We start from the raw sequence: 72,089 nt of genomic DNA on the forward strand, positions 1-72,089 counted from the left end.
GGTGGTGAATACATCTCGGACGAGTTCAAGGATTTCTGCAAGGCAGAAGGGATTCGTAGAGAGCTCATAGCTCCCCATAACCCACAGCAGAACGGGGTAGCTGAGCGGAAGAACAGAACGATTGTGGGTGTTGCACGGGCAATGTTGCATGATCAGGGCCTACCCCTTCACTTGTGAGCGGAAGCATGCAATACAGCAGTTTATGTGCAGAACCGTTGTCCTCATAGGATACTTGGCATGAGTACACCCGAGGAGGCTTATTCTGGTAAGAAGCTTGATCTTTCTCATTTGAGGATTTTTGGTGCTAACGTTTACATGCATGTGATGAAGGATGCCAGAAAGAAGTTGGAGCCGACTGCAGAGGTTGGGATATTTATGGGGTACACTGATACGCCCCACAACTATCGTGTGTATTTGCCAGACAGTGGTAAAACTGTTGTGCGACGGGATATAAAATTTTAGGAGGAGAAAGCCATGAAGTGTTCGCTTGAGAGGGAGCTACACTTGCATGCAGATGAGGAGCTATTAGTTCCTAAGGATGAGCTTCAGGACGTGGATCAGCCACAGGACGAGGTTCATGGAGTGGAAGAGACCACTCATGCAGCGCCAACCATCAGAGGGCGAAAGCGCTTGACAGAAGCTGAGCGACTGGCTCAAGATGCAGAGAAAGTTGTAGGACCACCTACAGCCCAACGCAGGCAGAGACAGTCACCTGATCGGTACACTGGATACATGGCTCTTATGAGCAAGTGTGTTGTGACTGAGCCATCCTCTTTCGAGGAAGCTGTGGAGGATCCCGCATGGGTAGACGCCATGGTGGAAGAGTATGATTCTATTGTCAGAAACAGTGCATGGGAGATTGTTCCTAGACCGGAAGGGAAATCAGTGGTGGGTTCGAGATGGATCTACAAAGTTAAGCAGGCAGCTGACGGGAGTGTGGAGAAGTACAAGGCAAGATTTGTTGCTCGAGGCTTTTCACAGATTGAGGGGATCGATTATGAGGAGACCTTTGCACCTGTCGCAAGGTATTCTTCCATACGGACGATTCTTGCTCTCTCAGCGCAGATGGGATGGCACATTCATCAGATGGATGTGAAGACTGCGTTCCTCAATGGAGTCATTGAGGAGGAGGTGTACATTGAGCAACCCGAAGGCTTTGAAGTCTTCAGCAGCGAGTCGCATGTGTGCAGGCTCAAGAGAGCGCTGTATGGGTTGAAGCAAGCACCACGTGCTTGGTACACACGGATAGACAGCTATTTCACAGGACTTGGATTCTCCAAGAGCGAGGCGGATCCGAACCTATACCAGATTGTGGTGGAGGGTAAGTTGCTTATCATTGTACTGTATGTTGATGATTTGATTCTAACGGGTGATGAGCTGTTGATATTGTCATGCAAGAAGGATCTTGCTACAGAGTTTGAGATGAAGGACTTGGGCCTCCTTCACTATTTCCTAGGATTGGAAATATGGCAGCGCAGTGGTGGACTGTTTGTTTCTCAGGGGAAGTATGCTCGGGAGATACTGGAGAAGTTCAACATGCATGGCTGCAAGCCTGTTGATACTCCTCTTCCTGGAGGTTGGAGGAAGGAGGATGCCACTTCGGGAGAAGAAGTGGATGCCACTGTTTATCGACAGTTGGTGGGGTCGCTGATGTATTTGGTCAATACACGACCTGATATATGCTATGCAGTTAACCAGCTTTCACAAGCTATGGTTAAGCCTACCAAGCTCTTCTGGAAGGCGGGCAAGCATGTATTGCGCTACTTGAGAGGCACATCGGGATATGGTTTGTGGTACAGATAGGAGGATGAGGTGAAGCTATGTGGCTTCACGGATGCAGATTGGGCAGGGAGCCCAACAGACAGAAAGAGCACATCAGGAGGGGTCTTCAGTATCGGATCGACAACAGTTTCTTGGTACAGCAGGAAGCAGAGATCCGTGGCACTCAGTTCAGCGGAGGCCGAGTATATGGCAGCAAGTTTGGCTGCATGCGAGGCTATATGGATGAGGAAGATCCTGGTTGGTTTGTTCGGTTCTCATTTGGATCCTACTGTGATTTACTGTGATAACCAGAGTTGCATTAAACTCTCGGCTAATCCTGTATTTCATGATAGATCTAAACATATTGACATCAGGTACCATCATATCAGAGATTGTGTGCAGCGGAGGATCATGTTACTTTCGTACATTCCAACGGAGGATCAGGATGCTGATATTCTGACGAAGGCTCTCACCAGGAGCAAATTCGAGTACCACCGAGGCAGGATAGGGGTTGCTGATAATCCATATCTTGTCGAGAGGGAGTGTTGAGATTGCAACAAGATGATGGAGCTTAGTGAAAAGAGTCGCCTTCACTAAGTGGGCCCGCAGGCTATTTTTGGCGCAAGTCTATTTTTAGACTATGTCTATTTTTAGACATATGGATCATGTCTATGTTTATGGATGATTGATCAAGTTGGGAAAATAGATGGACTTCTATTTTTGATGAAAGTGTGAGTGATCACAGTGTGAGTGATCAAGTCTATTTTTAGACTGGCTGTCAAAAATAGAAAAGTCAAATATTATTATCTCACAATAATATTTGGACTATAAACTTAATCTTATTCTCTTGGAGCACTTCAGTTTGAGCTACGAAAGTGGCACATGCAGCTGTCAGAAGGAAATTCGTTTTTCTTATGAGTCAGTTGAGTTGTTGCATGCATGACTTCAGTTAGAACTCAAGTGAGTTGAGTTTAGTGGACTGGAGGTACAGTTGATGGAGTTGTGTTCAGTTTAACTTAGTTAAACTGGTTGTAGTTAGTCTAACTGCAGATAGACTAATGATGAGTTGTTAAACTAATTATTAACTCATAATACAACTAAAGAATACATCAGTTAACTCAGTTGCATGTCAGTGCATGTTCAGTTCAACAGGGACAGGTGGTAGAGAATCAGATTGCTATCAGTTGTGACTATAGTTGTGCACCAGATCTTGCACAATCAAAGGATTGAGTATGCCAATGAGTTTGCTCACGTATTTGGCCCGCATTTTAGCCTTTTCTCACGTCCACAAAGAGTGAGTGACTATTTTGCAGGTGAAAATCGAGTTTGGGAAGCAATTCTCATCAGTTTTCAGAGCAGGTATTGAGCAGTGGAGGCAGGCAAGCAGTGGAAGAGATTTGGAGATCAGATCTGAGCTGTATTGTGTGTAACAGAGGTGGAGATACTTGTGTGAAGTATTATGCTGTGTAATGTTACATGACTCAATCATTAATATACAGATAGTTGGGGTTTTTAGCGAGATGCTTTCCCCGTGATACATATTGTGTTAATGTGTGAATGCTCTTGATGTTTTATTGTTATTGATGCTGCTATATTCTTGATCAACATAGAGGAGCTTATGTATTGTGTATGTTTTCCGCAATAGTACATGATCAGGATAATCTCCATTGAATATGTGTTAAATTATTCAAAATTTCTACAGCGCACACTGGATTTTAGGGCCGAGGTCGAGGACAAGGAGGAATGGGACCAAGAACGGGTTACGGACAGTTAATCTGTTACAATTGCGGAGGACCGGGGCACTACATTCGCGATTGTACCAACCCAACGAGAATATCTTGTTCGTATTGTGCTTAATTTGATCATGAAATGGTAGATTTTCCTACATTGATCGCACAGATGCACGAGAAAGGGGTACTACAGCCTACTCCGACTCAGAATATCCAAATGATGAGGTCTGAACCGCGCAAAGAAGACCCAAATGTGAATATGGTGCTCAGAAGCGGCGCGACCACAGGGGAGGATAAGGGGAAGCAGCCTGAGGAAGATACATGGGTTCACAAGGCCCCTACAAAGGAACCTGAGTTTGACTTAGAACGCGCAAAGGAGACATTCATGGAAGCTAAGAAGAGCTTCGTGGAGGCCTCCACTTCAGGTAGTAAGGATCAACCAGAGACAAGAATGGATCCTTCTATGCTTACTATCTTTTTGGAGACATGCATGAAGTTGTTGCGCGACAATAGGGTAGTTAAAGGACTATAAGAGCTTATCACTAGGTGCGCAGGGTCGGGTGAACCACGCGTAGTCCGGAAACTAGGAAATCATACATTGTGCACCGGGAGGGAAATGATATTGATGACGCAGATTGGCGAGTATGAAATGGATCAGGTAATCCTAGACTTGGGTTCGGACACTAATGTGTTACCAAAGTAGACATGGGAACACACGAGAAGGCCTGCGTTACAGTGGTCCCCTATTCAATTACGAATGGCGAACCAACAGAAGATTTTTCCCATGGGGAGATTGCAAGGGGCAACAGTTGATATCGAAGGTGCGAGCACACAGATGAACTTTGAAGTAATAGAGATTGTTGATGACAGCAATCCTTATCCCGCATTACTAGGAATAGACTGGGCCACTGATATGAATGGAGTCGTCAATCTGAAGAAGCGGAAGATGATATTTGAGAAAAAGTCCCTACGCGTAATAGTTTCGCTAAACCCAGCCGAAGGAGCACGCCACATCGAACCAGTGCGTGATGATGAAAGCGATGACGAGCTGGACTGTATTTACCAAATAATGACGCAAGACTAGGATCGGGTGAACCCGACTGTAGATGGGAGAATCTCATGGGAGCACGACAGTTCCTGTACTTCGGATTCAGGCGAGAAGTAGAACACTTGCAGAACCAGTTACACGAAGTGACAACGTTGAATTGCAACATGATGATTAGATCCTTACGTTGTGTGACAACAGAGGCAAGGGAACTGCCAACCTATGATGGAGTAACAGCGGTGGATGAATTCCTGAACAAATTTGAAAGCGCAGTATCGGAACAACAGTGGTATGATGCACTGGAATGGGCATTGCGCACAACACCTGCACGATGGTGGAGTACACATCAGAAGACTATTGGAAACTGGCGTGAATGTAGAAGATGGATGTGCTTACGATTTGGAAGTCCCCAACGTCGAACAAGAGTCGGGCAGCCAGGACGAAGCAGCTTGCGCACCCACCTATGTCGATGGGTGCAGACATGTGCTATGCAAGCACGTCCTAGACTAAGGATTGAAAATCAGAACCAGACGCGACAGCAGGAAAAACGACAACAATTCCATGTCAGAGCATTCAAAAAGCTATGCAGAATCATGAACGAAGTTCACCAGGTGAGACGAACTGACTAGGACCTATGCGTACCAGCAGTTCGATGGGCCTATAGGACCATGAGAAAAAACCGGAGCGTGGAAGCGATCCCAACACTGACGAGAGGAGATGAAACCATAAGAGCAGAGAAGAATCCCCATACCACAACTCCCGCAGTTAGGACAGTACGTGAGGACCCGGGTAAAGGAATTATGCAGTTATGGAAGTCATTCGGCGAGGGAACTTGAACCTTCGTGAACTCGAAGAAGCTCGGGTACGACTAAAGCAGAAAAGCATGGTAATAGATGCGGAAATTAGAAAACTGGAGACCAAAATCGCGCAAACATGTCACGTCGACGGAAGGGCAGGACAAGATACGGGCAGCCATACCACTGCATTAGAAGATTGTCGCCGAGAATTTCTAGCTCTGCTACCATGGCTGCAACCACACCTTATCAAACAAAGTAACCAGGGGAGCGCACTGTATAAGGAAGAACGCGAGGTGTTGACTGGTGCGAGGGTAACTAAGGGAGGCCCGCAGACTGGGTTGAAAGGTGACTTGAAGCCTCGCACCACGGGTGCGACCACCTAACTATTTGTAGGAAGCACAATCTCAGCACTACAAGCAGTTGAAAGAGAGCGCAGGACTATAAAAGAGTCTGTATGGGAGCTGCGCTGGAAGGAGGTTGTGGGCAGGATCGGTATGTCACAGGCGTCACGGACATAGGGAGCCACACTGCTGCGCAGATAGGCTGGGAGGTGACCGTTGGTGTCACTGTTCATGACAAGAGGTCCAATTTAAGGCAAAAAGGAGCGGGCGGCGGGCAATTAAGATACGAATTAAGAGTGAGATTTGGGACGATCTACCGCCAAAAAGGCATTAATGACTTAGAAGTGGAGGGGAGGGTCGAATTCAAATTCAACCAACACGTCAACACTTGGTTGTTTGAAAATCAAGCAAGTACAGAGCATTGAGCGTCGCGTACACTTACCACCCTCAACTACAGACACAATGACAGCTGCAAGAACAAGAGTGTGATTCGTGGAAGTTACCCTGGAGCCCCGTATGGTCCAGGAGGAGCCTGGAGAGGTGGCAACTGCACCGGAAGTTCCAAATTCACCATGCACATTGTGACCACAGAAAGACAAGCAAACAATGGGGCCAGTCTAGGTATCACCACGGAACCCCCGGTTTAGTAAATTATCAATGAAAAAGAAGGGCAAAGTCATCACCCTTGAAACTGAGGAGGAGGAGGAAGATTTGCAAGCTCTGATTGCCCAAATTGAAGCGCAGGACGATGAGGCGGAGACTATCTCCCAAGTACTTTCGACAATAAAGTTACCTCCCTACATCCCCCCGTGGAAGGGGAAAGCCAAGATACCAAAGGACCTGGAGGCCACGAAGAGTGCGCTCCAGACCTCGCTCCTTCCGGATGAAATAAGGTTTGAAGGTCTGCTGATGGGACAGGTACCTAATATGAAGTTCGAAGACTAGGACCTCGCGGACAGCGAGAAGTTCCCACAGTTGGCCGCGGAGAAATTACTGCAGCAGAAATGGTTACGCGGTGTGGAGAGGGTTGGGTTACTCCATCTGCGATGGATACCCCACTACCACCATGCGCCCATCACAATTTTTGTCATCCGGCAGCTGTTGTGCCTAGTACATGATGGGTATCTCTAGCTGGAGGAGCCAATTCCCATCACGACCGATTTAATTCACCGGATTTCTCGGCTGCCCATCAAAGGAAACGACCCTGTAGCCATAGCAATAAAGAGCAGCAACTTGGCCCTCGCAGAAGCTATGAAGGCAAAATATAAGTTGGAGAAGAGGAAGCAAGGGTACGTAATCGAAAGCATCAAGGACCAAGGGGTGTGCGTAGCCACCCAACTACTAGCTAGCAAGCTAATGAGGAAATGTTGGGCCGACGAAGTGCCAGCATCTGTAATTGCATTGGCAGAGTAGTGCGTAGAGGGGGTCTAGTTCAACTGGGTGCAGTTCCTCTGTGACGAGTTTTTGACAAATTGTAGAGAGGCCCAGGAGTAGGGTAAGACCTTCCACTATGCGTGGTTGCTCTTATCCATCCTGTTGGTTGCAGGAGAGCTGCCGAAAGATAGCCAGTTTCCCACGGTTGAGGGTGACCTACCTGAAGCTGTGAGGTACACCTCGCTCTGGGCAATGAAAGATGCGACAAGGATTCGCGAGATAAAGGTGTTTTGGGTGTTCGTAGAGGTGAGCATATGAACATGGATCAACCGTAGGCCGCGCTTGTCCCCTACAGTCCATAATAGCTTACAGAGCACGACAGAGTTCAAGGTGGATATGCATAACCTGTATATCCGGGCGCATAAAGATCCCACACGAACATGGGTGAAGCTCCCATTCATTGCAATGGATGATGCGATCTTTGCGGTAATGGAGTCCTGGCCTTCGGAGTGGCACACCTTGGACTTGGAAGAAATGGAAAATATTGTAGCACAGCAGCGAAAGAAGGAAACCAAGCTGCGCATCGCGTAGCTAATGGAGAGAGTGCCAGGAACAAGAAGCGGCCACATAGCAGAAGGCAACTTAGGCAGCAGCGACAGTGCAGACGGCGGAGACCACAACCATGCCCACCAAAGAGATCGAGGAAGGCCAAGAAATGTCCATAGAGCAGGACATACAAGGGGAGGCTGAGACAGAGGAACGCACAGACCCTGCACCAAAATCAACCCAACTCAAGAGGTTGTGCGTCCATGAGAAGCCAGCCTAGTAGAAAAAGAGGAAGGCAACAAAGACCTCCACCGACCCAATCCAACTCACTGAGGGAGACCTTCTTCACATTGTCAGAACAGTTCGCGATGTCATTAAGGATGCTTTTGAAGAATTACTGACGGAGAAGTCAATTGTGTTGGGGGTGCTCAAAGTGCAATTTCAGGCATTACAGGTGTGACCCCAAGGAATAATGGCACCACACGTTGCGGCAAGTACATCTAAAGCCAAGCCGATGTTGCACGCCCGCACCACGAACACTTTTGTATTACCAGAAGGCGCAGTCTTAGCAGCCGCCAAGGGTGACGGGGCCACAGCAAGTCAAATGAAGGGTTGGGGGTTGAATTTGGCCACCCTTCCTAGAGAAATCCTATACCAACTACAGGATGGGGTAACTGCTGAGCTTCGCGCCAGGGAGGGCCGCACCCTCCAAGTCTTGAGTGAGCAGAAGTTAAATTTAGAACAGCTCAGCCTGTAGCATGATAACCTGATCACACAAACCCAGGGATTGGAACAGGCCATGGAGGAGGCATATAGCAGCATACCGGAGTTGGTCGTGCCGGCGGTACTCCCAACAACAGAAAAGATTCACCAACTAGCGGCTGCAGTCTGCATGATCCATGTGGCTCTAAAGAAACACCTAGGACAAAGAAGGCTTATGAACGCTCAAAAAAATCAAAGTGCTCAGAATGATGTCGACCTAGAACCAGAGTGTAGATCTCGTCATCCTGATTCCAACGATGTGAACGACACTTCAATCTGAGTCCGGATGATGAAGTTATCGCGAAAAGAAGGTTTCTTTGTTCCTTAGAAAAGTGAGGCATTTTCCTTTAAAAATGGTTTTAAGCCTTTATAAGGCAAATCGCAATTGGAGGCTAGCGATGGCATATATCGGCGCTATTCAGGTATCATCGATATTGGTGCTTGCGAATCGGCGATGGAGTGTCGGATCGGCAGATTGGGTTGGCGAAACCCAAAGGTCGAGGACCAGGACCCTGGGCCGTAGAAAATGCGATTAGCAATTGCCGATATCGGCATATCGACATATCAACATATCGGCGATCGACATATCGGCAATTGGCGAATCGGCGATCAGCGATCCCCGATATGCAGGGCTATTGGCAGCAGCGATAGCGATAAGCAATTAGGCGTGGACCCAATGGGAATTATAAGCCCAATTTGATAAAATATGAGATCTACGAATTCAGATTTTTTAGTGTAATCCCGTGTATTTTTTGTTTTGGCCAAATCCGCTATGCGATGCGATAAGCGACTAAGGCGGACCCGAAAGGGTTTATAGGGCCGATTTACTATATTTTGAAGTCTGGTCTTTTATGATTTTGGTTGGAATTTCTAATGTTTTCAGTATTTTATGTGTATTTCTGTTTTAACAGAAAAAATGCCATTTTGGAGGATTTTGTTGCACCGTCGATGCTCCTATGCAAATGGCTTCTATTCTGAACAAAACAACTTTGATTTCTAAGTTGCCTTGTCCCCAAATGTGTTTTAAAACACGATGGGTTTAGAGAACTGAGCGGGGGGAGGCAAGAGGCTGCGTGATAGAGGGCTAGAGAGCCTGTGCTAAAGTGCCCGAGAGCCTGTGTTAGAGAGCCCAGAGAGCTTGAAGTTCTAGAGAGCCAATAAGGAGGATGCGCCCGATGAATAGTCGTAGAATGAGAGGGCCAGGCTATGCAGAGATAGCTAGACTGTGCTGTGAATTATGCAGAGAAGCCAGAGCAGCGTTTGAACTCCGCAGAGCCACAGAGCTATAGAGAAGCATGAAACCAGAGAGCGCTTGAAATTCAGGCAGCTCATAGAGCTGCAGCGACATAAGCCAGAGCACTATAGAGCCGGATAGCCAGCGAGCTACAGAACCGAGAGTCCAGAGCAGTTATTCTCTTTATGATCGATTCTTATTCTTGTGATCGATTCTTCTTGCAATCGATGTTCAGCAAGCTTCAGCAATTTGATAGCTTCTGTTTCATATTTCCACATTCTTGTGCGAGTAGCCATCTTCGTACGATCGTTGCCTTGAGATCGATGGTCTGAGCAGCTTCAGCAGTGAGACATCCACTTCTTTAGATAGCCTGTGGTGTGAGGTATATGGTTATTGTTCATGTACTTATTTTACATTATGCTACACGGATCCTTTATTGATATTGATGCAGGATTTTGTTTATTACATGTTGTCATGATTCCTTGCTTGTTTTGATGCAGAATATTCTATATGGTGAACTTGTTGTCGTAACTCATCATGTTATGCTTTGAGATCCCTTGTTGTATGTTGCTGGGATACTCTTGTTGTCTTCATGCATGTGTTTTGCATTGAGATCCCTTTTGTGCCATGTTGGTGGGATGCTCACCATGCATGTTTTTGTGTCATACTGATAGGAGTCTTTTGATTGAGAATTCTAGTTGTGAAATATCTCTTAGCGCCACTCCTACGTGAGGGCATTCTTCCTTGTATGATCGAGACATCATCTCTGTGTACATCACCATTATTGACAACACTTAATGCAGCAGCCTACACCATCTTGACACCGGGGTCCGGAGACGTAGTCCTCCTGGACGAACTCCGTTATCAACGGTTTATGTTTTCATGTGCTGATGATTGTTATGTTCTTCCTCCTTTCCGCATGCAGATGTATTCCTTAATGTCCTTTTAAATATGCAAATTAACACATCACGAAAGTAAAAGGTCTTGGAAGGGTCCTTCTTCACGCCCGCATCTGGATCAAGTGTTATCAGAGCGGTCTTTGCGTTGATGTGAATTGCAGTGTGAACAATGACAGAGGATGAAAGAGCGATGTACGAGACCATGCTCAACATTTCCAAGAGAGTGGAAATCATGTATGAAGCTCTACATAAAGAGACAGAGGAAAAGGAGCGATTGTAGCTTCAGTTGTAAGCCACAAAAGAGGCCATGGAAGAATTGAAGCGAAACAAACATAATCTTCAAACAGAGAACAATGAATTGAAGATGCGCCTACATGAAGAGAAAGAGGAAAAACAAAATTTGCTACGACAGCTACAAGCAAAGGACGAGGCCTTGGAAAAGCTGCAGCGTAACCCATGTGAGGTAAAAAGTAGTTCTCCATCTTCATGTATGTTTCCTGATGATGATTTCGTTGTGTTTGAAAATCACACCACAGGAATTGGCTCCAAACTATTAAAGAGAATGGGGTATGAAGGAAAAGGCTTGGGCATTAATGGCCAAGGCATTGTCAACCCCATCAAAGTAGAGGAATTACCCCATCAGGCAAGACTTGGGTATGTCAGGAAAGAAGTTGGGGAATGCGCTGAGACAGTTAGCGAACCACCAAAAACGGATGATGAGCAGCCCTCATCAATTCTTTCCAAATCGAAAGAGAAGGTAAAAGATGTTGATTTCCTTTCAATTTCATCTTCTCATAGTATGATTTCTGTTGGAGATTTGGAGATCCCAATTACAGGGACAAACATGAGGCTCCTTACAAGGATGAGGCACGAGGAGAAAGAAGAACTTGGTGTTAATAACCAAGGCATAACTCCACCTTTGGAGGTTGTGCATGAACATCGATTTGCAGGCTCGAGATACACTAAAGGAGAGTGCTCGAAGGTGTTAGATTCATCCGAGACATCATCAAGGAAAGAGAATGATGGGAAAACATCCCCATCATCCCATGGCAGTTTCCATTGCAGGGAGAGAGCTAAGGCAAGCTCTCATCGCCATACTAACATCAGAAACAGCAAAAGAAGGTATAACCATTTTCGATCTTCGAATGTTCATTTTGATTATGATCATGTTGTTAATAATGAACGAAGATCAAGGCATCGAAAAAACATGTTTTTTTTGTGGTTTACCTAACCATACCTTTTCTAAGTGTTGGAAAAGAATGGCAACACTCATGAGGTATGAAAAACCCTCTCAACAGCATGAAAAAAATAGGTTAAGCAGATATGGAGGAAGAAAGTCTACTGCAGTCATTGCAACAGAAATGGCCATCAAAGAGCCACTTGCTGGAAGCTCCATCAAGAGCAGCGCCTTAAAGACAAAGCGTCGGTACGTGAACCAGGAAGAGCGGTTGTTCGACAAGCAAAACCACGTCAAGGAGGTGACCCATTCACATTGATAAGTGAAAAATGGTTTTTTTGACATGTCGTCATTTCATGGTCATTCTTTTGTAAATCATTTGTTTCATTTTAAAATGTAAAAGTGATGATTTGTTTCAATCACCTAGTCAGCAACAATGATGTCTGGTCATATTTTGAGTCGTATTTGGAGTTGCATGTTAAAGCTCTGAAAGTGATGTTATGTTTCCATCACTTTTCAAAACAATAGTATTTGGCCTTATGTATGTAAATCATGTGTTGCAGTGATGATGTATTTTCCAGCACTTTTTGAAGCAACCATGATAGGTTGGCCTTGTTGTCATAGCTGGAGTATTACATCCATCTTGTTGTAAAATTGACCACCGAGTATGCGTTATATACTCGTGGCAAGTGTGGAACATTGGGTCATTAGTTGGTCATGTCATTCAAGCATGTAATTTGTGAAACAATGTACTACAGGTTGCAGAAGTAGTAGGGGTAGGCTCGTCGCTTAAGGCTCTTAAGAACAAAGGTGAAGGAGATGGAAGCGAGACCTTTTCAGGACGCTTGTGATGCAGACAAGGCACAGAGAGAATTTCAGATTATTTTTCATGCTTTTGGAGGACCAAAAGCTCCTCAGTAGGGAGGATTGATCCAGGTGGCTCCAGAGAGACACCCACGACAAAGAAGGCTTATGAACACTCAAAAAAATCGAAGTGCTTAGAATGATGTCAACCTAGCACCAGAGCATAGATCTCGTCTTCCTGATTCCAACGATGTGAACGACACTTCAATCCGAGTCTGGATGATGAAGTTATCGTGAAAAGAAGGTTGTTTTGTTCCTTAGAAAAATGAGGCATTTTCCTTTAAAAATGGGTTTTAATCCTTTATAAGGCAAATCGCAATCGGAGGCCAGCGATGGCTGATATCAGCGCTATTCAGGTAGCGATCAGCAATATCGGTGCTTGCGAATTGGCGATGGAGTGTCGGATCGACGGATTGGGTCGGCAAAACCCAAAGGCCAAGGACCAAGACCCCTGGGCCGTAGTGAATGTGATTAGAGATTGCTGATATCGGCATATCGGCGATCAGCATATCGACATATCGACGATCGGCATATCGGCATATCGACAATCAACATATCAACGATTGGCGAATCGGCGGTCAGCAATCCTCGATATGCAGGGGGCTATTGGCAGTAGCAATAGCACTAAGCGATTAGGCGCGGACCCGATGGGAATTATAAGCCCGATTTGATAAAATCTAAGATCTGGGAATTCAGATTTTTTAGTGTAATCCCATGTATTTTTGGTTTTGGCCAAACCCGCTATGCAATGTGATAAGCAACTAAGGCGAACCTGATAGGGTTTATAGGGCCGATTTACTATATTTTGAAGTCTAGTCTTTTATAATTTTGGTCGGAATTTCCAATGTTTTCAGTATTTCTGTGTATTTCTATTTTAACAGAAAAAAGGCCATTTTGGAGGATTTTGTTGCACCATCGATGCTTTTATGCAAACGACTTCTATTCTGAACAAAAAACTCCAATTTATAAGCGGCCTTGTCCCCAGACGTGTTATAAAACACGACGGGTACAGAGAACCGAGCGGGGGGGGGAGCGAGAGGTTGCGTGACAGAGGGATAGAGAGCCTGTGCTAAAGTGCCCGAGAGCCTGTGTTAGAGAGCCCTGAGAGCCTGAAGTGCTAGAGAGCCAATAAGGAGGCTGCGCCCAATGAATAGTCGTAGAATGAGAGGGCCAGGCTATGCAAAGATAGCTAGACTGTGCTATGAATTATGCAGAGAAGCCAGAGCAGCGCTTGAACTCCGCAGAGCCACAGAGCTACAGAGAAGCATGAAACCAGAGAGCGCTTGAAATTCAGGCAGATCGCAGAGCTGCAGTGACATAAGCCAGAGCACTATAGAGCCAGATAGCCAGCGAGCTACAGAGCCGAGAGTCCAGAGCAGTTATTCTCTTTATGATCGATTCTTCTTCTTGTGATCGATTCATCTTTTGATCGATTTTTCTTGCAATCGATGTTGTGAAATCTATGTTCAGCAAGCTTCAACATTTTGATACATTCTGTTTTAGACGTCCACATTCTTGTGCGAGCAGCCATCTTTGTTCGATCGTCGCCTTAAGATCGAAGGTCTGAGTAGCTTCAGCAGTGAGACATCCACTTCTTCAGATAGCCCGTGGTGTGAGGTATATGGTTATTGTTCATGTACTTCTTCTTTTACATTATGATGCACAGATCCTTGATAGATATTGATGCAGGATTTTGTTTATTACATGTTGTCATGATTCCTTACTTGTTTTGATGTGGAATCTTCTATATGGTGAACTTGTTGTCATAACTCATCATGTTATGCTTTGAGATCTCTTGTTGTATGTTGCTATGGTACTCTTTTTGTCATCATGCATGTGTTTTGCATTGAGATCCCTTTTGTGCCATGTTGGCGGGATGCTCACCACGCATGTTTTTGTGTCATACTAATAGGATTCTTTTGATTGAGAATTCCGGTTGTGAAATATCTCTTAGAGCCACTCCTGCGTGAGGGTGTTATTCCTTATATGATCGAGACATCATTTCTGTGTACATCGCCATTATTGACAGCACTTAATGCAGCGGCCTACACCATCTTGACATCAGGGCTCGGAGTCGTAGTCCCTCCTGGACGAACTCCGTTATCAACGGCTTATGTTTTCATGTGATGATGATTGTTATGTTCCTCTTATTTTCTGCATGCAGATGTATTCATTAATGTCCTTTTAAATATGCAATTTAACACATCACGAAAGTAAAAGGTCTTGGAAGGGTCCTTCTTCACACCCGGATTTGGATCACCGCAAGGCCCAGGAGGAGGCCACGAAGGTACAGTTGGAGCTGAACCTACAGATCATTGAGCTGTGGTTGAAGGCGCAACCCTCTACATCCCTGGAATTCAAAGAGCAGCGCAACCGCACCATTCAATCGAGGTTGGAAGCAATAGAGCACGCTGTACATGACTACACGAGATTGTTGGATCAGTCCCTCTTCATGCTCACCTCACTGCAGGAAGATCCAACCATACAGCATCTGGAGACAGAAGCATGGCAGTTACAACAGGCATATGACAATATCAGGGGGACCGCACAGACGGTCGCCCTTACTCAGCGACTTGCCAAGATGAAGGAGGCCCAGGCTCTAAAGGAATAGGTGGACGTCGTGCGCCAGAAAGAAGCAGTGCTTAAAGCATGCATCCAGCCTTGGCTCGAGGAAGCATTCATGGTCACCACCACGATCAAGGGAAAGCTAGCCCAGATGCAGGGTACATATGTGCTAAGGCAAGAAGGTGCCCTTGACAACGATGCATCAGAGATTCGCGCACAACTGATACAACGGACAGCGGAAGAATGTGTTGTAGACGTAAGCGAAGCGCAGAAGTTGTTGGATGGACTCCGTGCGAAGATCACCGCACCAGCCAAGTGACTCAGGATGAGTCACGATGATTGTGTTGGGGGCCTGTTGGGCAGCGGATCCCCCCATAGCATGCTTTTGGGGCTTGAAGCCCGAGATTTTGGTCAATGTAATGTAAAGACCCCGCAAAATGCGGGCACGAAGCGCGAGAGTCTAGGGTTGTCCACCCTAAAATAATGTAATTTAATATAGAATGTGTCGACCTACCCATGGTTCGCGAACCATGGGATTGTATAAATAGAGCGAGGCTCTAAGTGTAAAAGGTAGTCTTGGTCTTAAGTCATATATTCTTTTGGATGAGGAATTCGCTCTGAGTTTGTAAGTCCGAGTCTTGGGTTGTAGTAGTAGGGAGAGGCTCTGTAGCTATGTGCGCAGAGGCCTGGTAGAGACCAGTTGTGTGCGTAGACCCCTGCAGCTGAGTGCGCAAGGCGGAGTTGGGATTGTACTTGGACAGAGAATTAATAAAAGATAAGTTGATTCTGAAATACTGTGTGTTTATACTCCTATTATGTTTATGCATCTCTTTACGGTTTTATGATTGCGCGCACTTGCTATGAAAATTGAATGATTAATAAGAATATTGGGTATATGCAATTAAGTTAAGATCTATAATAATAACACAGTAAGGATAAAGGATCTAGACAGCACCTCTTCACGCTCTTTATAGAGCTGCGTGGAAGTAGTCGCACAAGCTGCAAAGGACAGACAGCTACGCAGAACAACACAAGCGCTCTGTGAACTTCCCAGACTTCATCAAGACATCCCTAGGGTGCGAAAACCTGGTTCCAGCACCCTCCCATACTACCTTGGGTGAGACCTCAGTCCGCGCACTGCAGACTATTGCCGAAAGGGCCAGTAGTACCAGGATTTTCTTAGCTGAACCTGGGTCAGGCCCCACGTAGCCAACAGGGGGGGCAAAGCCAAGAAGAAGGAACCTAAGGACAAGGCTCACCAAACACATTCAGATCCCAAAGCTCCAGAGCAGACACCTACATGCGTTGTGTGTAATGTTGTTGGTCATGCGACCAATAATTGTCTTGAACTTCCTTATGTCAAACCTTTAGTTCATGAAACGCTCCCTGAGTCTAATATCCCTGAGCTCCAAGTTACCTTACCAAGTTCAACCAAGAGACTTAAAATGTTGTGCACAAATCACCCTTGTGCCTTGTGCGATCATTATGGTCATTATTCTCGTTGTTGCCCTCGTCTCGATGAATTTCGCGACTGCCTTCAGGTGCTTCGTGACTTCGAGGCCACTCATAGTGGATCATCTACTCCTCTACCTATGGATTCTGGTACCACTAGTACACCAGAACAGGGGGAATCTAGTCCCACCATCGTGATCCCTCTCCCAATGTCAAGATGACAGACTCCACTATCCATATCCTTTACCTGTTGTCGTCCTTGATATCTTCACAAGAAAACCTATCTAAGGTTCCCACACGCACTTCTGTCGAACCTCCCTCGTCAAAAACCTGGGTCTCAACATAGGTATATATTCCATCTACTAGCTCATCGTCTACCATTTCAGATGACACATATGTGAACCTTATTTCTCAGGATGATGCAACAGGTATTTCCGCTGCATCATGTAGCCATGTCTACCCCTGATTACCCTTAGGATTGTTGGGTGTGGTGCCTGATTATCTTTTGTATTCAAAGGTATCACCGCATTGGACCCTAGTTCATAATGGAGTGGAAACACCGTCCGTAAAATATTCGCTGTAGGGGGGGTCCACGGGGGGGCGGCTGTGACCTTTGGGAGCCCCCCCTGGCAGGGGGATTAGGGGCAGTGCCCCCGAAGCTAACAAGAGATGTAAAATTGCCTTGTAAAATGTTGTAATTTCGTAGTCAATCTGAGCCATTCATTAGGCGGAGATATAACGGTAGAAGTTATGTTTAATTTAGGGTTTTTTGCCCTAGAAGGCAACCCCTCGCTATATATGAGGGAATTGTATTGCGTCTATGTAGATCTGTATTCTGAGTGAGGAAGAGAGAGGAGATTGAGAGCGAAGAGGGAATTACAGCGGATCTGTTGTAGGTTGTATCTCTTCAGTTGCTAGATAATATAAAAGGAAGGACTGGCTGTTTCTCCATGGATGTAGCCCAAATTGGGTGAACCACGTATATCCGTGTCTCTCTTGTTTTATGCGTTTTCTGTGTTTATATTTCTGCAATATTTTATGTGGTCCATTGCTCTATAATATATAATTTTCTAACAAGGATGATATGCACCATCGTGCATACTTCCTTCCATATTTGTGAACCCAGAAGTTTGCCCCCCATCTTACTCGTGATGATCAACGATGTATCTAATACCGAGCCCCTCGCTATCTTCTCATCGACGATGACCTTTATCATCAAGGTGTTGATTGTATCCTTCGTCGTTGTCTCACTCATCATTATGGCTAGGACCTTACATCATTCAGAAGGAATTAGGCAAGGGGGCATATCTCTTAAAGGATTTCTAAGGCCAACTTCTTCCTAATCCTCGCAATGCACTCTACCTCAAGAAATTTTACCCATAACATGTCCCATTGATTTCTGTGTACTTATTTATGTCATGCATTTAGGTAGGTTGGATCATCTCATTTGGTGTCTTTTGCACCTTTCATATGGATCCATGATCCACACTATATATCGATTATGCCAATGGTGTGAGTCTTCATGGTCCCCACGGGGCCTATATTATGTGGCAACGTCATTGAGTCACCCTTGTTTAGAGCATCCATGATGAGTCACCTTTGCATCCATGGAGTCTGTTTCGCATCCCATTGTATCATTTCACAGTATTCCATCCATCTTTGCATACAATTCATCATGCGTTGCCCATTTTGGCCTTCAGTCATACTATCCCCCATCCCCTCCGGAGTCGAGTCAGTCACTTCCAAGTCAACCATGCACTTTATGCTCTGACAAGGGAAGTCGTATGTTTGTCCCTCAATCCCATTTTCCCCATTTTACCCAGTGTCAGTGCATTAGTCACATTACTATTTCCCTCATGCCTTAGTTGAGGATCCTCCTTGCCTCACCTATGGCATGTCTTATTCTATCCACATCAGCACATTAGTTTCTTTTTCAGACCGATGATCTGATTTTGGGGCCAATAATTGATGGGTCTTGTGTTCCCATCCCTCCTCGATACTCATGTGGGTATCCTGCATGACTTCTATGCGCGATGCTGGTTCTAAGGCATCTTGGAGAGTTCCAATCTTTTGTTGTGTTAACGGTGTTCTTTTAAGGGGTAGGAGTGCTTTAATGGACCAATATTTTTTATGGTTGGGATATGTGGTATAGCTCAGCTTGCTAATAGCATATAGCTCAGCTTGCTAATAGCATATTTAAACCTCTACATCAATTCCCAAGCAGTATCTTCTTCTTTTTGCTTGATCTCCCATAGTTTAGACAGCCCCTGTTGATTTGTTTATGGCACCTTGAATTCCTGAACAAAGCCTCTCTTAATGCCATCCACTAAAGGATTCTAGTTTTGTTATGCCCATTTGATAAACCATCTTAGATACCTTTCTCTTAATGTGGTCTGGAACTCAATCAACTTTACATTATTTGGTGTTTAGCATGCTCTCCATATGGCTTCACACAGGTACCCATGTTGTTCTACATCTTCATTCCCTCTACTAGCAAACTCAGGATATCTGGTAAAGGACCCTGCCATGTTGATTTGAGTATGTGTTAAAAGCACAAATCCTCAATTTCTGGGTTGTTGAGATACTTGTAACCCCATATTACTAACACTGCTAATCCCACTACTACTAGATGTATTAAGACTCGCCTTATATTTTTCATGCACACTGTGTACTCGTATTACTTTAATCACCTTAGCAACAATTTTGTCAAGGTTTTTATAAAGCACCAAGGGCATGTCGGGGTGAACACTACCTGAAATTCGGGGATTCTATTGCTGAACTCTAGCTAACATATCATCCTTGACAAACAATCTTCTCATCACATCGCACATCTCACCTTCCATCTCCTCTTCGTAGTTGTCGTGAGTGCTTCCTTTTGACATCTTACCCGCAAGTTGTAAGGGAGAGTCCCTGTCATTCTCCTGGCTCCTATCTGTCCATTCGACATCCATTTCTTGTTCTGTGTCTTTCTCCATGCTCTTTTCTTCTTTTGGGCTCCCTAACACCGCTCCTACTTGGTGGGGTCCCATACGTCTTTTCTTCAGCGCTTGTACCGCTCTTTCCTGCCACTTTTATGCTAGTAGCGCTCTCCTTTGCGCCCTAATATCTCTAGCTCTCCACAATCCTTCTATGTCCATTCCTTCAGCAACATCTACATTTCCCCAAATGGTAGCATTCTCCCCTTAGGCCCTTCCCCCAGTACTGGGGTTTTACACTACCATAGTTGCTCTGGGTAAAGGTAACAATCCTTCTTCCACCATCAACATCTTAATCCACAAAGGCACTTCGTTCACTAGTTTCCCTCTTAACCCCAATCTAAACACTACGTCCGCCTTTGAAAAGGACTAATAGTTCTCTGCTGCGAATTCGACTATGTACCCTTCTACGGTAGTCTGTACCCAAAAATATACTTCCCTCATTAGCTCACTATCCAAGTGACAAAGTGTTGCGAGGTCTGCGGGAAACTAGTCACAACGATCTGGCGTAGTTCCTTCTGGCTAACTCTTTACTTCTAGCCTCCTCAACCAATTATACAAGTCTTCCAAAAACTTACACCAGAATATCTCATACTAATCACTCGCAGCCTCTGAGTACAAAATCTCTCTGCTCACTTTAGCGATAGGTTGGCTTCGACAAGTAGCCTACTCTGATATGAACCAATCTACTTGGTTATCCCACCAATCTCGAATCTCCTTTTTAAATATACTTGACACCATATTCCAAACCAGTTCTTGTGATTTCTAGTCCTGGCAATGAAACCATTTGTTGGCACAAAAATGTCATCGGGGAAAGACCCTGGGTTCAGGCACAAGGGGCCAATAAGGATCCGTTGTAGTTTAGGACAACGCCGACATTTTCACCTTACCCCAAGGGATAAGGAGTCTCACCTGAGGCATGTCGTGACCAAAACTAAGAAGGGTTTAGAAGGATATCAAGGATGACCCAACCATTACTCTATATACATCTTAAAGCATACATTCATCATAACATTATATCATTATAGAGATCATATTCATATGAGGAAAGACCCTCAACATAAATTTTGAGTAGGCCCATAAATCACAACAATACACACAGATAATACTATGCAACCATTCCATGTACTCATTCATATTAACCCAACGGAAGATTCATTACAACATACATTCAACATAAAGTCGTGAGCAAATACATAAAATATCGTGGCCATAGAATGCTCTAGATCTCAGACCGAGCCCAACTCTGATCTTTCCGCCACTGCTCCAGTCCTCAGATCAAGTTCTTCTGTGCCCCGGACTCCCTCAGATACCAACCCCTTCTTCACGCTATTCTCTCATTTTATCTACTCCTTCGCTGCTCGAACTGCCAATTCCGTTTGACTGTCTGTCCCCTTGGTTGATTCCCATCCTCCTCCTTGTTCACTCGGTTGTTTCTGCTTTCTCCTAACACCTTGCTACAATTGCCCCACTACTGCATGGTCTTGCCTCCTTTCCCAGTTGTCTTCTTCGCAACTTGACCGTTGCTCCCTCCATCTATTTTTCTCTCTTCATAACTTCAAAACTTTCAAAATTCAAAACGAAGGCCCCAACAAGGTGACAATGGGCTAAGTCTCTATCGTTTCCCTTGGCTTAGAAGTTGTTCCCTTTAAGAGCCCCTTTTAGGTCCCCTGCTAGTTTGAGTGTGTTGTAGCGACTACAACCACCCTCCAAAATTTTGCCTAAGCCTTGTTTTGGAGCCTCCCTTCCAACCTCCACAGCAACTTGCCTTGCTTTTCACAAGCTTCAGTGCTTTTCTTGCATAAAGGCAGCCTGTCGATCATAGCTTGATGTATTCCTCTCGTAGGTTGTTCACTCGGACTTGGTCCAGTTGCAGGCTGAGAAGCTTCCCCAAGAAAATTGTGCATTTCTAGATGGAAACTAGCCTTCCCTCCAGAAATTGCACAATCATTTATGGCAGTCTACTGGGCTCCAATATTGTGCAATTCTGCATGTCAACACTCGCAGCGGGAATTGTGTAATTTTCCCTAGCAGGGCTGCCTAGCATAGAATTTGCACAAATCTCATGGGAAGTCAGCCTCGCTCCCAACCAGAAATGCGCATTTCCTTCAAGCAGTCGAACAACCTCTTGCATGTGAAGCTGAGTTGATGGGTTCCCACCCAGACCGAGAAAAACAGACTTGCATAAATGGGTTGCTTCTCCCAAGGCAACATGCAAAGGCATCGCTTCTTTCGGGGTTCTATGTTTAGCAATTGGAGGTTACATGCCAGGATCATTTCAAAAACCTCCCACCAAATGTCGCTTTCCCTAGATTTGTGGCATGCGCATCACAACCTCATTGTTGTCAAAACTCATCAACTAGACGCTGCAGAGCTCATTCCTCACATCAACCTTATAGATTTGACATCCCACATCACATTTGCAAGCAGTCGACACATTCAGCTCAGTTGCTTTAAGGTAATCCCGATTCCCATGCCTTGTGTTGCATTTCTATCGTTTTTTTTGTGTTTTCGCTTGTATGAGTATTGTTTGCTTGATTTCTTTGCACATTTGTTGTCGTTTACATGTATATTAGATTGTCCTAGCACCGTTTCAGTTTTCGTTAACATCTCACTATCGTCACATGCATGAAATTGTTTTCCGCGAACGGTCACCGATTCAGCGACTCACCTCACCTTCATGCATGTTGTTCCATTTTATGAATCTATCATTCATCATTTACATCCATGATCATTCACTTATGCTTACACTCAAAATCATCATGCATTCATTGTCCTATTTTCTTTTAGTTGCTCGTCGGTGAGTCGGGTCAACCTTGGCCCAGACTCTCCCTTCACCAAGGCTGCATTGCACAATCTGGGGAAGGAAGGCTTTGCCTTCCTCTCCAGAAATGCACATTTTTGCCTAGCAGTGGCTTCCAGGACTGTTTTGCGCATTTCTGGAGGACAATGACTGCTTGGCCCAGGAAATTGCGCAAATCAGTCCCTTGGCCTACAGTCCTTTCTAGCTGGAATTGTGAGTTGCGTAATCCCAGCAACCAGCAGCCAGACTGGACTGTTCATTGTGCAGTTCCAGTAGCCAATCAGTCTCCCAATAGCCCAGACTATGCCTTGCGCAGTCTTGACAATCAGTCTCCCGACCTGCCGGCTGAAATTGTGAACCTTCATGATCAGTCACACAAGTATGTTGCAAGTCAATTCTCAAGTTTATTTTGGTTTTCAACTGACAGATTGCTTGCCATGAGTGTTTCCATGTCTCCAGGTACTGCAGGTGCTCATCTTCCTCTCAGCAGTGCAGGTACAATGGTTTCCCAAAGGGTAGAGTCGAAGACACCATTCAGAGCACGCCTGGAGATGTAGTTGATCGAATGTCTATGAGCTTGCCTACTCACGAAGATATCAGGTTGTTCGTAGACAAGGACATCAAGATATGATAGCAACAGCATCAAAGCAAGCAGTATCATGAACAATAGCTGAAGGCAGCATACCAAATGCAGCGAACACAATGAATGCAGTGAATGCAATGAATGCAAGAGGAAGGTTGTTGACAACACAAGGGTGGAACAAAGTTGCAAGCTCAAGATGATGAAAGCAACTTTGGAGACTCAGGCTATGAGGTGATGATCGCGCAAAGACAAGGAAGGAAACAAAGAAGGAGTTGCATGTGCTGAAGCAGAAACTCAAGGAAGAACTGTTAGGATATTCTGACACATAGGAAATAGTTAAGTACAAATTGGCCTAGTATAGAGTTAGGTATAGAGTTAGGTAAAGTGCGTTTCTTTACCTTGTACATTCTGTAACTTACAATCCAATGGTCACGATATGTAGTGATCCGACGGTTCATTCTCTCCTCGGTATTACCGACACTTGATCCGTGGCTTGACACTCGATTGGTACATGATTTCTATTTAAAGTGCATGGAAGGTCATTTGTAGGGTAATCCGTGCATGAGAGAAGCTTATGTAAATTTTCATTCTTTTATTAATAAATTGCCTGAAGTGGCCGCGTTGGCTCAGGCCGTGGACTGTTTCCCACTTTGAGGGTTTTAACCACGTCAAAAATATTGGTGTATTGATCTGCAATCTGGTTGTGAGCGGTGTCCTTTGGTGTTCTGTCTGAGGAACTTACCTTGTAAATTCCTACATGGTATCAGAGCTATTTGAGGGCCGCGTCCGTTGGTGATCCAAATCTGAAGCCGGTAGAACTGCATCCGACTGCCGTTTCCTAGATCTACTGTTTTTGACTGCTTTTGGGCCGAGAGGAATGCTCTGTTGTGTTGGGAGCATCTGTTCCAGTGAGGAACCCCTTTCGTTTCACGCGAAAAGGTTTCCGGTAGCCCTAGCTGCGTCATTTCTAAGATCTGGAGGTATACAGTGTTTATTTGCAGTTTACAGTTATTTTCTCTCTGTTTATTTCGGTTTTGGTTTATTTAGCCTTTTTTATTACCGAATCTATACCTTTCATTTCTGTGTATGCTCTTTGCCCTGCGACTCTATGCGATCTGGGCAAATCAGAAACAGAAAGGAAGGATTTTTCTCATGCGTATGGTCTTTTCCCTGCGCCTTAGTGTGATCTCGGAAAATCAGAAACATTGACGAAAATATTTAGTTTCCGACTAAAGCTAACTTTGAGCCGTAAGGTTCATTTTTGAAAATATCTAGTTTTTCGGCTAAAGCTAACTTCAAGCCGCAAGGTTCGTTTTTTTTTTGTATGTCCGTGTTGGGTTTTGTGTTTTTTGTTTTGTAGGGAAAAAGAGTCTTCTCAAAGCAAGCACGCAACCCAAAGCATCAACCTCTCTCTCTCTCTCTCTCTCTCTCTCTCTCTCTCTCAAATTTTTTGTATAGCTCAATTGGTTCAAAGCTATAGTCTCCATTTTTTTGGGGCGGATTTTTTCATTTCCGCACATTCCCGCACTTCGTCGGCGACTTCATCAACTTTTTTCAAAAAGCCATAACTTCTTCATCCGGAAGCCGTTTTCAGAGCCGTTTTTTTTAAACCAACCTAATTTTTCGAGATCTATCCATTGGAACACTTAGTTTCAGCATCTTTAGCTTCAGTTTCCGTTGAAATGGAAATTCAATACCAAATTACCCTTGACAACACCAACTACTTCCAATGGTTGTCCTACATTGAGGATTTACTTAGAAGTAAAGGTCTCTACAGAATAGCCTCAGGCCAAGAAAAGAAACTGAAGGATGAAGATAAGGCTACTAAATGGGAAAATAGGCAAGATCAAGCACGTGGATTGATAGGGATGTCTATTTCTCCATTTCTTAGATTCCATATTGCAGAACTTGATACTCCTGATGAAGCAATGAAACAAATCAATAAAGTTTTTGGGATTAAAAATGAACTTAGAGCCCATCAACTTGAAAATGAGTTGCTTACATTGGACCCTAATAATTTTTCTTGCATTGAAGATTTCTTGTCCAAGTTCAAGACCCTTAGATATCTCTTGGAAGGTGTTAAAGTTAAGAAAGAAGATAGTAACCTTATCTATTCCATTCTTACTAAGTTGGGACCAGCCTACTCTGTGTTTGTTTCCACCTTCCATTCTACAAGAGAAGCCTTCATTTCTCAAGGAACAGACTACAAGTCCCCTTACTTTGACTCTTTTTGTGATTCTTTAATAAGAGAACAAGAAAAACTCTTACACTTGGTCTTCTTAATCTTGGAAACTCTTCCAAGAAAGCGTTAGCCGCCCAGCAGCAACCAAATTCAAAGAATCCTAAGAAGTCATATCCTAAAAAGAATGGTCCTAAACCAAACAAGGGTCCTAAGCAATCTCAGCCTCAAAATGAAAAATCATTTCAACAAAATGATAAGACAAACAAAAACAAATGGAAGAAGACTGATAGACATTGCAACTTTTGTAATCGAGATGGCCACTTAGAATCCAAATGCTTTAAGAAGATGGAAGCCTTGGAAGCAGCGATGAAGAAACATAACATCCATGTGGAGCATTCTTCAACTTCAACTTCATCTTCAGGAATGGCACTTTCTGCATGTGGTTGTCAATCATCTTGGTCTGGTTATGCATTAAATGTATCTTCTTCTTCTCATTCTCATGAGTGGCTCATTGATTTTGGAGCCTCTTATCACATGGCCAAAAACAAAGCCATGTTTTCTTCTTTAAATGATTGTAACACCAAAAATATATATGTTGGTGATGATAGATCTCTTATTGTTGTAGGGACTGGAACTGTTCATCTAGACAATGGTCAATTTAATGATGTATTATGTGTTCCAGCCTTATCCTGCAACCATCTATCCGTATATCAGATAACTCATTCAGGTGAAGGTAAAATCATTGAATTTTCACCTCATGATGTTGTAATCAAGGACCTAAGAGATCCTAAAAAGATTTTAGCTACTGGCATTGCTGATGATTCTACAAGGTTGTATAAGTTTCACAACTTTGGGTCATCAAATCTTCCCTCAGTATTTGTTGCTCATAACGATGAAGTGAGCAAACTTTGGCATGAGCGGTTTGGTCACTTAAACTATCACTCCCTTCGGCACCTATGTAAAGAAAATATGGTGACAGGTCTTCCTATGGTATCTTGCAGAGATGGCGTTTGTTCTGGATGTGTACTCGGTAAACATCATCGGGACAGTTTTGAAAAATGTGCCTCTTGGCACGCCTCAACCCCTCTACAGCTTGTGCATAGTGATTTATGTGGTCCACTTCCAGTTGTGTCATTCTCTGGCTGCAATTATTTCTTAACTTTCATTGATGATTTCTCCAGACGCACTTGGGTATACTTCTTAAAACTCAAGAGTGAAGTATTTAACACATTTTTGGCCTTCAAGGCCTTTGTTGAAAAACAATCTGGACATCAAATTCTTAAGCTAAGATCTGATAATGGCGGAGAATATGTTAAAAACACATTCATAAACTTTTGCACTGAGAATGGAATTCAAATTTCCATATACTCCACAACAAAATGGTGTAGCTGAAAGGAAGAATCGCACCTTAAAGGAAATGGCTAATTGTATGCTACAATCTAAAGGACTTGGTCTTAGTTTTTGGGTAGAAGCAATTAACTGTGCAAATTACATAATAAATCGCACTCCTACTAAGGCTTTAAAGAATATCACTCCAGAAGAAGCATGGAGCTCAATCAAACCAGATGTAAGTCATTTTCGTGTTTTTGGAAGTGAAGCGTGGGCCCATATTCCAGATGAAAAGCATAAAGCTTTAGAACCTAAGAGTGAAAAATGTACTTTTGTTGGATATTCTGAAGATGTCAAAGGCTATAGACTTATTCCATTTAAGTCCAAAAATGTTATCATTAGAAGAGATGTAAAATTTGATGAAAATATATCGGCCTGCGAGCCTAGTCCGGCAGATGTGCCACCTCTCCCTATCTCTTCTACTTTTGAAAACATTTCTTCTTCAGATGATGAAAGTGAGGATGAAAATCCTCCCCCACCATCTCAGGATCCTCCTTCAGCTCCTCAGCTTCCAAAATGGGTTCGTGCTACTCGAGATGCAGCAGGTGATCTTGTCGGTGATCCTACAGATCAGCGACGCACACGTTCTCAGTTTGACAGAGCCTCTTCTTTATTGGCTCAAGCTCCAGTAAATTATGATCCTGACACCTTTGCAGAAGCTTCAAGCCATCCAGATTGGGAAGCAGCTATGAATGAAGAATATCATTCATTATTGGCAAATGATACATGGGATCTTGTTCCTCTACCAAAGGGACGAAAACTTGTTAGATGCAAATGGGTTTACAAAACCAAGTATGGACCAGATGGGAAAGTTGATAAACATAAAGCTCGTCTTGTTGCTAAAGGTTTTTCACAGGTTGAAGGCATTGACTACACTGAAACCTTCTCCCCTGTTGCCAAAATGAACTCTATCCGCCTTGTTCTTTCCCTTGCTGCCTCGTTCAAATGGGAAGTCCATCAGATGGATGTTAAATCTGCCTTCTTGCATGGGGACTTGCATGAAGAAATCTACATGGAACAACCCATTGGCTTCATAAAAACAGACTCCAGCCTTGTATGTCGGCTTAAGAAATCCCTTTATGGTCTCAAGCAAGCTCCTCGAGCTTGGTATGCCAAAATGGATAGCTTTCTTTTAGAATCTGGCTTTTCTAGGTGTCATTCTGACAATACTGTCTACACCAAGAAAGCGGGCAAGTCTCTTATCATTCTTGTTCTTTATGTTGATAATATTATCCTTGCCGGTAGTGATCCCAACCTTATAAACCATGTGAAGTCCAGCCTTAAAAAGAAATTTGAAATGACAGACTTAGGACACTTACATTATTTTCTCGGTCTTCAAGTCTTGCAATCCAAGGAGGGTATTTCCCTTTCCCAGTCCAAGTATGCCTGTGATATTCTACGCCATTTTCACATGGAAGACTGTAAGCCAGCCCCTTCTCCCTTTCATTCTGGAGTCAAACTTTCAGTCACTTGTACTTCTCCTGAAGTTGATGCTACCTTATACCGTCAACTTGTAGGAAAACTTCTGTATCTAACCCATACTCGACCTGACCTTTCCTTTGTCGTTGGCCTTGTTGCTCAGTGTATGCAAAACCCACGTGAAAGTCATTGGAAAGCAGCTAAAAGAATACTTCGTTATGTTCGAGGTACAGTTCAGTTTGGGATCCATTACAGTGCCGAAGCAGCTCCTCTATTGGTTGGTTTCACTGATTCCGATTGGGCTGGTGACCCTGATGATCGGAAGTCTACTGCAGGTGTTCACTCTTGGTTCAGGACCTATTACATGGGCTTGCAAGAAACAAGGTGCCATTTCTCTTTCATCAGCAGAAGCAAAGTATCGTGGTGCTGTAGAAGCTAGTAAGGAAGCCTTGTGGCTTTGTCAAATCCTGTCAGAGTTTGGCTTTCAGCAGCAGCATCCGACTACACTTTGGTGTGATAATCAAAGTGCCATTCAGCTATGCAAAGATCTAGTCCAACATCAGCGCAGCAAACACATTGAATTGCTCATGCACTTCATCAGAAAGCTCATTCATGACCATGTTCTTGAAGTGCAATATTGTTCAACAGATGATCAAGTTGCAGACATCTTTACAAAGGCTCTCACAGAGGCGAAGTTCACTAAACTTCGATTTATGGTTGGAGTCCAGGAAGTTGTCACTAAGGGGGGATAGGCTCTAGTGCCTCCTTCCTTCTCCTATTGTGTCATATTTGTAAATCCTTCAATCCTATCCCAAGTTGTTCTTAAGGGGGGATGTTAGGTTATTCCGACACATAGGAAATAGTTAAGTACAACTTGGTCTAGTATAGAGTTAGGTATAGAGTTAGGTAAAGTGTGTTTCTTTACCTTGTACATTCTGTAACTTACAATCTGACGGTCACGATATGTAGTGATTCGACGGTTCATTCTCTCCTCAGTATTACCGACACTTGATCCATGGCTTGACACCCGATTGGTCCATGATTTCTATTTAAAGCGCATGGAGGGTCATTTGTAGGGTAATCCTTGCATGAGAGAAACTTATGTAAATTTTCATTCTTTTATTAATAAATTGCCTGAAGTGGCCGCGTTGGCTCAGGCCGTGGACTGTTTCCCTCTTTGAGGTTTTTAACCACGTCAAAAATACTGGTGTATTGATCTGCGATCTGGTTGTGAGCGGTGTCCTTTGGTGTTCTGTCTGAGGAACTTACCCTGTAAATTCCTACAAGAACATGAAGCTGCACAGACGGACAGTGAGTTGCAGCAAGAACAAGAATAGCAGTCGGCGCAACATGCACTCATGGATGGAACTGCGGCTGTACAAGTTAAGGATCCATCCCAGCAGCTAGCAAGGAGTAGACATGGTGAGCAGTCTTGTTGATCACATGCAAAGGATTCAATGGCATGCATGTTATTGTGCGCATGCATGTAATCCAACCGATTCAGCACACTCACCAAGGCGAAGACAATAATCAAGTCTAACTCGAGTTGAACATGTACTTAGGCAAGTTGATGCGCATGACCACCAACACACACTTGAAGATCAACATGGACACTATGCATCAATGTGTTGCGGGTTCTGCTGCACCCAAGAAGACCATGCACATGATAGCAGACGAGTTGGATGAAGGGGTCGAACCAATGCACCAGTTGCAATGGAGGAATTAGTTCGCTTCAGGAAGATGTCACCATGAGGTGCATGCACACCATCACAGGACAACCAAGCTTGGCATCAACTCACCACCTTCACCACACAAGCATGCCAAAGATTTGGTCTCATCACAGTGGACCAAGTGTCAGCGATGTCTTACTTGGCTTGCTCAAACCATGCTGTCTCACGTGGGTACATGTGCATTGTAACATTGAGTCATGTCAAGTGTAAGTAAAGTGTCAATAGTTGGATGTAATAGTCATACAGTAGATGAAGAGTCATGAGGGTAGTTGAACTGTCACAAAGGGGAATGCCAAGGGTCACCCCACCCTTTACTATAAATATTCCCTCATAACTCATTATAGAGGCTTTTGGTCAGCAAAGCTTCTGATAAGACTATCTTGGAAAGAGCTTGGACAGTATTGTAACACACCTTGGCTTCTCCACTGCATGAAGCTAGTTCATCTTTTTGGAGGAGCAGGTGGATGTGGCTGTAACGTTCCACTATTGGGGCTAGCGGGTTTACATGGATGTATTGTATGATTGGAACTTACACTTCTTTATATAATAAGAGCTACCACATTTTCACACATGTATTGTATTTGTTGTAAGACTGATCTTTAACACTTGTAATGCATGTTGCTTTAATTTGTGTTCTACATCTGAACTGATTCATTTGTTGTAATGCATAATCTATTAATGGAAATGTGTTGTATATGTTGCTAATGTTGTCCCATCCATGTCGACTGCTCTACCAGACATCAGACAGACCTTTCACATGAACCTTGTTGTAACAACCATTGCACTCGTTTGGATTGATTCGTGAGTGTTGTACATGTTATCTTACCTTGTATGTTGTGACTACCGCATCCAAGTGGACTGCTCCACCGGAAGCTATGTATGTCCTGTGTGTTTTGTGTTCCTAGCCGAGTTGGGACTGATCCCTTTCAACCTGGAACTCATCTTCACCCTCATCTCAACCCACATGTGTTAGAACCTCTCATACACCTTCCTTGACTCACTGCAACGGTCACACCCTTGCTAATGACAGAGTTATCTTACTTGCCTCTGTGCGACATCGTAGTCAAGGCATTACCTTACGACCCACTATTGTGACTTCTACACCAAACGGTCTGAGGTCTAATTGGGAATTCTTACCAGGGAGATCCCCTTGACATGTTGGCAGGTCTAGCACCGTCAACATTTATGGCACTAGAAGGAGGGCCAGATGACAAGCTGAGTCCTCACATCTGTTTTGAATCTCTACACATCTATCATGACTACCTACCGAGTTTCTCTTCCAGAGTGCATGTCCTATGGAAATGACTTCATTATCTTGAAAAAGCTCTCGAATAACTTGTCTCATAAAACGTATGATGGTGGAAGCTACGCAGCCTTGGTTAGGCTTGCAGTCGGCGTTATAGGCTCATCCAAAAGACACAGACTCTTTGAGGAATACATGAGCTGCATGCTGTTCATCTACACACATCAAGGGCACCTAATGCACTGGTGTGCCACACTGCTCGAAAAATCTATTCATTCTCTTGTTCATCTGGTCAGAGAGATAGACCGTGCTTTCAATCACTTTGACCATGAAGTGCTTGATCAAGAAATTCTGAAATTACAAAAAGCACCCGATGAATCTGTTGATCAGTTTTACACACGCTTTTGTAATCTTGCATACCAATTTCCTAAAGATGAAATTGATTAGGAATTTCTTTATGTAAGATTTGATTATCTTCTTCACATATCCGAACCCCGCTCAGCACACTTCGGTGATGGAGTTGCGCAATCACAAGCAGGCACAGTCACTGTCACAAGTGACTGTCCGCCTTCACCTCATCAAACAGGTCCACCACCGCGAAGTGATGTGGGAGATCATGCATATGCCTCTATTGAACTATCACACTCTCCCACCCCACCTGCTCTTGATATTTGCCTAGATTTGGCTTGTAGGCCTGCTGGTTGTCACATGGACTCGTTCCACTGACCTTCATCCTCCCATTTTCTTGATCCTCTGGATTGTACTGTCTTGTGTTCTTCCATTCCGAACTCCTCACCTGCTGTGAACGAGGATCAAATTGTCGAAGGAGTTGGTGTTATGCAGCCAACTTGTGCCATCATTCATGATGAGTGTGTGTGGGAATCTAAAGAAGAGCACGTAGTGAAGGGTGACTCCCTTCTGGCTACGCCTCATCCGCTTCATCCTGACATCCCTTTTGATTATGTCACAGCTAATTTTCCTTGTGAAAACTCATTTTCGAATGCTTCGACTTCCGATCATTCACAGGACACCTTGGATGTTAGTTTGTCATTACAGTGCGGAGTGAACAAATCTTCCTCGGAAAATCTGTTCAACCTGTCATTTATCTTTCTTGAAAACACAGAGGGTGAACATATTTGCTTCTCATCTACCCCTCTGCCTGATTCATCAAATCATGAGGATGTTGACAAACATCCTGAATTTTCTAATCTTGATTGTCGTGATCTATTCACTTCCTCATATGATCACAACGTTGATTCAACTGTTGTTAATCTATCCAAGGCACTGGTCTACGATGATCTATCTGTCCATGAGGTCGAAACCCCCCAGACTGTCAAGGCACTTCAGCCCAAGATGTTGGCTATGTCAGGTCCTCGTTGTCCTAAGGTTGGTCTCATTTTCGGTCAAGAAATTGTTGAAACACTCAAGGCTCCTCATCTTTCTCTGCTTTGCACTAAAGATCAACCAAACACCCAGATTTCGCTTCCTCCACTCGAACTACACGATCCCATCGCGCATGCATGGGAGGAATCTTACACAGTAAGCACACATGCACAACATAAGTGGTCTACCTTTCTCATGTTTGCTTGCATGTCACAGTCAAGAGAATGCATACACTCAACATCTGCATGCAGTGTAGCACAACATCATGGCAGCACCACAGAATGCATGTCATGCACTATCACTCATATTTGTTATGTGGTCACTTGTAAGCTCGAAGTGTGTTTGTCTTCACTATTACATCTTTCTTGTTTGTTGGTTTACACAATTGTCTTGTTCATGAACCTTGCCTTCACCAACATGGGTCAACCAATGCGTCGGTGGCTGCATTGGAAGTATCACTTCACGTGAGATGACCCATGCACTATTAGCTTAGGAGTAGGAGTAGTGTCTGCTTTTGAGTTGTTTGCTTACTTGCTTTGTTTGTTTATTTGTTTGCTTGCTTGTTTTCTTACTTGCTTTGCTTTCGCTTTTGCTTCTGCTCTTGCTTTGCTTTTTTGTTTGTTAGTTCACTTGTTTCATTTCGTAGGATAGTTTTGCATGAAACCATGTATGACTCTTGAAGCAAGCTGGGTAAAGTACAAGAGGTCGTGTGTTGCTATCACTACTTGGCTATCTGTCATCCTCCCTCTGTATTAAGAACTTGTTACTTTCAGTCCATGATACGTCGATGGAAAATACGTAATGTTCGAAGTGAACCTTGGTGAAAACACAACGCTTGCATGCCAACTAGTGTCACCTTCTCTAGTCGGTTTTTTTTGGGTTAACCCTTGTCAGCTCAGTTAAGTAGAGTAAGGTGAGGGGGAAAACCTTAACAGGCATGTCAAAGATACAATAAACTACTTCTTTGCTGGAACAATCTCTTCTGCTCTCAATAAGTCGGGATCCCTCTTCCGCCTCTGAAATGAATAAGTGTTATGCACAGTTGAAAAAAAAATGAAAAAAGTGTAAAAAGTTTGAAAAAAATGAAAATGAATAAGGCAAAAGAAGAGAAAGGCTTCCTGCGTAGAGAGGTGATGCAAGTAACTCGTCGGGGTACTAGCTAGGCTTGCTGGCAGCGGAGCCACGCTTGTGTTCCTATGTGACTCCGTCGTGGTACTGTCTAGGCCTGCTGGTAGCGGAGCAACACTAGAGATGAAACTAAGACTCTGACGACTATACTCATTGTGCACCAATATATCCCTCAACCCCAATCAAAACAACTGTGTTGCCTTGGCTTGGAATGTGTGTCAATCCACCAAGAGCTTGGAAGATGCTACATCTTACAATCAAGCTAGTGTGAAACCAAGATGAGCTGAGAATTGAACAATACTTCCGGAGGTGTTAAACTTGATTCTCACAAACAAGGTCCATTCAAAGAGTTGGAGTTCTACCAGTGTGTCGCCAAGTGTTGTAGTGGCTATAACCACCCTCCAAATTTTTTCATAAGCCTCATTTTGCAACCTCCCTTCCAACCTCCACAACAGCTTGCCTTGTCAAATTCACAAGCTTCAGTGTTTTGCTTGCATAAAGGCAACCTGCCAATCACAGCTTGATGTATTCCTCTCACAGGGTATTCACCCAAACTTGGTCCAACTGCAGGTTGAGCAGCTTCCCCAAGAAAATTGTGCATTTATGGAGGGCAACTAGCCTTCCCTCCAAAAATTTTGCAATCATGTTTAGCAACCTGCTAGGTTCCAAGATTGCGCAATTCTGCCAGTCAACACCCCTAGTAGGAATTGCGCAATTTTCCCCAACGGTGCCACTCAACCCATAATTTGCGCAAATATGGGTAGCAGTTAGCTGATTTGCCCAAAAATTGTGCAAATCTCTTGGGCAGTCTGCTGCTTTGCCCAAAAATTGTGCAAATCTCTTGGGCAGTCAGCCCAACTCCCAGCTAGAAATGTTTATTTCCTTCAAGCAGTCAAACAGCCTCTTGCATGTGAAGTTGAGTTGACCGGTTCCCTCCTAGACTGAGCAAAATAGACTTGCATGCATGGGTTGCTTCTCGCAAGGCAGCATGCAAAGGCATCCTTTGTTTCAGGGATCTATGTTTAGTATTTGGAGATTACATGCAAGGATCATTTCAAAAACCTCCCACCAAGTGTCGCTTTCCCTAGATTTGTGGCATGCGCGTCACAACCTCAATGTTGTCAAAACTCATTAACTGGACACTGCAGAGCTCATTCCTCACATCAACCTTGTAGCTTTGACATCCCACATCACATTTGGGAGTAGTCGACACATTCAACTCAGCTGCTTTGAGGTAAGCCTGCTTCCCATGCCTTGTGTTGCATTTCTGTCCCTTTTTGTGTTTTCACTTGTATGAGTATTGTTTGCTTGACTTCTTTGAATGTTTGTTGTCATTTACATGTATATTAGCTTGTCCTAGCACTGTTTCAGTTTTCATTAACATCTCACTATTATTACATGCATGAAACTGTTTTTCGCGAACGGTCGTCGATTCAGCGACTCTCCTCACCTGCATGCATGTTGTTCCATTTTCTCAATCTGTCATTGATCATTTTCATGCATGATCATTCACTTATGCTTACACTCAGTATCAACATGCATTCATTGTCCTATTTGCTTTCAGTTGCCCGTCAGTGAGTCGGGTCAACCTTGGCCCAGACTCTCCCTTCACTAAGGCTGCATTACACAATCTGGGGAAGGAAGGCTCTGCCTTCATCTTCAGAAATGCGCATTTTTTCCCAGCACTGGCCTCCAAGACTGTTTTGCACATTTCTGGAGGACAGTAACTGCTTGGCCCAGGAAATTGCGAAAATCAGTCCCTGGGCCTATGTCCTTCCCAGCAGGAATTGTGCATTGCGCAATCCCAGCAGCTAGCAGCCATACTAGACTATGCATTACGCAGTTCTAGTAGCCAATCAGTCTCCCAGCAGCCCAGACTGTGCCTTGCATAGTCTTGGCAGCCAGTCTCCCGACCTCCTGGCTGAAATTGTGAAACCTTCAAGATCAGTCACACAGGTATGTTTCAAGTCAGTTCTCAAGTTCATTTTGGTTTTTGACTGATAGATTGCTTGCCATGAGTGTTTCCATGTCTCTAGGTATTGCAAGTGTTCATTTTCCTCTCAACGGTGTAGTACAATGGTTTTCCAAGAGAGCGGAGTCGAAGACACTGTTCAGAGCACACCTGGAGATGTAGTCGATCAAATTTCTATGAGCTTGCCTAGTCACGAAAATATCAGGTTGTTCGTAGACAAGGACATTAAGATATGATAGCAACAGCATCACAGCAAGCAGAATCATGAACATTAGCTGAAGGCAGCATGCTGAATGCAGCGAATGCAATGAATGCAAGAGGAAGGTTGTTGACAACACAGGGGTGGAACAAAGTTGCAAGCTCAAGATGATGAAAGCAACTTTGGAGACTCAGGCTATGAGGTGACGACACTACATGATGATCACGCGAAGACATGGAATGGAACAAATAAGGAGTTGCATGTGCTGAAGCAACAACTCAAGGAAGAACATGAAGTTGCACAGACGGACAAGTGAGTTGCAGCAGGAACAAGAATAGCAGTGAGTGCAACATGCACTCACGGATGGAACTGTGGTCGTACAAGTTAAGGATCCATCCCAGCAACTGGCAAGGAGAAGACATGGTGATCAGTGTTGTTGATCGCATGCAAGGGATTCAGCAGCATGCATGCTATTGTGTGCACGCATGTAATCCAACCCATTCAACACACTCACCAAGGTGAAGACAAGAAGCAAGTCCAACTGGAGTTGAACATGTACTTCGGCAAGTTGATGTGCATGACCACTAGCACACACTTGAAGGTCAGCAGGAACACTATGCATTAGTGTGTTGCTAGTTTAGTCGCACCCAAGAATACCATGCGCATGACTGCAAACGAGTTGGATGAAGGGTCTGAACCAATGCACCAGTTGCAACGGAGGCAAGAGTTTGCTTCAGCAAGATGTCACCATGAGGTGCATGCACGCCATCACAGGACGAGTAAGCTTGGCATCAGCTCACCACCTTCACCATCACAAGCATGTCAAAGAGCTGGTCTCATCACAGCGAACCAAGTGCCAGTGATGTCTTTCTTGACTTGCTCAAGCCATGTTGTCTCACAAGAAGACATGTGCATTGTAACGTTGATTCATGTCAAGTGTCAATAGTTGGATGTAACAGTCATAGAGTAGGTGAAGAGTCATGAGGGTAGTTGAATTGTCACAAAGGGGAATGTCAAGGGTCACCCCACCCTTTGCTATAAATAGTCCCTCATAACTCATTGTAGAGGCTTTTGGTCAGCCAAGCTTCTAATAAGACTATCTTGGAAAGAGCTTGGACAATATTGTAATGCGCCTTGGCTTCTCCACTGCACGAAGCTAGTTCATCTCTTCGGAGGAGTAGGTGGATGTGGTTGTAACATTCCACTGTTGGGGCTAGCATGTTTACATGGATGTATTGTATGATTGCAACTTACACTTCTTTATATAATAAGAGCCAACACGTTTTCACACATGTATTGTATGTGTTGTAAGACTGATCTTTGACACTTGTAGCGCATGTTGCAATAAATTGTGTTCTACATCTAAACTGATTCATTTGTTGTAATGCATAATCTATTAATGGAAATGTGTTGTGTATGCTGCTAATGTTGTCCCGTCTATGTCGATTGCTCTACTAGATATCATACAAACCTTTCACATCAACCTTACTGTAACAACCGTTGCACTCATTCAGACTGATCCGTGAGTGTTGTACGTGTTATCTTACCTTGTATGTTGTGACTACCACATCCGAGTGGACTGCTCTGTCGGAAGCTCTGTATATCCTGTGTGTTGTGTGTTCCTAGTTGAGTTGGGATTGAACCCTTTCAACCTGGAACTCATCTTCACCCTCATCTCAACCCACCTGTGTTAGAACCTCTCATACACCTTCCTTGACTCACTACAGTGGTCACACCCTTGATAATGACAGAGTTATCTTACTTGCCTCTATGTGAAATCGTGGTCGAGGCATTACTTTACAACCCACAGTTGGGACTCCTACACCAAATGGTCTGAGGTCTAATTGGGACTTCTTACCAGGGAGATCCCCTTGATATGTTGGCGAGTCCAACACCGTCAACGGAGTGGTAACAGGACCAACCACCATCTATCATGTATTTCACTTTCGGTTATATGTCAGTTGTTAGGATGGAGTTTAGGATATTGAATGTGTTCAAAAGTTGATCAAACAACTTAACCTTACTAACACATAAGAATTGTTGTTTTGGACACTAAGGCTTCCAGTTTAAGAACCACCAACCCTTTTTATAACCAATAAAATCAAACAAGAATTAATGTTTCGAACACCGAGGCTTCCAGTTTAGAACCACCAACCCTTTTTATAACCAATAAAAACACAAACACCAAACGCCAAAACGTACAAAGACAAAATCAATGACTTCTCTTTATTGATTTGTTCAAATAAGATCAAATATAATAATAATAATAACTCTGCATATTGGTATTTTCCATTATATCTGAAGCATTTTGATCTTGATCTCTGGATAAACAATACCACAATATTTTATTATTTCAGATCTAGAATGAGAAATGCCAACATTCCACTTGCATGCCACAATTGTACATCTTGCACCATCTGATAATCTCAAGAAACACCATTTAAAACATGTATACATTTCTCTAAATTGTAGTTCCACACTAGATCAAACCAATCTATGTTGATCCAACTTCTTCACAAGCAGATCTCCTCTTCTTTTACAAAGATTTGTCCACAATGGAAATTCACACAACAACAACAACATTGGATCTTCACAATTCTCCTTTGCATGCAACTATCCACAATCCACACACAAATCAAATATTCACATTAATAATAGATCAAAACACTCTATTAAACTAATCTATGTACAAAGGAGTATCATAGATAAAATTACTTGACCTCAACCCCTCTCGTGAGAGAGCCAGGGTTAAACCAACTCTGATACCATGTTAGAAAAAAATAGAGAGATCAGAGAGCGATTACACACAAAACCAAAACACACTTTGATATCTTTATTAATCACAACAATTACACATATATAGGACATAAATCTTTGACTTCCACAGTTCTAGATCATGACTATAACTCATACATAGGAAACATCAACTTCTAGATTGACACTTGGGAACTCTAAATGAAAACACATGGCAACATTACTTCCAATACACCACTGAGCAATTTGAATTCTTTACATGCATGAGCTATTTTTGGTTTATTGATCAGTTAATTGGATGATCATTGAATTAGACAATTGTCCCACTGCACAACTGACCTCCAACTAGTTCTATCAACAATTAGAACTAGTTTAATTGAATACAACTAGAAATAATTGAACTGGATTACTACAAATTAGCAATCAACACATGCAAACTCTCAAATTTATTGAGCTAATTGAGTGACAAGAGCCATGTCACCTCAGTTAACTACCTCCAAGTTGTCTGTTGATGTGGAAATATTAAATTTATTCAATTCGACCAAGGCTAAGTCAAATCAAGCCATTCTTTCTACACTTCTCAACACTCCCTCTTAGCAAGAAAGGGATTTTCAACCACCCCTATCCTACACCCATGGAATTCAAACTTCCCTCTTGACAAAGCCTTTGTTAAGATGTCAACATCTTGTTCCTTTGTTGAAATGTATTGTAGCAACATTATCCTCCTATGCACATAGTCTCGTAAATGATGATACTAGATATCTATATGCTTGGATCAATCGTGAAATATCATATTCTCATAGAACTTAATGCAACTTTGATTATCACAATAGATCACAGTTGGATCCATCTCCTGACCAAACAGTCCCACAAGTATCTTTCTCATCCAGATCGCCTCACATGTTGCTTGACTTATAGCCATGTATTCAACTTCTATCAAGTTGAGTGCCACAGACCTCTGCTTCCGTCTATACCAAGAAATTGTTCTGGACCCAACACTAAAAATTCCACCTAATGTACTATTTCGATCGGATGGATTCCCTTCCCAATCTAAATCTGTGAAGCCACACAACTTCACTCCCTTTGTCCGTTTGTACCATAATCCATACTAGGTAGTGCCTTTGAGGTACCGTAAAACATGTTTTGTTGCCTTCCAATACGATGTGGTTGACCTAACCATAACTTGGATCAGTTGGTTAACTGCATAGCACATATCTAGTCATGTGTTCACAAGATACATCAATGGAACCATTAGCTATCGGTAAATGGTATCTTCAACCTCTTCACCTGAAGTGGCATTCTCCTTCCTCTAGTTGGTCGCTAGAGGTATCTCGATGAGCTTGAAACTCTTCATGGGAAATCTCAGTAGTATCTCAGTGGAATACTTGCTTTGATACACAAATAATTCCCCGTCACCTTACCATACTTCCATTCTGAAGTAGTGCATGAGACCCATGTCTTTCATCTCAAATTCCCTTGCAAGAGCTAATCAACTACTCATCACCTGTCAATATTAAATCATCAACATATAAAACAATGATAAGAAATTTACCTTCTACCAAAATATGATAGAGGTTTGCATCTGCTTCAATTATGGTGAAGCCCAATTGTTGAGTCTTGAAAATGTCATTCATTTCCATTACACTTTCACTATTATGTCCATTATATCACCTCCATTTCACTACTATGTCACCACATTCATCCCACTTTCATTATCATTGGGCCACCTTTATGTTTTTCCAATATTTATTATTTCTAAGCCTTTTAAGTGAATTTGTGGTTAAACATTAGAAAATAATGTGCATATGCTTATACCTAACAAATGGGTTGAGGTTGTTGACATGTGTAGGTTTAAAGGAGGCTTCTAGAAGACCCTTATGTGGCACTCTAAGGCCAAATTCGAATTTGGTTGGAAAGAATCATGGGATCATGAGGATATGTGTCACATCTCCTAATTGTATTGTAACTCTAAAAAGACATGTCTTATCAGTTCCTATTTTGATTAGGACTCTAGAGGTAGAGGGAGAGATTCATGGACTCTCATTAATGAGATGGCTCTCATCTTTTTGTATAAATAGGAGATCTCTCTCCTTCATTTGTTAGTATTTTCCTTTAGTCTTTCCTTTTAGTCTTTTCTTAGTCCTTTTAGCTTGTTAGTCCCATGGCTTTTGAAAGCTTTTGTACTTTGTACTTTTGAAGAAATTGAATAAAGCTTTGATGTTCTCAACATGGAAGGAGATGTGAAGTAAATGTCATGGAGCATATTAGGATGTAAGTAGAGTAGATTTCATTTTGTAAATATTGCTTTGTAGAATGTAAGGTAGATTAGATTTTCATTCATGCAATTTCAATTCATGCAGGTGTGTTTAATTTTGCTTTGATTTCATGACTAATGGCATATGTAATCATCTTGTCTATGTTGCTGACCTTTATTTTTCTAGTTTGATTTTCATTAGTATCATTTCTTTAACTTGCACTTTACTTTCTGCCCTTAGATATCAAGTTGTTCATCTATTTATGGTTCTTTTTCCATAATCAAATAACTTTATTGGAGCCAAAATATCACTTAGTACAGCTTGGTTTAGTTTGCTTTAAGACTCACATTGCTGACTTGTTCATAACTAGCTGAAAGGCAAAAAGGTTAAGAAAAGGTTAAAGTAGTGTGATTTGTCTCCTTTATGTAGTGTCACTTAGATTTCACATTTCATTTTCATTTTAAATCAGCAACATAGATACTGGGCCGATGTCATTAGTCCTTTATTTGATGTCTTTATTTTCCTTTAAGCATTTGATTTCATAGGTGGTAGGGGGCCCATGCCTTGTATAGTTGTCACTTTAATTTCTTGTATTTCTTTTTCTGATTTTCATGTATATTAATGTACAATTTGAATTACTGCATTTTATTTTCTTTTTAACATGTATATTATTGTACATAAATTGCTTTCAAGTTGATTGTAGATTAGTGATACACATAGCCTTTTAATGAACTAATGACGTGATAGAATCATCTTGTCCTTTTGCTGAAGCAGCAAGGATACTGGGTCTCATAGTCATTCTCTCATTATTTGATTATTGCACATAAACTATAAAACGACGAAGTAAGAGAAAGGTTAACTAAGCACATATAGTGCACCACACTTCATCAGTTTACGATACTCGGATTGATAATTTATGTAGAGCAATTTAAGACGTTAAATTGACTAGACATTTTGGCGCCATTGCCGGGGAAGTGTAATTAGGAGACCTTATTTCTTACATCTGAAAAAAAAAAAAAAAAAAAAAAAAAAAAAAAAAAGAAGAAGAAGAAGAAGAAGTTAATAATTCTTGAGTATGCTCTCCTCTTGCACTTTGTGTGATCTAGAGGATTAGAAAAAGGATTGTTAAGTAAAAAAAAAAAAAAAAAAAATCTTGAGTATGCTCTCCTCCTGCACTTTGTGTGATCTGGAGGATCAGAAAAAGAATTGTTAAAAAAAAAAATAGTAGACAAAATAAACTTAAACATTTCAATTGATTCAATAAAAAAATAAAAAATAAAAAAAAATGAAAAAACAAAATAAAAAAATGAAACTCAACTGCTTTGATAGGTTTAAATTGTCCAAAATTGCCTGGTTATGGTTTGTAGTGGTCTTCAAAACACTGTATCCTGTTTTAATAAGGTTTTGCAACTTAGCTGCGGAAACTGCCCTGATTCCGCAGCTAGCTGTGAATTCCGCAGCTGTTTCAAGGTTTAGCAGGTTACAGGCATCCAATAAAAAAACCGACCACATGGGCATCTCCAGAATTGTCCCGACATGGATCCTATCCTAGTCACCCAGCTCAGATCGATGAAAAACCAGCCTAGGACCTCAGTCAAAGTCTTGTTTTTAGCATGTTTTTCTTGAAGTATTTGCTGCCTGAAATTGAAAATCATTAATCCTTTTTATAAAATTTTACAATTTCAGAGAAGAAAAAAAGAGAAAAACAATCTATGGCTATCTCCATTCCTAGTTTTCGCTGTGGCTTCAATAAAAAAATCTGCCTCCCTGATCAAGCTTTGGCCTGAAACAAACCTGCAACATAAAAAAATAAAATAAAAAATAAAATAAAAAAAATTGCACTGTATATATGAAAAAAATTAGATTGAAGCAAGGACTTTTTAGAAAAATCTAGTGTCATGCTTCAAAGGGGTATTAAGTGTCTCTGCCATGGTGTATCATCATACCAAGTTCTGCTGAGATCTGAATCTTCAACTGGTGAAAGAGATTGTCCTCCTACATTCAATCTAATCATGGTCTCCAATGTGATGCCCGAGTCAATATTGTATGGTACATTCAGTCCAGCAAGCATTGGCTGCGTCATGTTGATCAGGTCGGGAATAGATACAATCTCAATCCCATTCACAATTGCATAGGATTTGTTGCCCTTCTCTGGAACAAAGGTGGTGTTAAGCAGACCTGGAGAATTAGCGAAGGAAAACTCCTTAATGATGTATGCTTGGGTAAGGGCTTGAGCAGTGATCGATGCACTGAAATTCTTTAGCATGGTGTAGCCTCCGGCACGAACAGTGAAGAAGGCATCTCAGGGGCAAGACCATTATAAGAAGATGGGTAGAAATAAAGCCTCGCCCAATGCCTGCCACCCGATACTGAAAAATTGTAGGTGGATTGACATAGGATCCAGATTTGCTCCATCTTCAAAGAATACCCAGCAGGCTACTGCTACTAATCAGGATCCTAGCCTTCCTTCTGTGACTCCATACAGGCCGAATGCAAATTCATAAAAGGCGGAACAGAGAACAGTTAACTCAGAAAAAACGTCAAACTTCACACCTTCGATTCTCCCAAACAGAGACGAATTTGGAAAAACTAAAACATGAGTTTTTTTTCCAGGTGGGTTAATTAGATAACCCAGAAACCGTTTGAGAAAATTCGTGGCGGTCTGGGAGAAATCCTCGGTTCTTTGGAGCCCATTTTTTACTGCCGCGCGTGAAAAAAAACAGAACTTTCAATTAAATGAGCAGACAGTGATTTAATTCGGCTCTGCGCTGGCACCTAATCTACCTCACCACCTTCCTAACGGTTCCCTAATTGCTGTTGATTCGAACTTAATACGGCCTGCTCTCTCATTAATTCTTCGTACCAAAGTGACGTGTATTGTTGTACCACGGCTCTCCAATTGATCATCTCGCAGCCAGGTGTACACAGCCACCCGACGTCCATGGGATTCGGCCGTTTCATCCTTTACTCATAACACCCTTCTACGCATGCATAACCCCATTTCTATTGCTGTTCACTCCCTCATTCCACCGTTTTTCACTCTCGGTTTCATTCACTACTCTGTTTCACCGTAAACATTCTCTGTTCTATTTTCCTCACCTCTCCACTCAAAACCCTGACCACCAGTCTTGTAATTGCATCACGACCATTCTGTTGTAGCCGTAATACCCACTGCTGAGCACTGTTTTCCCGTATAGCTCTCTCCTCCAGTATTCAAACAGCGCTGTCAGAGCAGCAAGAGAGCTGGTAACCGAAATGGGCAAGTTATTAAGAGTATGACAGTCATAGATGTAAGCAGTGTTGTTATTACCTCGTATTACAGTGCGGCTATTCCACTGACAGCCTGAACCGTGAATTGCACTAGTAAAGTTAGTTGTCTTGAAGGGGCACATTTTTTTCTCTTCCACGCACACAGCCACTCCATTTCACAGCACTTTCTACACTCTGCACTTTCCGCAGCCAATACAGCGTTTCCGCAGCCAATCCCAGATTCCGCAGCTGTTTTGTTAAACTCTAGGTTGCAGGTGTCATCAGGCAAAACAAGTCACATGGGTAGCTAGGGAAATGTCAGTACATGGATGGTGTCCTATTCATTCGGTCAAATTTGATGAAAAAGACCCCGGCCAAAGGGAAGTCAAAATGTGTGTTATCCCAAAGTCGCCACACTGAGTCGCCACACTAAGTCGCTGCATGTCAAGAAAAAAAATAATAATTTTGAATCAATGAAATGAACAAGTTATTTTCTCACTTTTCTGAAGGTATTGATTAATTTTGGACTGATAATGAAAGATGAATGGCTAACTTTTTATTCAAGATTTTTAGCTACAGAGCTGTTCTCCAATTCCGCAGCCAGAAAAACCTCATTGTTCAAATCAGCCTATCTTTCTCATACAAAATCAGATTTTGATGATTTAAGTACCATTGGAAAGATCTCAACAAGATCTATACAATGAGAAATATATCATTAGAGTTTGAAATGGCAAATAATGAAATAAATTGCTGAAAAAAAGCAACACCAACTTGAGGCACTAATTCCAAAGCAGGTATAAATTCTTTTGATTTTTCCTTTGAGAACTTGTTTCATTAATACACATTCTTAGTTTTGTGTGTAAATATCATAACTAGAGAGATTGATCACCTCTCTCCTTTGATAATCTTACATTCCATTGCAGAAGAAGTATTAGTTTTTTTGCAGGTTTCAGGAGGAAGGACAAATGACTACAAGAGAATGGTGTCTCTCTAAGAGACCAATTTGTTTCATAAAGAGGATGATCAGCAACAAAGAGGAAATATGTTGATGCAAAATCAGATCCAAACACTTGAAAAACGTTCAGATATTATTGTCTCCATCACATCCATCCATCACAGCCATACTTCACAATAAACCATTCACCTCATTTTCCTCCATATTTTCCATTTTCATACACTTCCATCTCTTTTTGTCCATTCATAACCCACAAATAAAAGCAAGAGGCTCATTCACATGCTTATTGCCATTGCCATTTCTATTCTCCATTGCCATTTTCCATTTTCATTTTCCATTCCTTGTCATTTTCATTCCGCAAATAAGCCCTGCTTCAATGCAAATTATTGAGTCCATAGTCCTTTGAGTCTAAGTTCTTTGTAAAAACACCTTGAGGCTTGCATGTCTTAATGGCAAGTCCTCATGCTGACAAACAATGGGAATACATTAATGTCCATTGTTCGTTAGATCTTCTAGGTGACTCGACATCAGCAAATTCATTCGTACCTAGCAAAATGTGTTTGGGCATCTTGACTCTCATTGTCATCAATGGTGAGAGTTCTCGTGTTGACTGGTGGCATCCATTAATGGCCACTAAGCCAACAATTTCCTACTATGTTCGACATCAGAACATATTTTCACATAGTAGGAATTGTGCCAATGAGTTTTGAAGACATGAAGACTATTATTTTCAGCATTTTGGAGCAGATTCAGCAAGTTTTAGTAGAAGCAATAAAAAGCCATCTTATCTCTCTATCCATGACTCCTCTTGATCAGCCACTTGAAGAAGAAAATGATCAGAAGTTTTCAGCCACCACACATACAACTCATCCATTCCAAAGGGTAAGTGAAGGTACGGCATTTTCTAACTTTTAACCATAGAATTCCATAAAAAGCTAGAATGATAATTGTTGGAAAAACATTTCTCTTCCTCATTTCATAAAATTGCCAATACCATCAGTTGGGGGGGGGAATACATTCATATTCATATCTTTCCATGTCCATATCATATTCAGGAGCTCACATACTTCCAACATATATTAATTATTACATTGCTATTATGAGCATACAATGGCTTTTGAAAAAGTGCTTAAAGGATAAATTGGATACAAACAAAATCATGGTTGTCACACAAGAACCAACCATCATGCAATCCAATAAAGATATACTTTGCAACAATAATCAAAATATCATTATGCAAAGTTCAAAGATCAAAATAGAAGGCAACAATAAAAAAAAAATGGTTGTAACACAAGAACCAACCATGTTGCAATTCAAGTGAAACACTTTGCAGAAATATGAAGTTATTAAATGATATCATGCAAAGTTAAGCCAAAGCTCAAGGATCAAAAGAGTTAATGTAATATATATTGCATGAGGACATGCAATAGCTTCAATTGGGGGGTATGTTGAGTCTTGAAAATGTCATTCATTTCCATTACACTTTCACTATTATGTCCATTATATCACCTCCATTTCACTACTATGTCACCACATTCATCCCACTTTCATTATCATTGGGCCACCTTTATGTTTTTCCAATATTTATTATTTCTAAGCTTTTTAAGTGAATTTGTGGTTAAACATTAGAAAATAATGTGCATATGCTTATACCTAACAAATGGGTTGAGGTTGTTGACATGTGTAGGTTGAAAAGAGGCTTCTAGAAGACCCTTATGTGGCACTCTAAGGCCAAATTCGAATTTGGTTGGAAAGAATCATGGGATCATGAGGATATGTGTCACATCTCCTAATTGTATTGTAACTCTAAAAAGACATGTCTTATCAGTTCCTATTTTGATTAGGACTCTAGAGGTAGAGGGAGAGATTCATGGACTCTCATTAATGAGATGGCTCTCATCTTTTTGTATAAATAGGAGATCTCTCTCCTTCATTTGTTAGTCTTTTCCTTTAGTCTTTCCTTTTAGTCTTTTCTTAGTCCTTTTAGCTTGTTAGTCCCATGGCTTTTGAAAGCTTTTGTACTTTGTACTTTTGAAGAAATTGAATAAAGCTTTGATGTTCTCAACATGGAAGGAGATGTGAAGTAGATGTCATGGAGCATATTAGGATGTAAGTAGAGTAGATTTCATTTTGTAAATATTGCTTTGTAGAATGTAAGGTAGATTATATTTTCATTCATGCAATTTCAATTCATGCAAGTGTGTTTAATTTTGCTTTGATTTCATGACTAATGGCATATGTGATCATCTTGTCTATGTTGCTGACCTTTATTTTTCTAGTTTGATTTTCATTAGTATCATTTCTTTAACTTGCACTTTACTTTCTGCCCTTAGATATCAATTTGTTCTTCTATTGATGGTTCTTTTTCCATAATCAAATAACTTTATTGGAGCCAAAATATCACTTAGTACAGCTTGGTTTAGTTTGCTTTAAGACTCACATTGCTGACTTGTTCATAACTAGCTGAAAGGCAAAAAAGTTAAGAAAAGGTTAAAGTAGTGTGATTTGTCTCCTTTATGTAGTGTCACTTAGATTTCACATTTCATTTTCATTTTAAATCAGCAACATAGATACTGGGCCAATGTCATTAGTCCTTTATTTGATGTCTTTATTTTCTTTTAAGCATTTGATTTCATAGGTGGTAGGGGGCCCATGCCTTGTATAGTTGTCACTTTAATTTCTTGTATTTCTTTTTCTGATTTTCATGTATATTAATGTACAGTTTGAATTACTGCATTTTATTTTCTTTTTAACATGTATATTATTGTACATAAATTGCTTTCAAGTTGATTGTAGATTAGTGATGCACATAGCCTTTTAATGAACTAATGACGTGATAGAATCATCTTGTCCTTTTGCTGAAGCAGCAAGGATACTGGGTCTCATAGTCATTCTCTCATTATTTGATTATTGCACATAAACTATAAAACGACGAAGTAAGAGAAAGGTTAACTAAGCACATATAGTGCACCACACTTCATCAGTTTACGATACCTGGATTGATAATTTATGTAGAGCAATTTAAGACGTTAAATTGACTAGACACCAATCCAGTGAGATTACTATCAATCCGAGTGTACCAAGCTCGGGGTGCCTGTTTGAGACCGTACAATGCTCGCCTGAGTCTGCACACATGAGACTCCTAATCAAATGTCTCAAAACCTTATGGTTTCTCTATGTATTCTTCCTCCTTAATAACACCATTGAGAAATGTTTTTTTACATCCATATAGTGGATCTTCCACCCCATCTATCAGCCAGTGCAATAATTGAGCTAATTGATGAATACCTTGCTATGGAAGCAAAGGTTTCCTCATAGTCAATTCCCCCAACTTGAGAAAATCCTATGGCTACAAATTTGGCCTTATACTTCTCTATGCTTATACCTATTATATGCTTAACCTTGAAGATCCATCTCGAACCCGCAAATGATTTGTTTGTCGGTCTTGGGACCACTTCCCAAACATTGTTCTTCATGATGGATTCGTATTATTCCACGCTCAACTGCTTCCTCCAAAAATGATGGCTCAGTCTCTACAAGCTCAATCATTAGAGCCATGTAGCCAGTGTACCTCTCAGGTGACCTCCTTTGCTTGCGCAAATTTGAAGGAGCTCCCACATTCTCCCTCGCATCTTGCACCAATCTATCAACTTCCCTAGTTCTTTTTCTACCTTCTCTGGATGGTTTTGCTTGAGTGGATGTCTCCACTCTGATCCTCCATTTGTGGCTACTCCACAAATTCCTGAGGCTCCTCCTTTAGAGCTAAAAGCTCCTCTTCTGGTGGGATCTGAAGCTCCCTCTCAAGAGAGCATCTCATTGCTTTCTCCTCATCAAAATTTACATCCCTTTACACAACTGTCATTTTGAGGGAAGGTAAGTACACCCGGTAGTTGTGTGGAGTTTCGGTGTAACCCACAAAAACTCTCAACTCTATTTTCGGCTCAAGTTTCTTCCTCAAATATTTGGGGACATGGCAGTAAGTAGAGGCTCCAAAAATTCTGAAATGAGACACATCTAACTTTGTCCTTGAGAAAGCCTCCTTCGATGTAATCATACCAAGAATCTGATGAGGACTTTGGTTCTACAAGTAGACTATTGTGTTACATGCCTCTACCCACAAAATGCAGTGGCAGGCCTTGGATATGTAGTATAGCTCTCACAAATCCCACAATGCTTTGATTCTTCCTCTCAGCGACCCCATTATGTTATGGGTTGTAGGGTGATGTCAAATCTCTTTGAATGCCTTCCCTCACACAGAAATCCTTGAAGTCATTTGAAACATACTCACCTCCATTATCACTCTTAGGAGCCTTCACCTTTTTCTGGTGTCTTTCTCAACTAGTGCCTTGAATTCTACAAACTTTAATAATGTCTCATCCTTCTTCTGCATGAAGAAGATCCAACATTTTCTTGAGAAATCATCAATAAAAATAACATAGTGCTTATGTCTCACAGTGGAGGCTGTCAAGAAGGGTCCATAAACATCAGAGTGGACTCTCTCCAAGATTGCATTTGCTTTGTTATCTCGATCATGGAATGTGGATTTTACATACTTCCCCAAGGTACAACCCTTGCAGACATCTTGCTGCTCAAGTGATCCTTTAGGGAGGCCAGTGGTTATTTGTTGCATAATTTTGAGCACACCATGGTGCAAATGACCAAGTCTTATGTGTCAAAGTTCACCGATATCATGACTTTACACTTTCTTTGCCTTATTTCTTAATGTAGCATAGTCTTCCACACTAAGTTTATATAGGTTCTTCACATGAACCCCGATCTGCTTCACCTACCTAGTAGCTATGTGTCTCAGAAATACTTTCCCTTTACTAAAGATCACATCATAGCCACGGTCTTCCAAAACTGCTACAAAGATGAGGTTCTTCTTCATGCCTGGTACAAACATGACATCTTTGAGGTGAAGAGGGGATCTCGAATCCCTCTTAAAGGTTATTGTACCAATCTCTTGTATGCTTCGTGATTTCGCGATTGTTTAATTGTTTTCGCTGATGAGTAGAGTAGATTCAAGTCTATTGTTTTACCATATTGTAATTAGTAGTTTGAATCTCAAGTAATTTCTACATGGTATCAGAGAAGAAATCACTCTAGAAGAGGATAATATGAGTTTTTCTTTTGCAGGTGAAATCGAATTTGTAGCATCATACTTCAGAGACAACAAGATTTCGTTCTACAGATTGAGACTCGAATATGTCCTTGAGGGTAGTTCGAACTATATTTCTTGGAAGGTGGTGAGCTCCAGTATTGTAGCAATAATGCTACAACTCCTGGGGCTGTCTCTCATTTTATCAACCCGGTAGTTCGTACAAACTTGGAAGCGACGGTGCTATATGCACAAGTACTAGCTCTTGTCGCAGCTGTCACTTGGTCAGCTGGCACAAGTCCGCTAGGGCTCAAGCCAACTTCTATAGGCTCTCAGAAGAAGCTTGCTAATTGATGGACGAAAGCTAATCTCAAAGGAAAGCTACTCTATTTGGCAAAATGGACTGAAAGCAAATCAAAGCATGTAAACCTAGGAAACCCTAATTTAACTAGTCTAACCTCTACAATGCAAAACATGTGAATGAAACCTCTACCAATGCTGCTGTTACCTCTAATAAGTGCAATTGCATGGATCTAGACTACTTGCATCATGAAAGATATATTTTTGTATTTTTCCTTTAAGTGTGTGGAATGATTGTGATTTTGTGCTAACTAGGGTTTGATTGTGCAGATGGGATGGAGAAGGAAGGAAAGCGTGGGATAGGTTGGGGAGGCTAGGAGAGGTCCCTAGGGATCCTTAGCATCCATCCACAGAGGTTCCTCGCATTCAGATGCTCAGCAACCGAGAGAGTGGCCTCCTACAGGATGGTTGTGGAGGATCCTACAGGATACTCTGTTTTCTACAGGATGTTTACAAATGGCTACAGGATGACCTACCGTGAGTGTTTGGAGTGATGGAGAAGTAATGGAATGGTAGGGGGAGATGTGTAAGGTAGGAATGAGGCTGGTGATGGCTGTAGAAGTGGAGGAATAGGATAGGAAGTGAGTGTAGAGAGTAGGTTGGAAGGTAAAGGGCTACGTCAACGAAAGGCTAGAGAATGGAAATACGTGAGGAGTGAAAGACTTTGGGTGATGGCAGAGTAGAGCAGGGGTCGAGAATGTGTTTGCATGCGTGATTAAGATGGAGGACGAAGTGATGGAACGAGAGAGAGAGCAGTGTAAGTGAAACAAATGCTTATGACTGTCACTTAACCAAGAATGCATCAACCTAAACTACTTGTGCTTGTAAATTCGATGAGCAGCAATCTGAACGTGAAAGAGAACGTGCATGAAGTTATGGTAAGGAAGTGTGGTGCAGGTGTGAATCATGGAGAAGCAGCTAACTTAACGTGACTGTGTTGGCAGCAATCATGGAATAAAGAAATGCGTATTTTTGGTGGTTAATCATGGACTTCACTCCAATCCCAGATGAGACGGCAGTGAGCCTTAACAACCTTTTTGTTGGAGCTCCAATGGACTATATCTATCCTCTGCTACACTAAACAACTGTAAACAAACTCACCATAAGCAAATCCTATCTAACTCATGAAAAAGACCAACTTAACAACCTGTAATTCGAATTGCATGTGCAAATGAAAACTCAAAGTGCTGAAAACGAAATGGAAACAACACTACAGCAGAGGGGATCTATGGCTCTCAGGTTGGGCCCTAACCTGAGAGCTATAGTCTCCTTAAGAAAAACTCAGAACTAGATCACAAACTGCCTTCTTTATTCATAACTGATATCATGCCAAATTGGCTTACAAAAAGGAACGAAAACTGAACTGTGCTCCAAAATTACAATAGCAATACGAGAGTTTCAACAACCTATCTAAGGCTAAGGCCTTCATACTTATACAAAAACGATGATCCAACAAGTGTCCTACATTTTAGGAGCTCGGCTGTCCAACTAGAGTTTAACTGCTGATCCTGTAGGATGGTCATAATTGCTGTTCCTGTAGAGCAGTTTATAACTGCTGTTCCTGTAGAACAGCTGGCCGTTTTTTAAGCTCGGAGGGGAGATGGATTAGAGCTCGGAGTTCTTGATGGGAATCACGAGGGATGTCCCTAGAACCGTGGACATCCTCTCCCAAAACCCGCAGTGCCACCTCGTTGTCTACTTAACTCATTTTTCGTTGTCTTTTGCTCCCTTTTCATGCCAAAACCTGGAATCAAAATGCATTAGTCACGTAGAGAGAGTGCCTACCCTTCTTCCTACAAACAACATGAATAAACTAAGAAATGCATGCATAAGCAATAAAAAATGAATGGTTTGAGCAAGTAGAATAGGCCAAAATGAGCCCAAATTGTACCAAAATTGGGGCTCATCAGAAGGATATGGCGGAGGAAGTGTTGGAAGGCAACATTCTTAAGGAATTAATAGACAAAGATATTCCTAAGCCTCCAGCAGCTGATGCTCAAGATCTGGCGGAGTGGAGAAAATGTGTTGCAAAGGCGAGAAGGATTATCCTAGAATGAGTTTGAGATCATATTGTCTCGAACCTACACGGTAAGGAAACTCCATATGCAATGTGGAAGTCCCTGATATACCTGTTCCAAAACAATAGTGACCACAAGAAGCTGACAGTGAAGGAAAAGCTAAGGAAAATCCTAGCATTTGACCAAGTTCACCCAATGTCAAGATGATCATGGAAATGTTGGTGTGACACTTTCCGAAGATGATCTGGTCATCCTAGCACTTCTAGGCCTTCCTAAGAGCTGACACAACTACTAGGACTCAGTAAATGGGAGGGAGAAGCTACTAGAGAGGAAGCATTTGTGATCTGACTTGGTGCAAGAAGAGATTCAACTGAACACCAGAGATGGATCCTCATCCAAGCATGATGATGAGGAGAAATGTGCCTTAGCTGGAAATGTGAAGGAAGGGAAATGGAATTCATCCCATTCTAAATTATATTCCAGACAGGGCAACAAGAATAAGGACATGTCGAAGATTAAATATTTTCGCTGTCATGAGTTGGGACACTACGCCACTAAGTGTCCGCACAAGAAGGCCGACAAGAAGCCCTTAGGAGGAGCAGAAGGTGAAGCTTTTGCTTCACAATTTGAGATGGATTTCACCCTCATTGCTTGCACGGTGACATCAATTATGGGTAACGTGTGGTGTCGAGATAGTGGAGCCTCATTCCATATGACCGACAACAAAGAATTCTTCAGTGACTTGGAGGAGAAGGACCTCCATATGCACATCGAAATGGGAGATGATGGGAGGTATAACACAACCGACATCGGTACTGTTACCTTTCAAAGGGAGTTTGGTTCTCCTCTCACATTAAAAGACGTCATGTATGTTCCAAGATTGAAGAAGAATTTGGTTTCAGTTGCCATGTTGGAGTACCATGGCTACAATGTGATATTTAGCAAAGGAAAGGCTTTTCTTCATCACATAACCTCAAGACAAGTGAAGCAGATTGGGATTCAGGTGAAGAACCTCTACAAATTGGATGTAGAAGACTGTGTTGCTTTGAGAACAAAAGCAGAGAAGGTGCAGAGCCGAGACATCAGTGAGTTGTGACATAGAAGATTGGGTCACTTGCACCATGGAGCTTTGAAGATCAGGTAACAAATTTATACAGGACTTCCCAAGGGTACACTAGAACATAGAGACATATGCAAAGGGTGTATGTTGGGTAAGTACACCAAATCTACCTTTCATGATATAGGTAATCGAGTGCAAGCGATCCTTGAAAGAGTTCACTCAGATGTGTGTGGACTGTTCTCGACAGCCTCCATGGCCAAGCATAGGTATTATGTAATATTTGTAGATGGTTTTTTTTGTAAGAGTTGGATTTTCTTCATGCATAAGAAAGATGAGATGTTCGCTAAATTTTGTGAATTTAAAGCACTTGTTGAGAAAGATCCTGGCAAGAAAGTTAAATCTCTTAGGAGCGATAATGGTGGAGAATATGTGTCAAATGAATTCAAGAACTTATGTGCATTAGAAATAATTCGACAGGAGTTAACAACACCTCATAACCTACAACATAATGGGGTGGCTAAAAGGAAGAAAAAAAGTATTGTGGGAGCTGCATGGGGGATGTTACATGATCAGGGCCTACCGTTACACTTGTGGGTTGAAGCATACAACACAGTTGTATATGTGTAGATTGGATTCTTGGGATGAGTACACCAAAAGAAGCTTTTTCAGGTAAGAAACCAGATGTGGCACACTTCAGGATATTTGGTTCATCAGTTTACTATCATGTTACCAAGGATGCAAGGAAAAAGCTAGAACCAACAACTGAGTTGGGCATATTTTTGGGGTACATTGATACACCTCACAACTATCGGGTGTACCTACCATCTCACAGGATGACAGTGGTTCATAGAGATGTGAAGTTCGATGAAGAGAAGGCCATGAGATGTTCCCTTGAGAGGGAGATTTAGTTACATGTAGATGAGGAGCTTTTAGCTCCAAAGGAAGAACCTCAGGATGATGTGGAGCAACCACATGTAGAGGAGTAGAGAGTGGAAGCACCCACTCATGCAGATACTTCCAGAGATGGAATAAAGTGCACCAAAGAGGATTACAAATTGATGCAGGATGCTAGAGAGAATGTGGGAGCACCCACATCATAGTGCAGGCAAAGGAGGTCTCTAGATCGGTACACTGGCTACATTACTATGATGAGCAAGAGTGTAGAGATTAAGCCATCCTCATTCGAGGAAGTAGTACATAAACCAATATGGGTTGATGCCATGGTTGAGAAGTATGACTCCATTATCAGAAACAATGTTTGGGAAGTGGTCCCAAGACCAACAGATAAGTCAGCGGTGTGTTCCAAATGGATTTACAAGGTAAAGCAAGAAGCATATGGGAGTGTGGAGAAACACAAGGCCAAATTTGTGGCCAGAGGCTTCTCTCAGGTGGAGGGAATTGATTACAAGGATAATTTTGCTCCAATAGTAAGGTACTCTTCAATCAGATCTATTTTATCACTTTCAGTGTAGATGGGATAGAAGATACATCAAATGGATGTGAATACAACATTCCTCAACGGTGTGATTGAGGAAGAGGTGTACATTGAGTAGCCGAAAGGATTTGAGACCTTCAACAGGGAGTCGCATGTGTGCAGACTTAAGTGAGCATTGTATGTATTGAAACAAGCACCCCGTGCTTGGTACACCAAGATTGACAACTATTTCACTAGGTTGGGCTTCACCAAAAGTGAAGCAAATGAAAACCTTTACCATAACCTGGGGCTCATGCATTATTTCCTTGGTATGGAAGTATGGAAATGAGATGAGGAATGGTTTTTCTCTCAGGGAAAGTATGCCAATGAGACACTGAATAAGTTCAACATGGAGAGCAACAAACCCATGGAGACTCCTCTAGCAAGGAATTGGGGGAAGGAGGATGCTACTTCAAGAGAAGTAGTGGAGGCTACTATTTATAGGAAGTTTACGGGTTCACTTATGTACTTGGTGAACACATGACCAAACATATGTTTTGCAGTTAACCAATTTATTCAAGCAATGGTTAAGCCAACCAAACTCTATTGGAAGGCAGCTCAACATGTGTTGAGATACCTCAGAGGCACCATTTAGTTTGGTCGTTGGTACAGACGGGCAAAGGGAGTGAAGCTTCAAGGCTTCACAGATGAACATTGGGTAGGGAGTCCACCCGATAGGAAGAGCACATCATGGGAAATGTTCAGTATTGGGTTAGCAACAGTTTCTTGGTACAGCAGGAAGCAGAGATCAATTTCTCTTATTTTGGCAGAAGCAGAGTACATGGCTACTAGTCAAGCAACTTGTGAGGCTATCTGGATGATCAAGATCCTCGTTGGGTTATTTGGTCAGCAAATGGATCCTATAGTGATTCACTGTGACAACCAGAGTTGTATCAAATTCTATGAGAATCCAAGTTTTCATGATCGGTCCAAGTATATCGACATCCAGTATCACCATCTACGAGATTGTGTGCAAAGGAGAATCATTTTTCTAGAGTACATTCCTACGGAGAAACGAGATGCAGATATTTTGACAAAGGCATTGTCAAGATGAAAATTTGAGTTTCATAGAGGCGGGATCAGAGTAGCAATAATCCCTTTCTTGTTGAGAGGGAGTGTTGAAAATGCAACAAGAAAATCCAAATTTAATTTTGTCCTTGAATTAAATTGGGAATAAAATTGTGATTCCACATCTCATGGCAACTTGTATTAGTTAACTAAGTTAATTGTCTTAGTTGGCTCAGTTAATTTGAGTTGAGGGTATAACTTGAGTCATGTAAAGTGTCTCCTACTTTATAGGAGCCCTGGTTGAGTTTATTTTGAGTTGTAATTAATTAATTCAGTTTAACTGATTTAAAGTCGGTTAAACTAGTTCCAACTGTTGGAGGAACTAGTGGGAGGTCTAGTAGTGTGGTGCTGTATGCAGTGATCAACCAGTAAACTGATGATTCACTCATAAATAACTCATGCATGTCAAATCTGAGAGTTACCCAGTTGACATTGGATCTTAGGGAGAGTGTACTATTAGTTATATAATCATGTAAATTGTACAGGTGGTGCATGCCGTCAGAGGAAGGCCTATGAGGATTGCACAATTCTAATTGAGGAATTTCCCTAATTAATAGGGGGCTAATTCCCAGGGAAACAACACAAGGAAATAGGGACTTGGGCAAGCAAAAAACTGGTTTAGTATTGACCTAGGCTTGTCTAGGAAGCAGTGAGACGGATAGAGATATTGCAGAGTGTTAACACTATAAAAGCGTACACATGTTTGCACAATCCAGAAGACGCTAAAAGACGTCCAGCATAATGCACAAGTGAAGGTTTTCTAGCTGAAGACATCATGAAGTTTAAAAATTTTAATTTCTCGTAAAGTCCTATCATAGTGGCTACAACCACCCTCCAAAAATTTTCCTTAGCTTCGCTTTGGAGCCTCCCTATCAACCTTCACAGCGGCATGTATTGCTTCGTCAAATACACAAGCTCCAATTATTTTCTTGTAGAAAGACAGCCTGTCGATCAAACCTTGATGCATTCCCCTCATAGGCTATTCATCCGGACTTAGTCCAATAGTAGGCTGAGCAACTCCTTCAAGAATTTGAACAAATATGGAGGGCAACTAGCCTTCCCTCCAAAAATTGCGTAATCCTGACTGGCAGCCTGTTGGGCCCCAGAATTGTGCAATTCTGCTGAGCAAGATTCACCCAGAAAATTGCGCAATCCTTCCCAGCTGGGCTGCTCAGCCCAAAATTTGCACAAATCTGGGTAGCAGTCAGCTACTCTACCTAGAAATTGCGCAAATCTTCTGAGAATCCAGCCCAGCTCCCAACCAGAAATGCACATTTTCTCCCAGCAGTTGAGCAGCCTCTTGCATGTGTAGCTCAGTTGGCCAGTTTCCTTCGGGACCGAGCAAAACAAACTTGCATGGATGGATTGCTTCTCCCAAGGCAACATGCAAAGGCATCCCTTGTTTCAGGTATCTATTTTTGGTAGTTGGAGGTTGCATGCAAGGATCATTTGAGAAACCTTCCACCAAGTGTCACTTTCCCTAGATTTGTGACATGCGCGTCACAACCTCGATTTTATCAAAACTCATCAACTGGATGCTACAAAGCTCAATCCTCACATCAACCTTTCAGCTCTAACATCCCACATCACATCTAGGAGTTTTCAGCACATTTAGCTCAGTTTTTTTGGGGTAAGCCTGCTTTCCATGTCTTGAGTTGTGTTTCTAGCGCTTTTTGTGTTTCGCTTCGTATGAGCATTGTCTGCTTGATTTTAGTGAGTGTTTGCTGTCGTTTTGATACATACTAGCTTGTACTAGCACCATTTCAGTTTTCACTAACATCTCACTGTTGTCGCATGCATGAAACTGTTGTTCACGACCGACCACTGATTTGGTGACTCGCCTCACCAACATGTATGTTGTTCTATTTTCTGAATCTGTCATTCACCATCTGCATGCACGATCATTCACTTATGCTTACACTCAGTATCACCTTGCATTCACATTCACGTTCAATTACCCGTTGGCAAGTCTGGGTAGCCTTGGCCCAGTCTCTGCCTCACCAAGACAACATTGCGCAATCCTGAGAGGGAAGGCTCTGTCTTCCTCTCAAGAAATGCACATTTCTACCCACTGAATATCCTCTAGCCTTGCATTGTGCAATTTTGAGGTACAGTGACTGTTGGCCTAGAAAATTGCACCATGCAGTCACTGAGCCTGCAACCATTGCCAACTGAGATTGCGCATTGCGCAATTCTAGTAGTAAGCAGCCACACTAGACTATGCATTGAACAATTCCAGTAGTCAGTTAGTCTCCCAGCAGCCCAAATTGTGCCTTGCGCAGTCTTCGCAGTCAGTCTCTTGACCTCCCGGAGGAAATTGGGAAACCTTCATGATCAGTCACACTCATATGTTGCACGTCAGTTCTCAAGTTCATTTTGGTTTTCGACTAACATATTACTTGCCATGAGTATTGCCATGTCTCCAGGTATCACAGGTGTTCATCTCCCTCTCACCAACATGGGTACAATGGTTTCCAGGAGAGTAGAGTCGAAGACACCATTCAGAGCACACTTGCGAATGTAGTCGATCAAGTGTCTATGAGCTTGCCTACTCACGAATACATCAAGTTGTTTGTAGACAAAGACATCACTATATGATGACAACAACATCACAGCGAGCAACATCATGAACAAGAGCTAAAGGCAACATACCGTATGCAACGAATGCAAGAGGAAGGTTGTTGACAACATAGAGGCATAACAAAGTTGTAAGCTCAAGCAGATCCACTGATGATGAAAGTAGCTTTGGGGACTCAGGCTATGAGGTGACGACATGATCGCATGAAGATAGAGAATGGAACAAAGAAGGAGTTGCATGTGATGAAGCAGCAACTCAAGGAAGAACATGAACCACACAGACAAGAGAATGAGTTGGAACAATAACAAGAACAGAAGGGGGCGCAACATGCACTCATGGATGAAACTACGCCCGTACAAGTTATAGATCTATCCCAGCAGCTGGCACGGAGCAGACATGGTCAGCAGTGTTGTTGATCGCATGCAAGGGATTTAGCAACATGCATGTCATTATGCGCATGCATGCGATCCAACCCATTCAGCACACTCACCAAGGCGAAGACAAGAAGCAAGTCTGACTAGAGCTGAGCATGTAGTTGATAGTTGATGTGCATGACCACCAGCACACACTGGAAGATCAACACGGACACTATGCATCAGTGTGTTGTCGGTTCGGTTGCACCAAGAAGACCATGTGCATGCTAGCAGACGAGTTGGATGAAGGAGCCACACCAATGCACTCAGATGCAATGGAGGCAAGAGTTCGCTTCAGCAAGATGTCACCATGGGGTGCATGCACACCATCACGGACGACCAAGCTTGGCATCAGCTCACCACCTTCACCATCACAAGCATGTCAAAGAGTTGGTCTCACCACAACGGATCGAGTGTCAATGATTTCTTGCATGGCTTGCTCAAGCCATTTCGTCTCACATGAGCACATGTGCATTGTAATGTAACGTCGTGTCAAGTGGAAGTTCAAGTGTCAATAGTTGGATGTAACAGTCATAGAGTAGATGAAGAGTCATGAGGGTAGATGAACTGTCACAAAGGGGAATGTCAAGGGTCACCCCACCCTTTGCTATAAATAGAACCTCATAACTCATTGTAAAGGCTTTTGGTCATCCAAGCTTCCGATAGGACTATCTTAGTGAGAGCTTGGACAGTATTGTAACGAGCCTTGGCTTCTCCAATGTGCAGAGCTAGTACATCTCTTTGGAGGAGCAGGCGGTTATGGTTGTAACGTTCCACTATTGGAACTAGTGGTTGGACATGGATGTATTGTATGACTGGAACTTACACTTCTTAATATAACAAGAGCCAACACATTTCATGCATATGTTGTATTATATTCTATGCTATCTGGTTTACTCTAAATGATATATGTAGTGGTTTGCTTACGCATGCATGTATAGACTATTATGTATAAGTATGTATGAATCTTTCTTAAATGTGTTGTTGGTTTAACCATCACTTTGGATTGCTTGCTAACTTGCCTTCCATGTTGTGATGTATCTTCACTCGTGTGTTCCCTTCCAAGCCGAGTGCTATCACAGGTTTCCAAGGGGCACATTCACCTCACCCTTAGTGTGTTAGAACCTCTCATGCACCTTCCTTGTCTTACTGTAGCTGTCACACCCTTGCTACCAACAAATATATCTTACTTGCCTCTGTGTGAAATCATGGTCAAGGCATTACCGTACATCCCACTATTGGGACCCCTACACCAAACGGTTTGAGGTCTAATTAGGACTTCTTACTGGGGAGATCCCCTTACATGTTGACGGGTCCAACATCGTCAACATTTTGGTGCTAGAAGGAGGGCCAGATGACAAGCTGAGTCCTCACATTTGTTTTGAATCTCTACATATCTATCATGACTAACTATCAAGTTTCTCTTCCGGAGTGTATGTCTTATGGAAACAATTTCATTATCTCGGAAAAGCTCTCGAATACCTTGTATCATAAAACATATGATGGTGGAGGCCACGTAGCCTTGGTTAGGCACACGGTTGGCATTGTAGGCTCATGTGAAAGGCACAGAATCTTTGAAGAAGACATTACCTGCGTGATGTTCATCTACACGCTTCGAGGGCACCCAATGCATTGGTGTGGCATGCTGCCCGAAAATTCTATTCATTCTCTTGCTCATCTGGTCACAGAGATAGACCATGCTTTCAATCACTTCGACCGTAAAGCACTCAACAAAGAAATTTTGAAATTACGAAAAGCACCCGATGAATCCGTTGAACAGTTTCACACACGCTTTTGTAATCTTTCATACCAATTCCCCGAATATGATATTGATTGGGAATTTCTCGATGGGAGATTTGAGTATCTTCTTTACATATCTGAAAATCCACAATTCTTGAAATCACTCGAATCTCGCTCATACTCTGGTGATGGAACTATGCAATCACGAGCAGGCACAGTCGTTGTCACAAGTGACTGTCCGCCTTCACCTCATCAAACAGGTCCACCACCGCGGAGTGATGTGGGAGATCATGCACATACCTATGTTGAATTGTCACATCCTCCCACCCCACCTTCTCTTGATATCTGTGCAAATTTGGCTTGCAAGCCTGTTGGTTGTCACATGGATTCATTCCTTCGACCTCCGTCCTCGCGTTTTGTTGATCCTCTAGATTGTATTGTCTTGTGTTCTTCTATTATGGACTCCTCATCTATTGTGAACAATGATCAAGTTGTCGATGGAGTTGGTGTTATGCAGCCAACCTGTGCCATCATTCATGATGAGTGTGTGCGAGAATCTAAAGAAGAACCTACGGTGAAGGATGACTCCCTTCCAGCCGCGCCTCATCTGCTTCATCCTGACATCCCTTATGATTCTTCCACTACTGATTTCCCCTGTGAAAACCCATTTCTAGATGTTTCTACTTCCGATCATTCACAAGACACGTCGGATGTCAGTCTATCATCACAGTGTAGAGAGGACACATCTTCCTCCGGAAATCCATCCAATCTATCATCTGTCATTTCTAAAAACACAGAGGGTGAACATCTTTGCTTCTCATCTACCCCTCTACCTGATTCATCAAATCATGAGGATGTCAACAAACATCCTAAATTTTCTGATCTTAGCTGTCGTGATCTCTCTACTTCTTCATTTGATCACGATGTTGATTCAATCATTGTTAATCTATCTAAGACACTGGTATACAATGATCTATCTATCAACAAAGTCGAAACCCCACATATTGTTGAGGCACTTCAGCCCGAGCTGATGGTTATGTCAGGCCCTCATTGTCCTGAGTTTGATTTCACTTCCGGTCAGGGAATTGTTGAAACACTCGAGGCTCCTCATCACTCTCTACTTTGCATTGAATTTCAACCAAACACCCAGATTTCGCTTCCTCCACTCGAACTACATGATCCCATCGCTCATGCGTTGGAGGAATATTACACATCAAGAACACATGCACTGTTATATATCTAGGGGGGATAATATGGGGTACCTCCCTTGGTAGGGCAACACCATACATTCACTCCTTAAGGAAGGAGAACACTCCACAAGCCATATGCTTGTACATACAATAATCCTTGACAATATTCCTTGACATGGAGTCTCTAGCCTCTATATAGGCCTCATACATACAATACCATGGGTCATTACCATGGTTCCCTCATACCATCAACTAATACCATGGGCCCATTACATTATTACTAACTACTTGTGGTCCCTTACATGATATGGGTTAACCACCTTATTTATTACTATGGCCCATCCCATTATTACATTATTACCTTGGGTACCTCCCTTGGTACCCCATATTATCCCCCCTAGATATATAACATGCACAACATAAGTGGTCTACCTTTATCACATTTGCTTGCATGTCACAGTCAAGAGAATGCACACACTCAACATCTCATGCAGTGTAGCACAACACCATGGCAGCTCCACAAAGTGTATGTCATACGCTCTCACTCATCTCTGTTCTGTGGTCGCTTATCAACTCAGAGTGTGTTTGTCTTCACTGTTATATCTTTCTTGTTTGATGGTTTGCATAGTTGTATTGTCCGTGAACCATGCCTTCACCAACATGGGTCAAACAATGCGCCAGTGGCTGCATTGGAAGTATCACTTCACGTGAGATGGCCCATGCACCATTAGCTTAGGAGTAGAAGTAGTGTTTGCTTTCAGTCTGTTTGCTTGCATCCTTGTTCGCTTACTTGCTTTGTTGGTTTGTTTGCTTGCTTGCTTCTTTTCTTACTCGCTTTGCTTTCGCTTTTGCTTCTGCTTCTGCTTTGCTTTATTGCTTGTTTTGTCCGTGGGTTAGTTTCACATGAAACCATGTATGACTCTTGAAACAAGCTGGGTAAAGTATGAGAGGACTTGTACAACTATCAACATTTGGTTATCTGTTGTCCGCTCTCTTATGTAAGAACTTGTTGTCTTCAGTCATTGATACATCAATGGAAAATACATATTGTTCGAAGTGAACCCTAATGAAAACACAACACTTGCACGCTCACTGGTATCACCTACTCTAGTCGGTTGTTTTTGGGTTAATCCTTGTCAACTCACTCAAGTAGAGTAAGGTGAGGGGGAAAACCCTAAAAGGCACGTCAGAGGTATAATAAACTACTTCTCTATAGGAACAACCTCTTCTGATCTCAATAAGTCGGGATCCCTCTTCTGCCTCTGAAATGAATAAGTGTTATGCACAGTTATGAAGATGAAAAATGAAAAAAATGAAAAAGTGAAAAAAGTGAAAAAAGTTTGAAAAGAATGAAAATGAATAAAACGAAAGAAGAGAAAGGCTTCCTACACAGAGAGGTGATGCAAGTAACTTTGTCGGGGTATTGACCAGGCTCGCTGGTAGCGGAGCCATGTGTGTTCTTATGTGACTCCGTCGGGGTACTGCCTAGGCCTTCTAGCAATGGAGCAACACCACAGATGAAACTAAGACTCTGATGAATATATGATTGTGCATCAATATACCCCTCAACCCCAATCGAAACAATTGTGTTGACTTGACTTGGAATGTGTGTCAATCGACCAAGAGCTTGGCGAATGCCACATCTTACAATCAAGCTAGTGTGAAACCAAGATGAACTGAGAACTGAACAATAATTCTGGGGTGTTAGACTTGCTTTTCATGAACAAGGTCCATTCAGAGAGCTGGAGTTCTATCAGTGTGTCACCAAGCGTTGTAGCGGCTACAACAACCATCCAAAAGTTTGCCTTAGCTTCTTTTTGGAGCCTCCCTACCAACCTTCACAACAACATGTCTTGCTTCGTCAAGTACACAAGGTCCAGTGGATTTCTTGTAAAAAGATAGCCTATCGATCAAACCTTGATGCATTCCCCTCACAGGGTGTTCATTCGGACTTGGTCCAGTAGTAGGTTGAGCAACTCCTTCAATAATTTGCACAAATCTGGAGGGCAACCAACCTTCCCTCCATAAATTGCGCAATCCTGACTGACAACCTGCTGGGCCCCAGAATTACTCAATTATGCTAAGTAAGCTTCACCCAGAAAATTGTTCAATCCTTCCCATTTGGGCTGCTCAGCCAAAAATTTGCGCAAATCTGGGTAGCAGTCAACTGTTCTGCCTAGAAATTACACAAATATTATGAGCAACCATCCCAGCTCCCAGCCAGAAATGTGAATTTTCTCCCAGCAGTTGAGTGGCCTCTTGCATGTGCAATTGAGTTGACCGGTTCCCTCCGGGGCCGAGCAAAACAGACTTGCATGCATGGGCTGCTTCTCCCAAGGCAACATGTAAATGCATCCCTTGTTTCATGGATCTATGTTTGGCAGTTGGAGGTTACATGCAAGGATCATTTCAGAAACCTACCATCAAGTGTCGATTCCCTAGATTTGTGGCATGCGCGTCACAACCTCGATTTTATCAAAATTCATCAACCGGATGCTACAGAGCTCATTCCTCACATCAACCTTGCAACTCTGACATCCCACATCGCATCTAGGAGTTTTCGGCACATTCAACTCAGTTGTTTCAGGGTAAGCCTGCTTTCCATGTCTTTTGTTGCATTTCTAGCGCTTTTTGTGTTTCGCTTCGTATGGGCACTGTCTGCTTGATTTCAGTGAGCGCTTGCTATCGTTTTGATACATACTAGCTTGTACTAGCATCATTTCAGTTTTCACTAACATCTCACTGCTGTCGCATGCATGAAACTGTTTTCACGACCAAAATCCAATTCGACGACTCACCTCACCAACATGCATGTTGTTCCATTTTCTGAATTTGTCATTCACCGTTTACATGCATGATCGTTCACTTATTCTTACACTCAATATCACCATGCATTCACATTCACATTCAATTACCTGTCGGCAAGTCTGGGTAGCCTTGGCCCAGACTCTACCTCACCAAGACAACATTGCACAATCCTAAGAGGGAAGGCTCTGTCTTCCTCTCAGGAAATGCGCATCTACCCAGTGAATGTCCTCTAGTCTTGCATTGCGCAATTCTAAGGGATAGTCACTGTTGGCCCAGAAAATTGCACCATGCAGTCACTGAGCCTGCAACCATTGCTAGTTGAGATTGCGCATTGTGCAATTCCAGCAGTCAGCAGCTAGACTGGACTTTGCATTGAGTAGTTCCAATAGTTAGTTAGTCTCCCAGCAGCCTAGACTGTGCCTTGCGCAGCCTTGGTAGTCAGTCTCCCGACCTCCTGGTGGAAATTGTGCAACCTTCATGATCAGTCACACTGGTATGTTACAAGTTAGTTCTCAAGTTCATTTTGGTTTTCGATTGACAAATCGCTTACCATGAGTATTGCCATGTCTCCAGGTATTGTACGTGTTCATCTACCTCTCAGCAGCACAGGTATAACGGTTTCCAAGAGAGCAGAGTCGAAGACACCATTCAAAGCACACTTGGGGATGCAATCGATCAAGTGTCTTTGAGCTTGCCTACTCACGAAGACATCAAGTTGTTTGTAGACAAAGACATCAAGATATGATGGCAACAACATCACAACGAGAAGCATCATGAACAACAACTGAAGGCAGCATACCGGATGCAACGAATGCAAGAGGAAGGTTGTTGACAACACGGAGGCGGAACAAAGTTGTAAGCTCAAGCAGATCCACTGATGATGAAAGCAGCAATGGGGACTTAGGCTATGAGGTGATGGTGCGATCAGACGAAGACAAAGAATGGAACAAAGGAGTTGCATGTGCTGAAGCAACAACTCAAGGAAGAACATGAGCCGCATAGACAAGCGAATGAGTTGCAATAGTAACAGGAACAACAAGGGGTGCAACATGCACTCACAGATGAAACTACACCTGTACGAGTTATAGATCTATCCCAACAACTGGTACGGAGCAAACATGGTGAGCAGTTTTGTTGATTGCATGCAAGAGATTCAGCAACATGCATGTCATTGTGCGCATGCATGTGATCCAACCCATTCAGCACACTCACCAAGGTGAAGATAAGAAGCAAGTCTGACTGGATCTGAGCATGTAGTTGACAGTTGATGTGCATGACCACCAACACATACTGGAAGAACAACATAGACACTATGCATCAACGTGTTGCCAGTTCGGTTGCACTAAGAAGACCATGCACATCCTAGCAGACGAGTTGGATGAAGGAGCCACACCAATGCACCCGGATGCAACGGAGGCAAGAGTTCGCTTCAATAAGATGTCACCATGGGGTGCATTCACACCATCACGGATGACCAAGCTTGCCATCAGCTCACCACCTTCACCATCACAAGCATGTCAAAGAGTTGGTCTCACCACAACGGATCGAGTGTCAATGATTTCTTACATGGCTTGCTCAAGCCATTTCGTCTCACATGAGCACATGTGCATTGTAATGTGACGTCGTTTCAAGTGGAAGTTAGATGAAGAGTCATGAGGGTAGATGAAATGTCACAAAGGAGAATGTTAAGGGTCACCCCACCCTTTGCTATAAATAGAGCCTCATAACTCATTGTAAAGGCTTTTGGTCAGCCAATCTTCCGATAGGACTATCTTAGATAGAGCTTGGACAGTATTGTAATGAACCTTGGCTTCTCCACTACGCAGAGCTAGTACATCTCTTTGTAGGAGCAGGCGGTTGTGCCTGTAACGTTCCAGTATTGGAACTAGTGGTTGGACATGGATGTATTGTATGACTGGAACTTACGCTTCTTAATATAACAAGAGCCAACATGTTTCATGCATATGTTGTATTGTATTGTATTCTATTTAGTTTACTCTAAATGATATATGTATTGGTTTGCTTACACATGCATGTATAGACTATTTTGTATAAGTATGTATGAATATTTCTGAAATGTGTTGTTGGTTTAACCATCACTTTGGATTGCTCGCTAACTTTCCTTCCATGTTGTGATGTATCTTCGCTCGTGTGTTCCCTTCCAAGCCAAGTGTTATCACAGGTTTCCAAGGGGCACACTCACCTCACCCTTAGTGTGTTAGAACCTCTCATGCACCTTCCTTGTCTTACTGCAACTGTCACACCCTTGCTACCAACAGAGATATCTTACTTGCCTCTGTGCGAAATCATGGTCAAGGCATTACCGTACGACCCACTGCTGGGACTCCTACACCAAATGGTCTGAGGTCTAATTGGGACTTCTTACTGGGGAGATCCCCTTACATGTTGGCGGGTCCAGCACCGTCAACAAGTCCAAAGTTTATAAAGCTTAAAAATTGAAGACTCTGTGGTTGTTTCTTCGATAGTTGTGCATCACGCATAATTTTCTTTGAAAGCCACACAATCGAGAAAATGGTTGACTATGTGAATTCGGGACCACTTCACACACTTGGAGGCGATTCCTTGATAGGATCTCAGTCTAGGACAACTGAATTCAAGTCATCCTGGAGATATGCAGCCCTCAATGGAATCATCTTATCCTACTCATTAGTCATTGTCATTCATGAACCAAGAGAGGGAAGATAGATTAAAAAATTATGGGAGAACCAAAGTAAGGGACAATGTTATGTTGGCCAAATTGTTATCAGAGAAAACCAACATTTCATTGTTGAAACCAAAGAAAGTAAGAGCACTAGCATGTTGGCCATATTGCTTCTAAGAAATCCATCATCTTAGTGAGAGGATAAGAGTCCACCATTGAGAGAGTCTTCATACTTCTTTGAGAGAGAGGAGAAGCTTGCAAAGAGATTGAGGAAAAGAACCTCCTTGCTGAGGATTTTTTAGCACCATAGCTCAAATAATTCTCTTCAAGTGTTTAATATTCATCTATTATATTCAACTTCTACTACCAACAATCAATAAAGGGAGATTTTTCCATTATTTTGTTGACTTGTTTTCTCCATTGAGCATTGTTTGTGTATTTATCTCTTTGTTTTAGTTCATGTTTGTGTATGCATTGTTTTCACTATTTGCAATGCTTTGTTTATCTAAGTTTGTTCACTAATAAAATCAACTTTGTCTATGTTCCTTTTCAGGGAACAACCAACTGTTAAGGAGGTGTCTTTTGGTACACCATTGCCACAAAAACACTACCACGGGAGGTTGCTCGGGCTTGAGAAAAGCATTGTAATCTTCTCATATTTCCTGACTAATGCAATATACAGATAGTAGGGGTTTTTAGGTGTGGATTTCCCTAGGAAATCATTGTGTAATGTGTTGATTGAATTCTTTTTCTTGTATGCTTTATGATTTCGCGATTGTTTAATTGTTTCCGTTGATGAGTAGATTCATGTCTATTGTTTTAGCATATTACAATTAGTAGTTTGAATTTACAAGGAATTTCTACACGATCATGGTGAATTCTAGCTCGAACTGTGAAGCCAATGCTTCACCTACTGCACCTCCTGAGTTCTTCTTGCTAGACATTTTGTGCGGACACTTTGTAGCATAGTGCCCAAATTCATGACAATTGAAGCATTTTATTTTGGACAAGTCTTTCTTCTTGCCCCCTTGGCTGGATTCTGGTGTGGTTTGAGATTGCTTATTTTTTCCCTTCTTACCCTTTCCAACCAATGCAATTTTTTTTCATCCTCTCCCTTGGATGAACTTCCACCTCTAGTATTTCGTCTGATTTCTTCTTTACCAAATCAAACCATAAGCGTTCCTAATTCAGTAATTTCTCCCTCTCGTTCACTGAGTCCTAATATCTATGTTATTTTTTGGGATGGCCTAGAAGAGATAGGCTCACTAGATCATCTTTTGCAACATTCACACCAACCCCTCCAAGCTCATCCCAAACTTGTGTAAATCTGGTGAGATATTGTAGAATAATATCATTCTTTTGCATCTTAATGTTTCAAAGTTTGTCTTTGAGGGCCAATTTTCTATGGTCACTACTATTCTCGAATAGCTCAGTTAGTGCCTTCCACATTGCGAAAGGAGTTTCTTTCCCATGGAGATTTGAGACAATGTGGTCTTGCACTCCCTCCAAGATTATTCTCCTCACCTTGGCTACATCTTTCTTCCATTGGGCTAGGTTATGGGCATCAACTGATCTTGGTTTTGGAATGTTTTTCTTGACATATTCCAACAATCCATTGTCATCAAGCACTGCCTCCATGCAATCCTTTCAGGCAATGGAATTTGAGATGCATTCCAAGGCATACTCTAATCTCAGACCATTGAAGGCAATTCTCCCAACTCTGAAGAAATCCTGCTACATTGAAGCTGCAAATTCGAACTTCCTGAGGAACAACTTTGAAATTCTTGTTCTAATGTGAATCCTACTATGATACCATAATATGGTGATAGAAATGCAAATGCTGATGAAATTTAATCTAAATCAAGAGACACAAGTCTACTCTACTGCTCTGCGGAAATTAATTCACAATTTAGAACAACATTCATAAACATGCATTAATCACATACATAAGTACACCGATTTATCTAGGGGAAATCCACTGGTAAAAACCCCTTAAGTCCACTTGCATTAATAAGATGAATAGAGAATGCATTACAATTGCTTGCTTGCTCTGAGCTCAACCTGCAAGTGAATAATTATTCTCTCTGCTCAATGAAAAGCTCTAACCCAAACAAAGTCAATTTCTGTCTCCACCTGTCCTATTTCCTTTCATAAATCCTGAGGAAATTGGTCCCTATTTTTTAGGAATTTCCTCCAGTTGATTGTGCAGTTCCCAAGGATTGAACATTGATTGCATGCAACACACTCAAAACTAGTCTACAACTGATGTTACAATGCCTTCGAATCTCCACCACAACTGAGCAATTTGAATTCATTGCATGCATGAGCTATTTTTGGTTGATTGATCAGTTAACTAGATGATCACCGAGTTAGATTGTTGTCCCACTGCACAATTTACCTCCAACTAGTTCTATCAACAATAGAACTAGTTTAACTAAATACAACTGGAAATAACTGAACTGGATTGCTACAGATTAGCAATCAAAACATTCAAAGTGAACTCTAAGCCCTTAACTCAAATTTACTGAGCTAACAACAACCATGTCACCTCAATTAATTGCCTCCAAGTTCTTTGCTGACGTGAAAATTTCGAATTTACTCAATTGGACCAAGGCTAAGTCAAATTGAGCCTTTCTTGCTACACTTCGCAACAAATAGAGGCCTCAATGATAAAAAGGCTTTTAAGGATCAGTTCACAACTTTTCTCAGTTGATTCTTTTGATAGTTTTTGGGTGGAGTTGTTATTCATTCTCTCATTCTCTCATACTCTTTCACACTTAGAGTATTCTTGGAGAACTTTGGCATATAATGGATTTGGAGAAAGAAGGCAAAGGAAAGCGCAAGGGAACAGTTGGATCAACAACTACAACTGGATTTCTTTGCAGGTAACAGGTTGCATGTGTGATTTTTTTGTTCATTTATGGATGCATGGTATATGCATGTGATTTTCTGGTTATGTGTTGTCATTGGCATGAATATTTGCCTGGATTGACAGTGGTTTAGCCTTGCCTTGCCATTTCTTGGATAGCCATGGCATTGTGGGTTTGTCCACTTGATTCTTTTAAATTAGTGCTCTTCTGGTTGTGGGTTGGAACAAAAACTTTCAAAGCCTTTGAACAACTTAGGTTGAGTTACTAGTCTTGGAGCCTAGGTTGGGGCAAACACTCCAGAGCTCTTGGTGGGTTGATATAATAGTCCCTAGAGCCGGGTTGGACAAATGCTCTAGAGCCCTAAAAGGCTATGGGTTGAGTTATTAGTTCATGGAGCCCTAGACAACTTGGGTAGAGACCGATCTGGTTGGTGTTAGTGATGTTCGACCGTGGAGGTGGAATCACTTTGGTTGAGGGTTGAGGTGGCTTGGTCTATGGAAGCCCTGGTTTGGTTTTGTCTCGATTATTCCATGAGATCCCACATTCATGCCTGAAATATGGCACGACGATGATTGTTTGAAAGAGATATTTGGTTCAACCAAATCTATGGTCAGGTGGTACGTGGAAGTCCTTGACTTGGTTGGTATTTTCATATGTTAATATGAGACCATTTCCTTATTGTGAACTATGAGCATTTGTAGTGATTATGTTGGAGATATTATGGTTAAGTTGCTATGGTTTCTATGTTGGTTATATGATCTGTATTATCTATGGCTCTTTTCATGAATTCTTTAGTTAAGTGTTGTTGTAGTTACGTGGAGAAGGCATAGAGCCTTCTTGGTGATTCTTAGATGAATCTCAGACTATTATGATCAGATATGCATTCATAACCTGTAGCTTACATGTTTGCCATGTGTTTGTTGAAATGCCTAATATGTTCTGGTTTGTCTAGGTCAAGTTTGATTTGAGATGGAATGTTTAGCTTTGTTATCATGTCAATAATGATTTTGGAAAGTGTCAGGAAATTATGGGCAGTGGTCTGGAGCAGGGGCTGAAAAGGTGGCTCAAATCTTGGGACCGCACCCTCTGAACTGGGTGTTGATTTGGGGTACCATCGGATGTGCTCTAGCCACGAAATTTGGTGGAGAGGTTGGGACACATGAGATATCCAATACCCAGAAAGGGTTTGGACAGATTCTAAACAGTTTAGGAGATATTAAAATAATTAATATTTTTAATGGAGTCCCTAAGTCTAAACTTAGGGAAAATAAAATATTAATGTGTATTAATATGAAACTGTGTTAGAATGGTCCAAAAGACATGGATCAAGCCAGATCTAATCTTAGCCATTGATTATGGACTTAATCTTGGTCGTTGATATGTCAACAGGAAAAGTATAAGAGGAGGCTTGAGGGTCACTTGGAGAACACACCAGAGTGATCACTCATTCTCTTCTCTAGAGCGGGGTTTGCTAAGAGAGATAGAATTAATGATCGGGAGTTGTAGCTAAGGGGCATTGAGTAAAAAGAAACAAAGAGGTAGAGATAGTGCCGGAAGAGCAGCGCAGTAGCCAGAGAGAGAGACGCAGAGCATCCAGAGCTCACGTAGGGCCATGCAGAGGCAGCCGGGAGCTGCGCAAAGCCTCAAAGAGGCCAGCGTTGCTGATGCAGAGGGCCAAAAGGCTGACGCAGGGCCTCCCAAGGCTAACATAGACCCATTCAGGGTGACGCAAGGCCAGCGCTGGGCAGAGAGGGGCTGATGCAGTCTAGAAAGGGCATACGCTGGGGTTTTTGGGGCAGATTGGTGCTGAGGAGCTGTCAGAAGGATTATCCGGGGTTTCAGCCAGGAGATTTGTCTCAAACTGAGAGGTATTACTGCTAAGAAAATTCTCTGTTGGGTAGGCCAGTTTCAGCACCCAGATTCTACTTTGATATTTCTTAATAAGAAAACCCTCAGATTGCTGCACTGGTTTTCGCACATTGGG

This window comes from Pinus tabuliformis, chromosome 5_2 (genome assembly GCF_031772625.1).
Source record: "Pinus tabuliformis cultivar Carrire ecotype Pingquan chromosome 5_2, CPIR1, whole genome shotgun sequence".
Taxonomy (NCBI): domain Eukaryota; kingdom Viridiplantae; phylum Streptophyta; class Pinopsida; order Pinales; family Pinaceae; genus Pinus; species Pinus tabuliformis.